General features: G+C 46.0%; 4 non-coding genes across 4 annotated transcripts; all 4 read left to right on the forward strand.

The window, feature by feature from the left end:
• Nucleotides 1-26765: 26765 nt before the first annotated feature.
• Nucleotides 26766-26851, forward strand: TRNAS-AGA (transfer RNA serine (anticodon AGA)). Its single transcript has one exon. It is a non-coding gene; the product is annotated as a tRNA-Ser (tRNA).
• A 1304-nt stretch (nt 26852-28155) lies between these two features.
• LOC146354137 (U6 spliceosomal RNA) lies at nt 28156-28261 on the forward strand. Its single transcript, XR_014788733.1, has one exon. It is a non-coding gene; the product is annotated as a U6 spliceosomal RNA (small nuclear RNA).
• A 340-nt stretch (nt 28262-28601) lies between these two features.
• On the forward strand, nt 28602-28683 carry TRNAS-AGA (transfer RNA serine (anticodon AGA)). Its single transcript has one exon. It is a non-coding gene; the product is annotated as a tRNA-Ser (tRNA).
• Nucleotides 28684-30979: 2296 nt separating this feature from the next.
• Nucleotides 30980-31061, forward strand: TRNAL-CAA (transfer RNA leucine (anticodon CAA)). The gene has a single exon. It is a non-coding gene; the product is annotated as a tRNA-Leu (tRNA).
• The last annotated feature ends 41028 nt before the right edge of the window (nt 31062-72089 follow it).

The raw sequence follows: 72089 nt of genomic DNA on the forward strand, positions 1-72089 counted from the left end.
CAGATGCAAAATGGTGGAAACACAGGGAGGGGAAACATTGGGGGAACACCCTTCACTGGGGTCAATGAGGTCGCCACCAGGTGAAAGGCACACCCCTGGGCAGGCCTATCATGCCGAAGTAAATGCGGAGGGTTGGTACACACTGCAACAGAAGCTCAGACAAGCGGAATTAAAGTAAAGAATTGGACTAAAAGTAGTCTCAGAAAAACAGGTTTTTCTGCAAAAATCTCCGGGATAGCAACAACATCATGTGCCCCGAACAACCTCCAAATGCAGCCAACTCACAGCAAATCCCCCATGGAGACACCACCTAGAAGAGATGTTATTAGAGCTCCCCTTCGAGATATGTTATTCTCATCCCTCACCACCTCTCTCCTCCCCATGTTTTGGGCTCAGGTTTATATCTGAAGTCCTTGTCTCCCCTTTTCAGTTATTGAATGATACCCAAGAAGGCCCTCCGTTAGAAAATGTGGGCTTGACATGGCGCAAATATGTTTTTAAAAGCTAGCACAGGCTTGAAGAAGCCATCACATGCAATAAAATCAGATTACTTTTCACCCATGGAGCCATGGTAGTGCTGAAATGATCAAGTGAAATCTGACTTGTAGGTACTGCAATAAATGTGGTATATATTCTGTTTGCTAACTGACATGTTTCTTACCTTAATTTTGGCAAAAGAGCAAAGAAAAAATATCCTGTTTTTGTTCCTTCCATAGCTACTTCATCTACTTGCTAGTAATGCAGTGACATCACTGACTTCAAAGTGGAACTGCCTCAACATGCACTTTAAAGTAGTTTTACAATGCTCATTTAGGCCATCTCTTCTGTATCCCACATATTTAGTTTCCAGCTTCTTTCTGGACCTTTCACTTTAACAGCTCCAAGGCAGGTATTCTGTAGTCCGTTATTCTGTGTTTTGCTCTCTCCCTCTGACACTAGCTATCTGAACTCCTGCTCTGCTCTGCTTTGCTGCTAGACTGGGAGGAAGGGAGGAAAATGAGCATTGTTACCATGTTACATCATTATACCTCACCACCGCTCTCCAACAGCCCCAGCATCTACCACCTGAAGAGGCCATTTCACTCTGCATAATGGTACAGCCAGCCCTGTTCTGGCTATATTCCATACCAGCCAAGAATAACTTTCAGATAATAGCATAGAGGATTCAGGAAGATGTGGTCTCACCCATTGTGTGACATGAGACAATGAAAGCCTTATGAATCATAGTGAGTTCAAGAGCCAGGGCTTACAAAGAGCCAAGAACAGTACAATCCTGTACATGTCTAAAGCCCATGGAGTGCAATGGGTCTTACTCCGAGGTAAGTGTGCTTAGGATTGTAACCTAAGGGCACAATCCTAAGTAGCTAGGCGGCCGCCTCCAACCTCAGAGGCAACCACCTATCCAAAGCAAGGCAGGAGAGGCACAGGGGGATCGTTTCCTCCGCGCCTCTCCTGCCTTGCTCTTTTTCACTAGACAGCCATTTTCAGCTGTCTAACGGGGGCGGGGGCGGGAGAGGAAGCTGCCATACGACACATAGGATGTGTCGTACGTAGGGATGTCAGAGAATTCCACGACGGATCTCAGTGAGGCCGAATGCTGGTGCATTCGGCCCCCCGAAATCCGTCGTGGAATGAAGTCCCCACCGCCCCCAACACACAAAAGGCGCGTGAAACGGAGCACTTACCTGCTCTCATCCGCGCTGCTTTGCGAATGGCGGCCATCCTGCGGCCGCCATTTGCTTCCTCTTCATAGCTGTGATAGGCTATGTAAATACTTACATAGCCTATCACGGCTAACACAGGGATGCCATTTGTGTCCCTGTGGAGGCCGTGATGGGCTATGTAAGTATTTACATAGCCTATCACGGCAGGGGGGGGAAAAAAACCAATGTACGCAAATGGCGGCAGCTACCGCCATTTGTGTACGCTGTTTTTTTCCCCCCCTGCCGTGATAGGCTATGTAAATACTTACATAGCCTATCATGGCAGGGAGAAAAAAACCCAGTGCACGCAAATGGCAGCAGCCACCGCCATTTGCATACACTGGGGGTTTTTTCCCCCCTGTCGTGATAGGCTACGTAAATATTTACGTAGCCTATCATGGCTAAATACAGGGACGCAAATGGCGGCGGCTACAACAGCCGCCATTTGCGTCCCTGCAGGGCTGCCCAGCAGCCGGATGTCTGGCTGCAGGCGGCCGGAGCCAGCCAGCGGCTCCGTGGCTTGGCCGCGGAGCAGAGCCGGCCGGGCAGGATTCCAGGGGGGAGGACTGGATCGCCTCCCCCTGCATCTAGGATTCCAGGGGGAGGGATGGAGCGCCTTCCCCCCCCCAGCGGAAACAGAACGGAATGGAAGGTAAGTGTTCTGTCCATCCCTAGTCGTACGTGCAGCTCCACTCTCCCCGCCCTGGAACACCCCCCAGCTCCACCCCTTTTCAGCCACTCCACGCTTGTCTTCCAAGCGTGGAGAACGGGGCTTCTCCACGCTGCCTCCAAGGCAGCAAGAATGAAGGGGGAGGTCGATTCTCCAGGAGCCAACCTCGGAGTGTGGACTCCGAGGTTGTTTCCCAGAATAGATCATATCCTATGGCCCGCTAGACAGTGTCTAGCGGGCCATAGGATTGCTCTCTAAACGAATCTTGTTTTAAATAAGGACCCATATAGGACATTTTCACAACTCTTGCAACATTGCTTACAGGAAGATAGGTGAGGGCAACAAAAGGTGTAACTTTTGAAAGCGTTCCTTATATCTCACAGAAGCAAGTGAAGTGAACACTGTCCTATTACTTTCTTCCTATCACAATTTCTCTTCCAGCATCTTCTGCTGCAAAGATTGTTGCAAAGGATTCATTTGGCTGTTCTATAATATCCTTGTACTCCTTCAGTATTGTTTTTGCATCTTTATCATCTAACAATCCTAATAATACTCCTCTGGCTGGCTTTCTTGGTTCTCCTATATTTAAAGAAATTGTGTACCAACCTCATGATACTACTGGGAGGGGGGGCGTTGTTTGTTTATTTTTAGTCTCTTGTAAACGGCTTGGAGATTTGTTTCAAATGAGAACTGGCATATAAACATTGCTAATAATTAATACAATAAATAATATCTAGGAACCTGTTTGCCAGATTCTGTGCTTAAACGAAAATTCTTCACCAGGGCAAGACTTCCACTTTTAAAGAACTCTTCTTATCTATCTTGACTTTGCTATTTAACCCCACTGGTATCTTTTTACACTGGCTCCACTTATACAATGCAAATACTCAATTTCCATCATTTTAAAGAAATCCACAGCAGCCTTTATAGCCCAGAGCTCCAATAAACATTTGAGCCAAAATACATTATAATGTCTGCTAGAAGCAGAACTAAAATTCCAAACGTTTTAGTGTGTAAATGGGAGAGAGGAGCGAAATTGCCCTAAATGTTAATGTTTCATTCAGTAGGCATTTAAAGGGGAACAGATCAAAACAATTACCAGAAGCTTTTTATTTGCTATTAAAATGTTAACTAGTAATGCATTACTGCCCCTAGTTATAATTCTAATTCCAGGTGCCCTGGCATTCTGTGGATTTGTTGACACTTCATGAATTAAGATGGAATATAGCTAGGGATGTACGAAACCCCGCTTACCTGGCTCCGCCAGGTTCCGCTGGGGGGGGAGGCGCTCTGTCCCTCCCCCTGGAATCCTCGCCCAGGAGGAGGTGCTCCGCGCCTTCCCCCGGAATCCTGGCTGGCCGGCTCCACTCCGTGGGGATTCCGCGGAGCCGCCGGCTGGCTCCACCAGCAGCCGGACATCCAGCCGCTGGCTAGCAGGGATGCAAATGACGGCGGCCATAGCCGCTGCCATTTGCATCCCTAAATTCAGCTGTGATAGGCTACATAAAGACTTACGTAGCCTATCATGTCTGGGTTAAAAAGCCGCCACCATTTGCGTTCCTTATTTTTGGCTGTCTTAGTCTATGTAAATATTTAAGTAGACTAAGACGAAGACAAGAAAGGGGAACGCAAATAGCGTAGTGGACGCTATTTGCGTTCCCCTTTATTTTCACCATCTTAGTCTAAGTAAATATTTTAAGACGGCGAAAATAAGGGGGAACGCAAATAGCATCCACTACGCTATTTGCGTTCCCCCTTGTTTTTGCTGTCTTAGTCTACATAAATATTTAAGTAGACTAAGACAGCCAAAAATAAGGAACGCAAATGGCAGCAGCCGTAGCCACCGCCATTTGCGTACGCTTTTTTTTTTTTTTAACCCAGACATGATAGGCTATGTAAGTAAGTCTTTATGTAGCCTATCACGAATGGGGGGGGGGAAACAGACTGCAAATGGCAGTGGCGGCGGCAGCCAGTCGGAAGACCAGCCGCCGCCGAAGCCACCGCCATCCGGAACATCCGCCTCAGGTAAGTCTCATCCTGGGGGGGACCCGCGGGGGGGTGGCAGGCGGGGGGGCGGGGGGTGACAGGCACTGGCATTTGGCCTCACCGAGATCCGTGGTGGAATTCTCTGACATCCCTAAATATAGCAAAAGCCACCATCAGGATGGTGGAAAATGGACTGAGAGTATCAAAGCTTTCAGATAGTGTGGGAGCACTGTTAAATTAGAAGTCATCTACCCTTCAAATGTTATTCTTTTCAAAGACAATCCTACAGTTGTCAATAGTTCATGGCGCATCAGTTTTCATGGAGCTGGGATTGTAACCGTTCAAATATTTCCTCCAAATTATCTTCCAGTTGTGTTTGGGTTTCTTTTTAACTGGTTATGACATTTCAAAACAACATAAAGCAACCTCCACCCAGCCCAATTCCAACTCCAGTATTCCTTCTATGTTAAAAGAAATGGTTGTAACAATTAGCATCAGAAAACACATTCATTATAATCTCTTGGGAAGTAGATTGCAGTTTTCATACACTAAAAAGAATGGTGGTGATGGACCAACATCTTGTTTAGTAGCATAGCTTTATGCAAAAGTTGAAGTTCTAACCAATTGTTCAATAAATGGCTCACTTTCTCTATTTTGTAGTAATGGCTACCTGTAGTAATCGAAAGTGCCATGGAATTATGTGGCTTTCACCATCACCACGCATTTTGTATTTATATATTAAAAAATAGCTACAATCAGTGATAGCTAAAATGTTGTGCAAGACTGAAAACCAGGCTGTATTGATATAGCAATATCTAGAACTTACGTAACCCTTTATGCCAGTGGATGGTATACAGCATAAGGAACAGGTTCAGAAGAGCTATTATTGAGAGTTTGAGGCCTGCCATATTAATACATATGGCTACTTATTAATACTACTGGGGAAGAGCAGAGGGAATTTCCAAGTAGCACCAGAAAGAGTGAAGCGGCTGGGCCAAAGCCGAAAGGACACTCAGCTGTGGATGTGTCTGGTGGTGAAAACAAATTCCGAAGCTGTAAAGAACAATATTGTTTAGCAACCTGGAATGTAAGATCAATGAAGCAAGGTAAGCTGGAGGTGGTCAAACATGAGATGGCAAGATGGAACATCGACATCTTGGGAATCAGCTAACTAAAATGGACAGGCATGGGCAAATTTAATTCAGGTGACCATTGTATCTACTACTGTGGGCAAGAATCCATAAGAAGAAATGGAGTAGTACCACTCATAGTCAACAAAAGGGTGGGAAAAGCAGTACTGGGGTACAATCCCAAAAATGATAGAATGATCTCAGTACAATTCCAAGGCAAACCATTCAACATCACAGTAATTCAAGTCTATGCCCCTACCACTGAGGCCAAAGAAGCTGAGGTTGATCGGTTCTATGAAGACCTACAACACCTTCTAGAACTAACACCAAAAAAAGATGTCCTCTTCATCATAGGGGATTGGAATGCTAAAGTAGGAAGTCAAAAAATCACCAGGATAACAGGCAAACATGGCCTTGGTGTACAAAATGAAGCAGGACAAAGGCTAATAGAGTTTTGCCAAGAGAACACGCTGATCATAGCAAGCACTCTTTTCCAAGAGCACAAGAGGCAACTCTACACATGGACATCACCAGATGGTCAATATCGAAATCAGATTGATTATGTACTTTGCAGCGAAAGATGGAGAAGCTCTATACAGTCAGTAAAAACAAGACCTGGAGCTGACTGTGGCTCAAATCATGAGCTGCTTCTTGCAAAATTTCAGCTTTGTAGCCGAACGTAGGGAAAACCACCAAACCGTTCAGGTATGACCTAAATCATATCCCTTATGAATATACAGTGGAGGTGAGGAATAGATTTAAGGGATTAGACCTGATAGACAGAGTGCCTGAGGAACTATGGATGGAGGTCTGTAACATTGTTCAGGAGGTAGCAACTAGGGATGGACGAAAGGGACTTACCTCGTCCCGCAGCTTGCTTTGCGGTGGGGGGGAGGTGCTTCGGTTCTCCCCCCAAAGTTCAGGCGAGGGGGGGGAGGCGCCCCGCCTCGCCCGGCCGAAATTCAGGCCGGTGGGGAGGCACCCCATCCCTTGCCGGTGAAATTCAGGCCGGGTAGGAGAGCCCCATCTACCCGGCCACGAAAAAAAAAGTAAAAAAACAAAAAAACAAAACACACACCCGTGATAGGCTACGTAATGATTTACGTAGCCTATCACGGCTAGATTTCCAAAGCCAGCCGTGACAGGCTATGTAAATTGTCACGTAGCCTATCACGGGTAACTTTGGGGGGAAAAAAAAAAGCGCGTATGCAAATGGCGGCTCCCATGGGGACTGCCATTTGCGTTCCTTATTTTGGCATGTCTAGTCTATGTAAAGATTTACGTAGACTACGGCGAAAATAAGGGCAACGCAAATAGCGTTCCCTTATTTTCGCCGTAGCCTACGTAAATGTTTACGTAGACTAGACGTGCCAAAATAAGGAACGCAAATGGCGGCGCCCCATGGGCGCCGCCATTTGCATACACACTTTTTTTTCCCCCCCAAGTCACCCGTGATAGGCTACGTGACGATTTACGTAGCCTATCATGGCTGACTTTGGAAATCTAGCCATGATAGGCTACGTAAATCGTTACGTAGCCTATCACGGGTGTGTTGTGGTTTTTTTTACTTTACTTTTTTTTTTTGCAATGGCGGCGGCGGCAGCCGGTCGGGAGACCGGCCGCCGCCCCCACCCCCGACGAAACGCCGCCGGGGCCCGCCGCCGAGAGGGACATTCGCCGAAGGTAAGTCCCATCCCAGGGGGGGGCGGAGGGCCGGCGGAGAATTTCCCCAACACTTTCGGGGAGCTGAATGCATCGGCACTCGGCCTCCCGAAGATTCATGGAGAAATTCTCTGCCAACCCTAGTAGCAACTAAATCCATCCCAAAGAAAAAGAAATGCAAGAAAGCACAGTGGCTGTCTGATGAGGCTTTACAAGTAGCTGAGGAAAGAAGGGAAGTGAAAAGCAAGGGAGAAAGGCAAAGATATAGCCAAATGAATGCAGAGTTCCAGAGAATAGCAAGGAGAGACAAGAAGGCCTTCTTAAATGAACAATGCAAAGAAATCGAGGAAAATAATACAATAGGAAAGACTAGAGATCTTTTCAAGAAAATTGAAGATTTCAAGGGAACGTTTTGTGCAAAGACGGGCATGATAAAGGACAAAGAAGGCAGGGACCTAATAGAAGCAGATGAGATTAAGAAGAGGTGGAAAGAATACACAGAAGAACTATACAGGAAAGATCTTAATGTCCCTTATAGCCATGATAGTGCAGTCACTGAACTTGAGCCAGACATCCTAGAGAGTGAGGTCAAGTGAGCCTTAGGAAGCGTTACTAACAACAAAGCTAGCAGAGATGACAGTATTCCAGCTGAGCTATTTAAAATCATAAAAGATGATGCTGTTAAAGTGCTGCATTCAATATGCCAACAAATCTGGAACACTCAACAGTGGCCACAAGACTGGAAAAGGTCAGTTTACATTCCAATTCCAAGGAAGGGCAATGCCAAAGAGTGTTCAAACTACCACACAATTGCACTCATTTCACATGCCAGCAAGGTCATGCTCAAAATCATACAAGCTAGGCTTCAGCAGCATGTGAACCGAGAACTACCGGAAGTACAAGCTGGGTTTCGAAGAGGCAGAGGAACTACAGATCAAATCGCCAACATTCGCTGAATCATGGAGAAAGCAAGAGAACTCCAGAAAAACGTCTATTTCTGCTTCATTGACTACGCTAAGTACTTTGATTGTGTGGATCACAACAAACTGTGGCAAATTCTTAAAGAGATGGGAGTACCAGACCACCTTACCTGTCTCCTGAGAAACCTGTATGAGGGTCAAGAAGCAACAGTCAGAACCGGACATGGAACAACCGATTCATCCCCTAAAACCCCCAGCTGTAGAAGAGTCTATGCCCCTGTTCTAGAAGAGCTTCAGCCTTCTGTGAGTTGGCACACAATCCAGCAAACTATCCAGAGGTAAAAGCTTCTATAGTATATTAATCCAAGAAGCACTGTAAAAGATAGATCCAATGAACTGAAACAATATGATGAAAACCTCACGCAGAAAATGTGAACCAGTATTTAATGCAAGGTGAATTCCAAAATCCATGATCAGGCAATACCCTTATTAGGACCAACCAAAATTGCCCCAAACTGTGAACAACCTTTCATGATCTCCAGATCTCTTCATCAAGCTAATTTTGCATTCCCTAACATGGTGCCCTCCAGATGTGTTGAACTGCAATTCCCATCATCCCCAGCCAGCACACCAATTTGGGGGGGCTGGTCCTAATATAGGTATTGCCTGATCATGGTTTTTGGATTTTTTCTTATGGACCAATATTGCTTACTTTGTTTTATATGTAATTCACGAATTATCACTTAGGTTTACCAGCTGAGGCAATTGCTCAAAAAGGTTTTTAAAGCTGCTTCTTCAGCTCAGCCTCCAAAGCTCAGAAAGGGGTGACTCAACTGACAGTTTAACTGCATCTCTTTGTTCAACATTCCATTTGGCCCCCTCCCCCCTAAATAATATGTATCATGCAAATGAGGTGCTCCTGCAGAGCTAACTTGCATCGCCTCACCTTACACAGAAATGGGTTGTAACGGCAGCTGGAGGCTTTGATTGTTCAGATATAGCTGACAGCTTGATTGGTAATAACTTTGCAACAATAAGCTATATTCCCCAGCCCCAGCCATCACACTCACAATATATGGATATGTGCACATCCTCTTCTTTCACCTGTTTTCCAGCTGGGAAAACAAAAGATAAAGACCATACCTGGGTTGGCTGCTAGGAACCCACTCTATGTTCCTTCTGTTGCTTCCAGGTTGTTCAGAAGCAGGTCACCACCACTTCAAAATGCCTGCAGTTGTGGTGTGTGTGTGTGTGTGTGTGTGTGTGTGAGACAAGTTTCTTTGGATGTGCAGTTCCTGAGCACCATCCCATCCCTTACTCTCATTTCAACCTCTTAAGAACATAAGAAGAGCCATGCTGGATCAGACCAAGGGTCCATCTAGTCCAGCATTCTGTTCACATAGTGGCCAACCAGCTGTCAACTAAGAACCCACAAGCAGGGCATGAGTGCAACAGCACTCTCCCACCCATGTTCCCCAGCAACTAGTGTACATAAGCTCACTGCCTCTGGTACTGTAGGTAGAACATAGCCATCAAGTTAATAGCCATTGATAGCCTTTTCCTCCAGGAATTTGTCCAGCCCACTTGTAAAGCCATCCAAATTGGTAGCCATCACTACATCCTGTGGTAGCAAATTCTATAGTTTAACCATGCACTGTGTGAAGAAGTACTTCCTTTTATCTGTCCTGAATCTCCCTCTTGAAGCAGCAGCAAGGAAAGTAAGCATCTTCAAGGAAACCACACCCTAGAACAACAGTAGGGGTGGAAGAGACTGAGCAGTGGGCAGACAGAGGCAACAGATTTTCTTTTTGAGGGATTGAAAAGAATAAAGCAGGCCACGAAGTTGCCACATGTTAAGGCGGGAGAGGCGAGGAGAGAGAGAGGTGGTAGACAAGGGCACAACATTGGTTAATTGACTGGCCAGCTGATGCTTATATTAAGGCTAGAATGTAATTATGGGGCCTTTTTTCCTAATCAACATTTGTGATAAATTATTCACATTGTGCACCCTAGGTATTAAGATGTGTGTTTTCTATTCCCATTACCTTTAGGTTTTCACTTGGTAAACTTAAGATTATTTACCAGGGCACCTAAAGGTGTCATGCATAACACCTTTCCAGACTGCTTCTTGGGCAGATGCTTGGGGCCTTCAGTCGAGTGAGCTCAATTCAGACTAGGGATGTACAATTCCCTTACCTGGTCCCAGTCCAGGGCTTCGGCGGTGGTGGGGAGGCAATCCATCCCTCCTCTTGGAATCGTCCCCAGCCGGCTCCGCTCCACGGCAAGGCCGCGGAGCTGCTAGCCAGGTCCGGCCGCAGCCGGACTTCCAGCCACTGCCGGGCTGCTGCGGGTGCAAATGGCAGCCGTCATAGTGGCTGCCATTTGTGTCCTTGCATTAATCCACAGCCCTTTGTTCCCCAGGATTGCTCCCTACTGTGCCAGCCTGGAACCAGCACAATCAATTCCCCCTTCCTCCCATGGGGGGAATTAGAACTACGTGGGACAAGAAAAGATAATAAAACGATACACACACTTCTTGCCCTGGCCGGTGCGAGCCAGCAAGGCTTGGGAAGTGGGAGATGAACCACTATTTCGCACTCACACCCCACTTAGGGCATTTCTACACAAGCCTAAAATCCTGCATTTAAAATAGGGCTTTCTGCTCCCGTTTTAAATGCAGGATCACCACTGACTCCCTTTTTCATGTGCTTCCTTTTCCCCCAGCGCCTTCCCCCTCCTTCTCCCCGTATCTGAGTCTTCCATTATCTTTCACTGATCTAGCTCCTCTTCTTGCCGCTTTAACTCCTTTGATGAAGGGAACTGAAGCTGAACACAACGGGGTAATTTGGTAGCTCGTTATCTGCGATCTATTTAAAAATGGAACAAAGGGCATTTCGTGCAGGACAGGAGATGGCTGGGATGATTACTGCGTCATGTAAAGAGCCCACAAACTTCCGTGAAGCAGCAATCCCAATCGCAGAATAAAAGCCCCATGTGAAGGAGTCCTTAGGATTGCAGTGTTATTTTTTAGTTTTAGGAAAGATTATCATGTCTGTCTAATTGAGATCCTCTTGCTATTCAAGATGATCATCTTTATAATCTATACAGCACAGACAAGACTCAAGAGAAGGTAAAGGACTTGCTAATCCTTCGCCTTCTCTTAAGTCTTGTCTGTCCTGTATAGTTGGCAGTTATTTGTTGCCTGGGAAAAACATTTAAAATGGGAAGCGATTTTCATTTCCAAATCCTGAAATTCACTTAAACGTGACACTGCTAACTTGGCAAGTGAGCAAAAGCCCCACACCGAAAACATCAAATATTATCCAAGGAGCAAAAGTCTTTAGATTTAAGAAACTTTATTCTGTTGATCAAGAAAGTACAGATCAAATTCCATTGATTTTTTCACAAACATGTTACATGTAAATCAAAATTGACCCACGTTTCAACCTGGCATCCACTAATTAATTACGGCCTAAGTATGTACACTTGCCAGTCAACAGCCCCACCATCTGCCAATTGCCTGAGGATCTCCAGTGTGGCAAGCATTGCTCATTTCCTCTCTTTAATGAATTGTTTTAACATTCCCTGAATCTCAAGGCAGGGTGGATGCTGTCTCATCAAGTTAACAGAGAAGCAGCAGACAGGCTCCAGAATTTTATGGAGTTTTAACATGATAGTTGCTGGTAAAGCATAATTAACAGAATAAAGTTCAGGCAGAAGGCAGGAGTCATCTGAAACATCCTTGTATAGTGCAGGGAAGGGAGTTTTTAAATGTACAGCACACTTTCCACTCCAGGAAACTTACTATAAGCTGGAAGGGGGCTTGATCCAGTCAGTACCCTCTCTCCACTTGCCTTCCATTTTCCTTTCTGCCCCACAGCTAACACATTCAACATTTAGAGTGCAATCCTATCCATGTTTAGACAGAAAAAAGTCCTACAATTCCCAGTATTCTCTAGCCAGTAGTGCTGACTGCAGAATGCTGGGAGTTGTAGGATTTTTTTTCTGTCTAGACAGGCATAGGATTGCGCCCTTAACTGCTTTCAGACTCCTCTTCCCCTTCAGAGGAAATGAAGTGAGAGCTGACCATAGAGAGAAAAATGAGAATAACAGAAAGTTCCATCTCCAGACAATCTGGTGGTACTATAGCAGCCAGGGGTCCTCGATGTGGTGCCCATGGCACACACAGAACCTCCAACAGCACCCGCAAAGCTCTGCACTCCCTGCCCCCTCAAAAAATTATATATATATATATATATATATATATATATGCACCAAGTTCTCCTTCCTGTTTCTGAACCTGCCATTGATCAGCTGTTCAGCAGGCAGGAAGAGAAAGGAAGGGGTAGAGGGGAGAGAAAGAGCAAGGCTAGAGGCTAGGAGGGGGAACAGCAAGGTAAAGAGGTGAGTGGGAGAGAAGAAACATGCTAGAGGCTAAGAGTAGAAAGCAACAGCAACATAAAGGGGTGAATGGGAGAGAAAGAGCAAGGCTAGGAATAGAGAAGGGAGAGAAATAGTGAGGAAACAGTTTGTGGGGAGAAAAATAGGCTAAAGACTGGGAGTAGAGAGAAAGAGAGCAAGGGGGAAAGGTCTGTGTAGGCAGAAGATTGGGCAGGCCAAGATGCAACTCTTTTCATTCTCCACCCTGCCTCTAGCTTCCCACACACACAGCTGTAAGTCCTGAAAGGTCATAGGTCCTTGTCTGGCCAGTCTGGGTTTGTTTTATAAGCTTTTCTTTTCTTTTAATTTACAGACTTATATACTCCTGCATACTTAGGGAGGCCTGAGTATGTAGAACCCACTAGCCCATGTGGGTGTGGTCATGTTTTGCTTCCAAAGGGATAGGCCCTCAGTCACCTGAGTTTACTCACTATGTGAAGGAATGGTAAATTATATGCAAATTTCTTTGTGTGAAGCAGCTGCTTTAATTTCAAGTTCAACATAGAGAATTTGTGAACGCTCTTTCACAAGCTTGTGTACATGAAGGAGACATTCTGGGAGTGTCAAGACCAGAGTCATGATGAAGAACAGGAAGACCTAAACAGGTCCTTGGAAACCGCTTCTTTGACATGAACCCAGCACATCTCCTAGGAAATAGCGCAAGAGGCATCACTCTGAAAGAATTAGATGGGGAGATTTGCCCCTGCAGAGGGGCTTTATGACTGAAATGCACTGGGCTCATCTCAAGGAACTCTTTCTAGCATCTATTGAGGTCCCCTCCTCTGTGTCTCATCCCTTGTTCTCCCCATTTTTTGTGCTGCCCTCAATTTTTCTTCAAGATCTATGATGATAAATTTCAGGGTGGGGGGGATTGTTAATTTTTTGTTGTTAAATTAAGGGCGCAATCCTATGTATGTTTACACAGGAAAAAGTCCTATAATTTCCAGCATTCCCCAACCAGCATGCATAGGATTGTACCCTAAAACTGACACTTTCCAAAGTACAGGAAATATGCATTTGAACACGTCCATCAGGTTCTTGTTGTACCAGCCTTTAGACTTACCTCAGTTGACTTCCTTCGGAGGGTTTATTTCAGCACAGGCCAAATCACTGCACAGCAAATGAGCAGCGGTGTTGTTGCTGAAGGTGCGGCATGATACAAAGGTTACAGCCACAGAGGCTGGAAAAATACCATCTGATGATGAATGAGGGAGACTAGGTAAATAAAAGATTCGGTGCCAGACACCAAGGGAGGAAGCTGAACATCTTGCATACACATCAGTGTCAACCTCTGTAATGAAAACCAATCCTGACTGAAGGATTTAGCATGCAAGACAGATGCCTAGAGACTCAGGAGCTCCTGCATTGTTATGTTGTGTTCGTAAATTATGCTAAACTGCTGAAGGTGCATATAGGAATGGTGTGCCTGGTCACAGAGGCAGCCTGCTTGGTGGAGGTGTAAACCAAGCAAGTGACCCTTTGCTGCCAAAGTCATTTTATTAACCAACAAGCAGGTCCTGGGAGGGTTGTAAGGAGGAAAAGCTGTCCCAAGCTGCTCCCAGCCAGCCAATCTCTTTTTAAAAGTTGAAGTCTTTTATGCGCATACGTACCAAAGCCATCACTTTTCTCCAAAGCAGCCTATCAGTCATTTGCAAATTTGTAATGAAACGACGCGCTTTTTAAAAAAACCCTGACTGTGGGCTTTTTAAAATGCATGTTCTGGCTGTCTCCCCCACCCAAACGTCTTCCTAAGGCCTCTAACCTCCAAGAGGCGGGGACAAAATTGGTGTGGGGCACAGCCCAAATTCAATCCAGTCATAGCCTCAGGAGACAGATTCTGATTTGTGTCAAATCAGGGAATACAAGGAATCTGATTTGATTCCTTATATCACATCCTTTCCCTGCCCCCAGAACTCTGGTTCCACTTGATCCTATCTCATGTTAATTGCCATTTTCACTTTGAAAAACCGAAAAGGGGTATCTATTTGTCAAACAAACAAACCCTGAGGTGCTGTTGGTCCTCTTCTTTCCTCCTTTAGCACCACCTTCAACTATGCCCTCGTCTATAAAAAAAAGGAAGATCTGAAGTAATATCATATGCTATGTGCCTTTCCATCACCACTGAGGAACAGCAGCTAGTCCCCACACATTTCAGTGGAAAGAAGCCCCATTTCTTAATTATATGTATCCTATTTGTATCTTACCCTTAAGTCCAGGAACCTTAGGAAGATATACATGGTTTCCTGCCATTCTATCTTCATTACAACCAGCGTGAGATATACTAGGCCTTGTGCGTGTGTGTGATTGGTCCAAGGATACTCAGTGAGCATCATGACTGTGGGAATTTGCACCCTGGTCTTCCCATTTCTAAGGTACATGGGAGGGCTCCAATGTAGGCCCAAGCCCTCAGGCACCTCCCTTCTTCTTAAAACATTGAGCACTATCTCCAGCCCTCTTGACAGCAGTCCAAGAATTGAATCTAATTTGGTTTTGAAATGTTGAAAGCTATAGCACTGCTAAACCTTAGGCCAGATCTGCCTACTATCACTGTTGCTGGTAGGTGCAGTTAACACAGAAATCTGCCCCTTATCCACCCCTGGTGAGTGACACCAAAAAATCAGAACCAAGCTTGGACAGACACTTGGAAGGAGTAATGAACGATGTGACTTTACACATGGAGATGTATTCCAAGAGTTTGAATTATGTCTGAGGCAAAAACTCCCCCCGTTCCCCTTTGCAAGGCTGTTCATCTCTTGCAAAAGTGGGTGAGCATTTTCAGAGACTTTCATGGGGTGGGTGCAATTTTGGAGATGGGCACTAAGGCAGCCATCTTTTTTTATTTTACCAAACATAGCCCCTGGGAATTAAGCTACATCATGATGTAGCATCACTCCCATGGGGCCATTCTCTATGAGGAATGCTGCACACATTATTAACAGAAATAATTATTCCAAACTTCTGCTACATGGTGAGTCCCTTCCGCAATTTAAGATATTTTGCCGAATCACAAGAATCTTCAGGGGCCATTTTTGCCCCACCCCGTTCCCAAATCCCAAAGGAGTTTGGGCCAGATACTACAGCCTAGCACCTGTCTGAAAGTGCATAGTTACTGTTAGACTTTTCCAATGAAGTTCAAGCCACTGCATAATGTTCTACAGGAAACCCTTTGTGAGGTACTTTTTGTTCTTCAAGCAACCATTTTGTTGTACTGCAAGATTTTTGTGCCTGTAAACCACAGTACCTCTACACTTTTCCTCATCTGAAAAGCTCTCTCTTCAAGAAAAATGGCACCTACCTTTCCAGATCAATCCACCCACATGCTTCCCTTAAAAGATCTCTTGTTTTCGCTCATGAAGGTTGATCTTTCATTGTTCAAGCTAAACAATTCCTAGAATTAGGTTGTTCTGTGAATTCACAGAAAACACCCATTATAACAACATTGTGTTAATGTACTTCAAGATTTTAACAATATGTAAAGCTTCAGTAGATTTGGTGGATGTACTCTGAAGAATTTATTGGAAGGGAACAGGCAATTAGTTCACAGCATCCAGTGGCTGCAAAATGCTAGCTGACTGTTCAAGTGGGGAGGAGGGAAATGGAACAGGAACACTCCACACGGTACCATTTTGTTGCAGGTCCCACATATTTATTTAGGCCAGGGTTGGGCAACGTATGGCCTTCCAGATGTTTTGGCCTATTATTCCCATCAGCCCTAGACAGCACAGCCAATTGTGAGGGATCATGGGAGCTGTAGGCCAAAACATCTGGAGGGCCACAAGTTTCCCACCCCTGATTTATGCTAACTATTTAAAACCTAAGTGTAGACCTAACATCTTGATCCCAACCATGTTTACTCAGAAGTTAGTCCTTCAATTTAAGTATGGTTATTTCTAAGTAAATATGCTTAGGGTTGCAGCATTAGGCTGGTTCATGTGGCAGCCCTTGGAGACACCATCTGTGTGAACCAGCACCTCCACATGGGTATGAATATCCCAACTCTCATGGCCATAGAAGCATTTCCCTTTGAGCCATCACTATCATGGCGATATGGGCAGTCATGTATAGACAAACCATGCCAAGGCTCTGATTTACATAAGTGGCACCTCCATGCAAGGCGGGCCAGAAGCAGCAGGGCAACCCTGCATGCTCCCAAAGCCCTTGTGTGAGAGCTACTACATAACCGAACCAGTCCTCAGAGTCAAAGTGACAATTCAAAGCAGCTGCAAAGAGGTAAGTGTTCTGTTTTTAATTCTTCTTTTGGTGTTTACCTCAGGAAAATAATGTTGCTAAGCGTTGGTGTGTACTGCTTTTACTGATGTCACCACTCAAAATGGGAAGAACCACTGGCTTGGAAAGTCATTCAGCTATAGAAACAAGGCAAGAAAAAGTTGCTCATGTCAACCTCAAGCATTTGTAGGAGTCAGGAAGTAGATATGCCAGCACTGAGCGATATTTGTCATGAGTTTCATCAGACAATTTGGGCCACACAAATATTTGCTGAAGGTAGCTGTTGTACTCTACAACTTTGGCGGGTGGAAGGAGGAAAAAGAACTTAAGCAAACTCAGATGCCATTGCCATCCTCCCAAACACACTTGAGATGTCCTAAGAGATGTCCACCTGCATGGCCAGTAAATTCATGTAAATATTATGTAAATAGCAAGTATGAGCAAACAAGAATTGCAGATTAGCTGCTGCCCTCTACTCATGATGATACATTTTCAGCTTGACCTTTCATTCCTGGATAACATTCCATTACCATCTAATAATATTCAGCAACTTTGCTTTGACACATCAGTTTGTCTGATAACCTTCTCACTAGCCATACCAAACTGCTGCCCTTTGACATTTCAGTTCATATAAAGTAAGATTTAATAGTGTACAAGGCTTCTTATATGCACCCACCACTGCCTCTTTGTTCTGCCGGAGAAAAGTAGGAGGCCTTTCTTCTTCTGTTAACAGGGTCGGCCCTCCCATGAGGCAGGGTGAATCCCTCCACCTCAGGCAGCAGATTGGGAAGTATGGCAGACACCACTGCCACTGCCCTATGCCTCTCAAAGTGAGATGTGGGGTGGGTGGGGTGCTCTGGAGAGCCCCGCTGGCAACTCTCCACCTGCATGGCTGGTAGATTCATGTAAATATTACACAAATAGCAGCTATGAGCAAATAAAAATCGCAGATTAGCAGGAAAGCAGCCATGGCTTTCCACAGCTGCTGCTGCTGCCTTTGCTGCCACCGCCGCCCACCCTATGCCGCACTTTAAATAGGGCATAGGCAGGCTGCCAATCTACAGAGCCATGCTGGCGGCGTCAAGGGAGCAGGCGGTGCAGCTCTCCACAGAGCGCAGCCAAATCCCTGACTCTGAGGGGTCCTTTTTCATAGCAAGGCATTGACAGGGAGGTGATCCTAGAGATTACCTGTGCTGCCGCAGCACAGAGATTCTCCAGAGCCACCTCCCGTCCAGTGCCTTGCTCTGAAAAAGGACCCCACAGAGCAAGGGAATGAGGGGAAAGGAGGAGGTGGGAGGAGGAGGCTCCCCTCCAGCAGCAGCAGCAGGATGTGGCAGGACCAGCTCAGGCTCCCCCATCCCTGGCAGTGGCCCACAGCCACTTTTGCTCACCCACTTACCCATGACAGCTCGCGCCACCCCACCCCCCAAACCCCAGCGGCAGCAACATGTCCTCCCACCTCAGGTGGTGAGTGATCTTGTGCCATCCCTGTCTGTGACATTGGAGCCATAGCAAGGCAGCTTCTTCCCACACTGCCAGAGCAATGTAAGAAATCCTGTGCCATGTGGGAGGAGTCTGTTTTGTGTTTGTTTGTTTGTTTGTTTGTTTACTTATTTGATTTATTAGCCGCCCATCTGGCCAGCTACCTGGCCAGTCTAGGCAGCGTACAATACTAATAACAAATTTACATAATCAACCGGAAAAAAAACATAACAAAGCAACAGTGCTCTAAAAAACCCTAACCCATCCCAAATGCCAGCCTGCACAGCCAGGTTTTTAAAGCCCAGCGGAAGCTCATCAAAGAGGGGGCATGGCAGAGGTCACTAGGGAGAGAATTCCACAGACTGGGGGCCACCACAGAAAAGGCCCTCTCCCTAGTCCTCACCAGCCTAGCTGTCCTGGCTGATGGGACAGACAGAAGACCTATCGAGGTCAATCTCATTGAGCAGCATCCCTGGTGTTGTTGGAGGCACTTCTTAAGATATGGTTCCTCCCCCATATCAGCATCACTCTTCTTGAAACTGGGGCAAAGCTTCACCCAGAGCTTCTCGTGTTACACTAGCAGATGGGAAGGAGTCATTTAGTGTAATATCAGGAGGGGCTTTGTCTTCAGGACAATGCTGGATGCCTGAAGCATTTTATTTAGTTCCTCTAGTTCTTTTGGCTCCCAGAGGAACCAAAGTCATCTTGATAGTCAGCCATGGTCATCTAGAAGCCTATTTGAACCCAGTGGCAGAGGAAGGAGGTAGCAGAACTACAAGGGAGAGGACAAGAAAGAGGTAGCAGGCCTTCCAGGTGGCTATATCGCACTCAGAGAGTCGGTTCACATGATGACCACAGCCCACCGTGGCTTATTTAAGCCATGATGGGGGGTTGCCACGGTTTGCTGTGTCATCTGAACCAAGGCGGCAGAGGTTGTTGGAGGAGGGAACAACCCTCAAGTAACTCTACAACAGATCATAGGTTATTTGAGCGTTGTTTCCCCCTCCAACAACTCCTGCTGCCCGGGTTTAGATGACACAGCAAACTATGGCAAGTGCCTGGCAGGGGCTAAATATTCAAAATGACTGCTGGCACATGCCACAACCCACCATGTCTTAAACAGCGAGACAGAGATCCACCAGGAAGGCGGGGAAGTAGAGCACTGGGGGAAGATGGGCAAAACAGTTCTGCTTTTCAGCCAGTTTTTCAGTCCTGCCATTCTTCAGCCAGCGTGACATAATGAGACAGAAACTGACATCTGGCTTTTAAATAGATGATATACTGTGCACAGGTTCACACATTGTTTTCTCTGTTTAAACTAGAGACTGAGACACATCAAATCTCACACACACACACACATGCCTCAGCCAGATCCCATGCCAGATCCCATTCATGCCACTGGCTCATTTAGAAGCTGGATGAGGCAACACAGGAAATATCTTGAAATGCTGGTCCACCACAAGTCCCTGTGTGTTTTCAGTATGAAGCATAATTATTATTTCAGATCTCACATCTAGTTGTTTTGTTTTGGGCCCAAACCCATTCAGTCCTCCTTGACCCATCAGGAGGGTGCAGACCAATTTCTTTGGATCAGAAGACAGCAAGTCCACTTGTGTCTGAGTGAATTTGTTTTCCCCAGCCTAATATACTTGGTCCTTATTTACGTGGGCTGGAGACAGCCCCGGCAAGATTTAAGCTCACACTTCTCTTCCCCTTTTGCTTAATACATATTCCTCCATGTAATTTTCAGTGCAGCGCTGTTCTATCTCAATGTTTCCACCTCCTTAGCGAGGTCTCTGAATGTATTCAGCAAAGTTATAGGACAGTCCACTAATCCTTTCCTGCTGCACATGGTCAGAATCACCCAGCCACAGCAAGAAGCTGTAGTGGGAGTTCATAGAATCATAGAATAGTAGGGTTGGAAGGGGCCTACAAGGCCATCGAGTCCAACCCCCTGCTCAATGCAGGAATCCAAGTCAAAGCATCCCTGACAGATGGCTGTCCAGCCTCATTTGAACGCCTCCAGTGTGGGAGAGCCCCCCACCTCCCTAGGGAATTGGTTCCATTGTCGTATTGCTCTAACAGTCAGGAAGTTTCTCCTAATGTTCAGCCGGAATCTGGCTTCCTGTCACTTGAGCCCATTATTCCGTGTCCTGCACTCTGGGATGATCGAGAAGAGATCCTGGCCTTGCTCTCTGTGACAGCCTTTCAAGTACTTGAACAGCGCTATCATATCTCCCCTCAGTCTTCTTTTCTCAAGGCTAAACATGCCCAGTTCTTTCAGTCTCTCCTCATAGGGCTTTGTTTCCAGTCCCCTGATCATCTTCATTGCCCTCCTCTGAACCCTCTCCAGTTTGTCTGCATCCTTCTTAAAGTGTGGTGCCCAGAACTGGACACAGTACTCCAGATGAGGCCTAACCAGTGCTGAGTAGAGGGGGACTAGTACTTCCCGGGATTTGGAAGCTATGCTTCTATTAATGCAGCCCAAAAGAGCATTGGCCTTTTTTGCAGCTACATCACATTGTTGGTTCATATTCAGCTTGTGATCGACAACAATTCCAAGAACTTTCTCGCTTGTAGTGTGGTTGAGCCACGTAACCCCCATCTTGTAACTGTGCATTTGGTTTCTTTTTCCTAGGTGCAGAACATGGCATTTATCCCTATTAAATGTCATTCTGTTGTTTCCTGCCCAGCACTCCAGTCTATCCAGATCACTTTGAATTTTGTTTCTGTCTTCCAAAGTATTCGCTATCCCGCCCAATTTTGTGTCATCTGCAAATTTGATCAGCATTCCCTGCACCTCCTCCTCCAAGTCATTAATAAAAATGTTGAAGAGCACTGGGCCCAGGACTGAGCCCTGCGGTACCCCACTCGTTACCTCTCCCCAGTTTGAGAAGGTCCCATTGATAAGTGCCCTTTGAGTCCAATTCTGTAGCCAACTGTGGATCCACCTGATCGTTGTTTCATCTAGCCCACTTTGAGCTAGTTTGCTCATCAGGATATCATGGGGCACTTTGTTGAAAGCTTTGCTGAAGTCGAGGTATATGATGTCTACAGCATTCCCATGGTCCACAAGGGAGGTGACTTGATCGAAAAATGAGATCAGATTCGTCTGGCAGGACTTGTTTTTGACAAATCCATGTTGGCTTCAAGTAATCACTGCATTGTTTTCAAGGTGCTTACAGATGGATTGCTTTATCATCTGCTCCAGAATTTTCCCAGGGATTGATGTCAGACTGACTGGTCTGTAGTTCCCAGGTTCCTCCTTTTTACCCTTTTTGAAGATAGGGACAACATTAGCCCTCCTCTAGTCATCTGGCACTTCACCCATCCTCCATGATTTCTCAGAGAGAATAAACAGTGGTTCTGAGAGTTCTTCTGCCAGTTCTTTTATTACTCTAGGATGCAGTTCATCTGGCCCTGGAGATTTGAACTCATTCAAAGTAATGAGGTGTTCTTTGACCATATGACTATCGATCTCAAGCTGCAATCCTGCCCCATCAGCCTGTACTTCGCCTTTGCCAGGAGGGTCATAGACCCTCTTTTGGGAGAGGACCGAGCCAAAGTTGGAATTGAGCACTTCTGCCTTTTCTTGGTCATCTGTTATCATTTTGCCATCCTTATGTAATATCTGAACCTCCATTTCTTTCCGTGGTCTTTTACTACGCATGTAGCTGGAGAAAGCCTTTTTGTTGCTTTTGGCATCCCTCACTACCTTCAGCTCATTCTCAGCTTTAGTCTTCCTGACGCCATCCCTGCAATTCTGTGCTACATGCTTGTATAATTCCTTTGTTGCTTGGCCTTCTTTCCACTTCCTATATGTGTGCTTTTTTGTTTTCAGGTCATCCCTAAGCTTTTTGTGAAGCCATATTGGCTTCTTCTGTTGTCTTCCACCTTTTCTTCTTGTTGGAATGGTTTGTAATTGTGCCTTGAGAATTTCCTTTTTTAAAAGCTCCCACCCATCTTGGTAGGGATGTACGAAAGTCACTTACCTTTCGGGGATTATGTTGATGGGGGGGGGAGGCGTTCCATCCCTCCCCCCGGAATCCTGGACGGGGGGGGAGGCGCTCCGTTCCTCCCCCCCCCCCCCCGGAATCCTCCCAGCCAGGCCAGAGCCGTCTGCAGCCGGATTTCCGGCCGCAGAGGGCTCTGGGGGGAAAAAAAAGTGTACGCAAATGGCGGCGGCTACGGCCGCCACCATTTGCATTCCTTATTTTTGACGTCTTAATCTACATAAATATTTACATAGACTAAGACGGTGAAAATAAGGGAAAATAAGGGACGCTATTTGCGTTCCCCATATTTTCGCCGTCTTAGTCTACGTAATTATTTACGTACACTAAGACGACCCAAAATAAGGAACGCAAATGGTGGTGGCCGTAGCCGCCACCATTTGTGTACGCTTTTTTTTTTTTTTTTACCCAGTCGTTTTAGGCTACGTAAAAATGTACGTAGCCTAAAACGTCTGGGTAAAAAAAAACAAAGCGTACGCAAATGTCCGCGGCCATAGCCGCCGCCATTTGCGTACGCCTTTTTTTTTTTTTACCCAGACGTTTTAGGCTACATAAAAACTTACGTAGCCTATCACGTCTCTGTAAAAAAAAAACTGCAAATGGCAGTGGCGGCAGCCAGTCGGAAGACCAGCCGCTGCAGCCGCCGCCACTGAAGCTGCTGCTGGAGCCGCCGCCGCCTGGAAGATCCGCCCGAGGTAAGTCTCATCCCGGGGGGGATCTGCAGGGGGCGGGGGGGCAGGCCGTTCTGCCACAGATTTTGGGAGGCCGAATGCACTGGCATTCGGCCTCACCGAGATCCGTGGCGGAATTCTCTGCCATCCCTACATCTTGCACTCTTTTTCTCATTAGAGTCGCTTGCCATGGGACCTTACTTATCATTGTTCTGAGTTTATTAAAATCAGCTTTCCTAAAATCCAGGGTATGCTTTTGACTACACTTGGCTTTTGCTTCCCTTAGAACCAAGAACTCAAGTATAACATGGTCGCTTTCCCTCAGAGTTCCTGTAACTGCTACTTTACCCACTAAGTCATCTCTGTTGGTTAAGATCAAGTCAAGGATAGCCGATCCTCTAGTTCCTTCCTCTACTTTCTGTAGGAGGATGTTATCCACCACACAAGTCAGGAATTTCCTGGAGGGGCCATGTTTTGCAGAATTTGTCTCCCAATAAATATCAGAGAAATTGAAGTCCCCCATTACTACTACATCATGCTTCCTTGAAAAATTGGCTATTTGCTTTTCAAAAGTTTCATCCTCGTCTTCTCCTTGATTGGGTGGCTGGTGGTAGACTCTGAACCACCAGGTTCCTTTTATTCTTTGCTCCATTTATTTTGATCCAGATGCTCTCAATGGGGCTACCAAGGACCTTTAGTTTTATGCAGAGGTAAGTATTTTTCACATATAGTACAACCCCACCTCCCTTTCTGTTCCTCCTGTTCTTTTTGAACAAGTTATATCCTTCAATTGCTGTATTCCAGTCATGAGAGTCATCCCACCAAGTTTCAGTTACACCTATCAAGTCATAATTTCCCTCTTGTATTAAGAGTTCAAGTTCATTCTGTTTGTTTCCCATACTCTGGGCATTAATATATAGACATCAAAGACCATGTGCTTCATAGTCTGGCTTTCTTCCTACATGTGTCTGAAGACTATTATTGGGCGCTATTAGAGCTGTTCTCTCTGTTGCGGTAAATGAGCCTGTGCCCATTGTTACCCCCACCTTACATCTCCCTTCCCTGTAGGATTCAGGTTAAAGCCCTCCTGATGAAGTTCTTCATGCTTTCGCCAAACACATTCTTCCCAGCCTTTGTGAGGTGCAACCCGTCCCTTGCCAACAGTCCATCTTCCAGGAAGTATAGCCCATGGTCCCAGAATCCAAATATCTCACGCCGGCACCACCTTCATAGCCAGTCATTCACCCGGAGTATTTTTCTTTCCCTTTCTATCCCTCTTCTAACTACTGGAAGGATGGATGAGAAAACTATCTGGACCCCAAAGTTCTTGAGTTTCCTTCCCAAAGCTTCAAAGTCTGACGTGATCTCTTCGTAGCTCCACTTGGCGGTATCATTTGTTCCCACATGGATGAGAAGAAAGGGATACCTGTCAGTGGGCTTTATGAGTGCAGGCAACCTTTCAGTCACATCCCTAATCTGTCCTCCCGGGAGACAACATACCTGGTGAGTCCACGGGTCTTCGTGACATACTTGGGTTTCGATCCCACACAGCAAGGAGTCTCCTGCTACTACCACTCTTCTCTTCTTGTTGTTGTAGGCCTGGGTTTCATCGCCTCTGCTTGACTGACCTTCAGCCTCTTGCTCACTCTCATGCAGGTTCCCCTGTGATTCTTCCTCTGTAGGCTGTCCTCCAGTCTCATCTGCAAGTACCTGGAATCGGTTCCACAGCTCCACTGCTTCCACTGGTGCAGAGTGGCGTCTAGTTCTTCTTCTCCTAACTGTCACCCTGTTTCAAGGAGTATCCTTTACTGCATTTTTACTCACCTCAGCATTTCCCACTTCTGCCTCAGCTTGCTGTTGCTCTTCAAGCTTCTAGTCTTCACTTTGCTGCTGTAGTTCCACCGTTCTCTCCAAGAACTCTTTGTGTTCTCTTATTCCCCGGAGGGTCAAAAGTTGCCACTCCAGTCCTCTTACTTTTTCTTCCAGCAGCGTGATCAACTTGCACTTGTTGCACGTGTAGGCCATGAAGTTCTCAGGCAAGAAAACAAACATTGCACATACCTTGCAGGTCACCACAACTGGAGAGTCTTGTCCTTCCATAGCCTCTTTCCCCTTTTTCTGTCTAGCTTTCTGATTGTTCTAGAGGAGCCTGTGCCTGGTCCTCTACTCACTAGAGGTTAAAAGCAGAATCCCACTGGTGTGGAAGTGTGTGTTACAAGAAAAAAAAATTAAGTTAGGGCCTCCCCCTTGACCTCCCCTGCCGAACTCCCCTGGCCAACTCCTGTTTGCTTCCCCTGTTCTTTCACTCTGGTTGCTTGCTCTCTAGGAGCTTGCTTGCTTCTGTAGTCCCTGGACCAGCTGGAGCAGCTTCCTCTGCTCTGCTCTGCTCTGCTCTGCTCAGCTGGGAGGCGGGAAACAGACTCTATGTATGCTTCTGTATGGAACCCCCCACCCTCTATTTTCTCCTTTCTCCAGTAGCAAATAGAATCCCACCATCTGTTCAGGCAAAGGGTAACATCACAGTGGTAGAGCACCTGCTTTGACGGCTCAAGTTGCTGGGTTCCAAGGCCTACACCCAAGAGGCCTTTAACCACATGAAAGAGCTCTGCTGATGACACTGAGCAGATGCAATGGTGATGGAGAAGTAGGATTTCTTTGCTAGGGATGGTGTGGGTGCCCGATTCCGTCTAGGAAACTGGCAGAACCCCCCCCCCCGCCTGCACCTCCAAGACCCGCTCACCAAGCCCCTGCCCCTGTTCACCCCTGCCTGTGTTCAGTGAGCAGCCCACACTCACCCCATTGGCCTCGTCGAGCTCCGGGGTTGCCATTTAAAAAAAAAAAAATGGCGATCACAAAAAAGCACATATTTGTGTAAGCACAAAAATGTGCAATTTCATGGAAATGCACATTTCCGTGCATATGCAAATATGCGCATTTGCAAAAATGTGCATTTTCACACATATGCAAGTATGTGCATTTTTGTGGTCGCCATTTTATTTTTCAAAAATTGGCAACCGCGGAGCTTGATGAGGCTGCCGGGGTGAGTGTGGTCTGCTTGCCAAGTGCAGGAGGGGCTCAAGTGTGGTCCAGGGACCAGCGAACAGGGGCAGGGTCTGGGCGGGCACCAGGAGAATCTGGATGGGGGTGGATTCGCACATCCCTATTCTTCACCACCATCACCACAACCACAGAATAAGATCGCAAATAGATTCTTACCTGTGTTCAATCGTATTCGTTCCAAGTCTTCCACCATTTGCGCTCTAATCATTGTCATGGTCATTTCATCACCCTCAGCTCCTCGGAATACCAAGGAACTGACATCATTCTACAACTAGGTTGAGGATGTTTGGGAGCAATAATATCGATAGCCTGGGTCATCTCCTCATTCGAAGCAGTGACCAGGACCTTGGCAGGACTGCTGGCTAAGCCTGCAGGAAAATCCCCAAGAGACCTCAAAAATCCATCCTGATTCATCATCCGCTGGGGGCAGACCATCAAATTTGATCCCCCACCCCTACAAAAGTTACAGGTGGCCTGAAGCTCAACATTGATCAGATAATGATCTGTCCATGCCAAAGGAGTCACTGCATGGTAGTGCCACTTAAGCAGCCTGCTGTGGGTCTCTGAGGCCTGCAGTTCGAGTCCCCTTGGCCTCCTCACTTCCAGACTAGGACAGGAGGGAGCACCTTTAGATTTTCTTTTGCTGAAAACACAGCCATGCAAGCCTGCCTTTCACTAGGGGATTCCCACAGCCCTTCCGCCCGGTGTTGCAGGATGATGGCACTCTGATGTTTGTGGGGAAATGGCTGCCCAAGCAACTGAAGGAAGGCCAGTCAAGGGCCCAGAGCAGGAAGAGCCAGTGCACAAGGTGGCCAAGTGGTGGAGGCAATGGACTAGAAATCCATTGTGCTCAGCACGTGTGGGTTCGAATCCCACCCTCATCGGCCTTTTATCCTCTCAGAGAAGGAGGAGAGCAGAGGTCCCTGAACATGTCAAAAGGAAGCGACACTGGTGCTGGTCTGAGGCTTTCGGGAGGCAGCTGCTGAGTGATGCAGTGGCTGAGTGGGGAAGGTGATGGCCTAGAAATCTATTGTGCTCTGCACATGTGGGTTCAGGTCCCATCCCAGTCATGCATTTGTTGCCAAGGAGGGAGGACTAAACTTCCACTGCCCCTTCTGTCAGGCCATCTGACTTAAGAATTGAAGACTGCCACCAATTCAGACGAGGTGACTGAGAGTGGTAAACGGAATGGACTCAAAATCCATTGTCCTGTGCATGCATAGGTTCAAATCCCACCCTCATCCACCTTTAGTTTTGAGGCCTGCTGAGGGGAAGCCATCCTGAGGCTTCCAGGAGATGAAGGACACATGCAGCGCACCCAGGGTGGGTGGCAAGGTGGCCAAGAAGTGAAGGCAATGGACTTCAAATCCTTTGTATTCTGCACGTGTGTGTTCGAATCCCACCCTTGTCAGCCTTTTATCCTCTTGGAGAAGGAGAAGAGGGCAGGCCCTGGAACTTGGCAAAACGAAGCAGCACCAGTGACCTGTCTGAAGCTTTGGGGATGCTTCTGCTGAGTGACGCGGTGGACAAGCGGGGAAGTCAATGGCCTCGAAATCCACTGTGCTCTGCACTCATGGGTTTGAATCCCACCCATGTTGGCCTTTAGTTTTGAGCCTTCCTGTGGGGAAGCCAGCCTAAAAGGGAGGAGTGTCTCCTCTGGAGAGAACCCCATAATGGCCAGGAGATGAAGGCTGCCATGGCCAGGAGATAAAGGGTGGTGAGGTGGCTGAGAGGTTAAGGCGATGGACTGGAAATCCCTTGTGCACTGCACACGTGGGTTCAGATCCCACCCTTGTTTGCTTTTTGGCCTCACAAAGTAGGTTCCTGGGGAAGAACATGGCTGGCAAGGAGAGAAGGCCTGGTCCCCTAACCAATCACACTCTCCTCTTCTCTGCCAGGCAGGTTTCTCTCATCAGGCTTTGAGGAAATTTGCATTCCGTTGCCATGCTATCACAGGGAGGACCTCTATTCTATTCTATTCTATTCTATTCTATTCTATTCTATTCTATTCTATTCTATTGGCACCAGTCTCTGATGAACCAAGTGGGAAAGGCAGACCCTGGAGGGGGCCAGGGCAGTGGGCTGTCCTCCCCAGGTCCCATCCTTCTCCCATCCCTCTGCCCTCCTCACTGCAAGTTGAAATGTCTTTGGGTAACTGCCCATATAAACACTCCCGAGAGGTTTTCACTTTGTGCTTGCTTGGTGGCACATGTACTAAAACTGGAACAATATAGAGAAGACTAGCACAGCCCCTTCACAAAGCTGGCACAAAAATTTGTGAAGTGTTCTGTATTATCTTGTCTTTCCCTGAAGCCCTTCTGCTAGGCGACATAATCTTACAGGGAGAAGGGCAACTGGGAGAGATTCTGCATGGCTTCCACCTAAGGACCCTGGTTGAGGTCTCTGGAACATTGAGTTTGAGACACTTGGGCTCCTTGCTGCCAGCCTAAGATGGGAGGGTGCAACTTTTGATTTTCTTTTGCTGAAAGCACAGCCATGCAAGCCTACCTTTCACTGGTGGGTCCCCACAACCCTTCTGCCTCATGGTGCAAGATGCTGGCACGCTGGCATTTATAGGGAAATGCACAAGTAACTGCAGAAAGGCCGGTCAAGACCCCAGAGCAGGGAGAGCCAACAGATGAGGTGGCCGAGTGGTAAAGGCAATGGACTAGAAATCCATTGTGCTCTGTGCATGTGGGTTCGAATCCCACCCTCGTCGGCCTTTTATCCTCTCAGAAGAGGAGAACAGAGAGCCCTGAACTTGGCAAGAGGAAGCAACACCGGTGCTTGGTCTGTTTCGGGAAACAGCTGCTGAGTGACACAGTGGCCGAATGGGGAAGGTGATGGCCTGGAAATTCATTGTGCTCTGCACGCGTGGTTTCTAATCCCGTCCTGGTTGCACTTGTGCTGCCAAGGAGGGAGGACCAATCCTCCGCTGTCCCTTCTGTTGGGCCATTCGAGTTACGAATTGCAGACAGCTGCCCATCTGGACAAGGTAACCGAAAGGTGAAGGCGATGGACTCAAAATCCATTGTGCTGTGCACATGTAAGTTCGAATCCCACCCTCATCGGCCTTCAGATTTGAGCCTCCCCAGGGGAAGCCAGCCTGAAAGGGACTGTCCATAGGAGGAGCATCTCCTCTGCTTAGAACCCCGCCATGGCTAGGAGATGAATGCCACCACAGCCAGGAGATAAAGGTTGGTGAGGTGGTGTAGTGAGTTTGTTGGTAAGCAATAAGGTGGACTTCACAGCATTCATATATACTGTTGGTAGCTACAGAGAGACTTGTGCTGCTTAACATAGTGATTAGATTTTAGCAGGCCTTACCTACCCAAAGTGGGCCTCTCACATAAGCTAATTGGTATCAGGCAAGTACAGCTTCATATGTGAACAATCGTACATCTGCTAAGCTCATCTTATGAGTTCAGTTACCTCATCTTTCTGAGATAAGGATGTTGTCCTTCACTTCCCATGAGAAGCTAAAGAGAAGCACCCCTGCTTCTTCTGAGAAGGGGGAGAGGCATTGCCTGTCAGTTTGCGAATTAAGGTGAGAGAAACTTTTAAAATCCATCCTGCAGGCTTTGCCCTTCAGTCTCACTCCAAGGGGGAATATACATGCTACCAGCTTGGAGAACTTTTGCCGGTCCTAGGAGAACGACTTCTAGGCTATCTTGGGGACTCAGATAGACATATCAGCTGTGACAATTTCATTGGCTGATTAGAGGTGTGAGTTTTCTTTGTATATTTTTTCTGAATCCATTTTCTATCAATAAACTGTCATCCTTTTGCCCAAGTAGCTTTGTTTCATCTTGGTAATCCAAAAGAATCTATTCTGACTGGTCCCCAACAGGATCAGGGCTGCAGATCAGTCCAGGTGGCCGAGAGGTTAAGATGATGGACTTAAAATCCCTTGTGCACTGCACATGTGGGTGCAAATCTCACCATCATCAGCCTTTTATCCTCTCAGAGAAGGAGGAGAGCACAGGTTCTGGAACTTGGCCAAAGGAAGTGGCACTGGTAACTGGTCTAAGGCTTTGAGGAAGCTTCTGCTGGATGGCATGGTGGCTGAGTGGGGAAAGCGATGGCCAGGAAATCCATTGCACTCTGCACGTGTGGATTCGATTCCTGTCCCGGTCATACTTTTGCTGCTGAGGAGGGAGGACTAATCCTCCACTGCCCCTTCTTGCTGGACCGTCTGAGCTAAGAATTGCAGACAGCCGCCATTCTGGATGAGGTAGCCTAGAGGTGAAGGCGACGGATTTGAAATCCCTTGTGCGCTGCATGTATGGGTTGGAATCCCACCCATGTCAGCCTTTGGCCTTGCAAAGTAGGTTGCTCGGGGAGAACATGGCCGGCACAGAGTGAAGGCCTGGTCCGCTGCCCCATTGTCCTCTCCTCTTCTTTGCCAGGCAGGTTTCTGTCATCAGGCTTTGAAGAGATTTGCATTCCATGGCCATATCACAGGGAGGAGTTACAGGTACCAGTCTCTGATGGACCAAGTGGGAAAGGAAGGCCCTGGAAGGGGCCAGGCAGCAGGCCTTTATCCCCAGGTCCCATCCCTCTCCCCTCCTCGCCACAACTTGAAATGTCTTTGGGTAGCCAGCCTCATCAAGGATGACACTCAAATTCATGAAGCATTGCATATTTTCTTTGCATTTTGCCCTTCTGAAGCCCTTCTGCTATGTGAGACAATGCTGCTGGAAGAAGGGTAGCTGGGAGAGATTCTGCATGGCTGCTGCCTAAGCAGTCTGCTGTGGGTCTCTGAGGCCTGCAGTTCGAGTTCCCTCAGCCTCCTCACTGCCAGGCTAGGATGGGAGGGTGCACCTTTAGATTTTCTTTTGCTGAAAACACAGCCACACAAGCCTGCCTTTCACTGGTGGGCTCCCACAGCCCTTCTGCCTCATGGTACAAGATGCCAGCACTCTGACGTTTGTATGGAAATGCACAAGCAACTGCAAAAGGGCTGGCCAAGGGCCCAGAGCAGGGAGAGCTCCTGCCATCCAAATAAGCCAGTGGACGAGGTGGACGAGTGGTGAAGGCGATGGACTCAAAATCCATTGTGCTGTGCATGCGTGGGTTCGAATCCCACCCTCGTCGGCCTTACGTTTTGACCCTCCCAGAGGGGAAGCCAGGCTGAAAGGGAGAGGCAGTAGGCAGGGTGTCCTTTCCTGTTAGAACTGCACCTTGGCAATGAGATCACAGTCACATCTGTCGCACCCAGGGAGGGTGGCAAGGTGGCCAAGAGGTGAAAGTGACGGACTTGACATCCCTTGTGCTCTGCACGCCTGGCTTTCGAATCCCACCCTTGTTGGCCTTTTATCCTCCCGGAGGAGGCAAGGAGAAGATCTGAGCTTTACCCAAGAAAATAACATCAATGACAGGTCCGAGGCTTTCGGATAGTTGCCGTTGAGTGACATGGTGGCCAAGCGGGGAAGGCGATGGCATGAAAATCCACTGTGTTCTGTATGCGTTGGTTTGAGTCCCATCCTGGTCATGCTTTTGCTGCCAAGGAGGGAAGGCGATGAACCCGTGCCCCATCATATTCTTTAAACTGGCCTGTTAAAAGAGATGCAGTAGCAGAAGTATAGTTGGAACACCAGGGACTGGCAAGTAACTTGTAAAGACTGTTGCTCTCACCCTCCTCAGTGTCTCTTGTATAAGCCACTTCGAGAACGAAATATAAATAAGTAAAAGGGCAAACCTAACAGATATTAAAATATATCAGAATAAGGTAGTGAAAAAAACCAGTATCGTCTTTACCTTTTGTGCTATATAAATGTTAAGCTCCTTCTTCCAGCACTGGGTTGGATCCAGACGTAGTCATGCTTAGAGTAGATCCACTGAAATCAACAGTTCTTGTGTTAGCCATGACTAACTTGATTACAGTGGGTCTACTCTAAGCATGACTAAGTCTGGATCCACTCTAATGTTTCTTATACATTTGCAAGGAAAAAGGAAAGGTTCCTCCGTGCGAGCACCAGGTCATTACTGACCCCTAGAGGGACACCTGCTTACGCTGGCATTTTCATGGCAGACTATAGCGGGGTGGTTTGCCATTGCCTTCCCCAGTCGTGACTACCTTTCCCCCAGCAAGCTGGGTACTCATTTTACCGACCTCAGAAGGATGAAGGGCTGAGTCGACCTGAGCCGGCTACCCGAGACCCGGCTTCCACTGGGATCGAACTCAGGTCATGGGGAGAGTTTCAATTGTAATACTGCCGCCTACCACTCTGCGCCACACGAGGCTCTGTACACTTGCAAAACTTGCACTAAATTGAATAAGATGGCAAAAAGTCACCTTCCCAAACAGAAGCTCTCAGTTTGCACTGTAACATTTTGCAAAGGCAGAGTTGCAGTTCTTTTGAGATTATAAACTGGAGAAGTAAATAATCATTCTCTATGGTTCTTTCTATTACAATAAATTAACCTAAGGACTTTGGTAAATCAATCAACCATCCTTAATGTTATTAAGGCCTTTGGGGTTGTTTGTTCTTTTTAACAAAAGCTGTGGGTAGTAGCTGGATCAGCTGGCATCTCCAGGTCCAAACTGATTTAAATACAACCAATGCTTCTGTTTCCAGGCAATGAAATGGATGCAGTTTCTGATTACATTCAGTGTCATTGCAGATGAATCTCTCAAACTGAAAAGAGCTCTTTATAATTTGATTCATAAATTTCTTAAGCAAACACAAGTCAACTCATGGCTCACTGAGCGTAAAACGACTGGCACATATGCTTGCCCCAATAGGCAACTAGCACCGCTATTTTGTGGCATCATACTCAAACATATCTATTGGTACATTCCAATCCATGCGCTCAGCTGCTGAACAGCAAGATCAGAACATAAGCCTAACATGTTAGGTTTAATGCCTTTCAGATTGCACTGCTATTCCCTTTGGAAATAACGAGACAAAGGCTGTAATCCTATTTACATTGACTTACCTGACAGCAAATGCCATTGGATTTAATTGAACCTACTTCTGTGTAGACATGGATAAAATTGCACTGTAAACACATACATGTACATAGACTGCCTTAAGTCATTATACCAGTCATAACCAGCTCTCTCTTTTCAATGAGGTTTGCTTCAATCCCTTTATGCTTCAACCACTTTATAGCTCATTATGATGCATAACCTCCAACTGCAAGAACGTCCTGCATGCTGTAGATAATTGTGTAAATCGTGCAGCTCTAAACACATGTTCTCTATTTGCCTAAGTTTTTTCACTGCAGTTATTTGTATTTCAGACAGTAAAATATTATGATGAGGAATCCAAGGGAAAAGAGAAGGCAAAAAAAGTGGGGAGTGATGTAGGAGTGAACGATGCAAATGGCTACACCTTAGAATATCTCAATCCTTTCACTTCTGCTGAATGTGCTGTCCCAGGTGCCCATAGTATTCCAAGCTCTTAGCAATAGCAAATTCCTCTTAAGCTTTTCTGCAAAACCAAAAAGTAAAACCCTGGGCTGGTCTTGCTTTAAAAGTGGAAGCAGAGGTTCTAATAAAGAGACATTCTGCGCCAGACTCCAGATTGTGCATTATGGTATTCATGACATCTCTAACAAAGTGTCTCGAGGCACCTTAGATTTATTGTGGCATAAACTTTTATGGACTGTTCTAGAACCCACATCATCAGGAGAAAGTGAGCTTTAGCTGCCAGCCCCACACCCACTTACCTGGGAGTCAGAGCCACTGACTCGACGTGACTTAGTTCTGAGTAGATATGTATAAGATTGTGCTGTTAGTCCACAGAAGCTTTTGTGACAATAAATTCATTCATCTCTAAGATGCCACAAGGCTCTGTAGCTTTTATTTCAGCAGTCTAATGCAGCTGTTCTTCCGAAAGATAACATCTGTAGGAGCCACTACTGCTGCCCTCTCAGTGAGATAAATATACCACCCTGGCCTTTGCCTTTCTTCCTTTACTGCCTGATTAACTGCTGCTGGCTTTTGATAAAACTAGATATTTTATTCAAATCAGCTGAAGGAAGATGTGCCTCAGTCCTGCAACCCTGTTTCTCTTGTAACAGACCAGCAGGCAAGGTCAGGACAATCCTGTGTGCTGTGTCAGGAAATCTCCTCCAGGGAATTCTCTTCCCATCACAGGAAATCAATCAAAGCACAAAATCTGCCTCGCTTCAGTTCACCTCATCTTATCCCATCTATTCTGCCTTACATCTTCAGTTCATCTTATCTTTCTCTACCAGTTTCCCCCCGCCTCCATTGGAACCTGTTAAAAATGATTTTATTCATCTCCTAAAGATTTCTTCTTAGGTGTCATGGAGTTCTGGGTGTGCAGAAGGGCTGTGCATGGACACCACCACCCCAATCCACTTCAGAGGCTGAACTGGTGCTTTGGATTTGGCTCTGATCTGCTTCAGACTGATTCAGACCTAATCCAACTGGCTTTGGACTCTGGATCCGAAGCAAGATTCAGAAATCCAAATTATTCACGATTTTAATTTTCCCATTGACTTACAGTATAAAACAGAAATGGCCATACCTTTTTTAGTTCTATGATAAATTCATGAAATCTGGAGACCTGGCAGCCCATATGGAGATAATTGAGCCTGCTAAATTTCAGACAGTTAGGTCCAGTGGTTTTTGTGCTGGCCACAGATAAAACTGGTTTTTTTCACGAAAATCTGTCAAAACAAAGAGCTATAATTCTTAAATGCTTCCATATAAGTCCATGTTATATGGGGACCTGGCAGCCCCTATGCAGGTGATTGAACTTGCCAAATTTCAGACAGATAGGTCAAGTGGCTTTTGTGCTAGCCATGCATAAAATTTATTTTTCTCAAAAACTAAAAAAAGCGTTTTAAAAAAATGGTCAAGCTACACAGGGGACTAGAGACCCTAATCAGAAGGTGTTTAAGGTGACAATTAGGGGGTCACTATCCCTAATCTCTGGTGTAGGTTTTTATGAAATGCAAAATAACCCCGCTCCCCTAGTACTTTCCTTTTGTCTGTCCTGAATCTGCGACTATTCAGCTTCATTGGATAACCTGAGGCTCTTCTCATTAAGGGGAAAAAAGTTAAACCTCTCTTTGGTTGCAATACACATTACAGTGGAGCTTATTTATTGCACTGCTCCACTTTCTCTACTCCATACTGGGCACAGGGCAGGCCAGCAGGCAGGCAGGCAGACCAGTGACCAACGGACCAGCCCACCAACCAAGAGTAACACCATGTGTGGTGGTACCCCTAAGATGCTTCATACTATGGACTGTGTAGTGCTTTGCCCCATGGTATATATTGGACTGTGCATATGTACTGCTTTGGCCACACACTGTTTGCTTGTGCACAATAATGTGTGTATGCTGCACTCACACAGCACACACAGACACACACACACACAAGACCAAAAGAAAAGCAGATGCAGAAAGAAAAAAAATTACCTACACAGGCTAAGGGGTGGGGGAAGGGAGATAATACTAACACTAACTATCTATCGAAAGCCTAACAGAAAAGTCGTGTTTTTTTTTAAAGGAATATAGATGAAGATTTGAAAAATGGAAAGGGAAGAAATAGTAAATGAGAAGGGGGGGAGCCAAAACACAAGCAATAAACAAAGTGAAGAAACGAACTGAAGCCTAACAAATAGAAGAGAAAGTTTTTAATATATATTTTGGGGGTGTTCTTTTTTTAAAAATCTAGAAGAAAAATTTAAGGGACAGGGAAGACTAATAAATGGAACTGAGAAGGGCTGGGTAGGTACCGGAAAAAAGCTGTACTAGCACAATCCAATAATAAAGAACTCTCCTCCTTCTACCAACTTTCTCTCACACTGGGAAACCAAGTGAATGGATACTGCTGGGTTAAAAGTTCAGCCTATTGGCACCTAGAGATGTCACTTGCCAAGGCTCAGTTCCCCCCTTCTAACTCCTCTTCTCCCCCTCCCTAATCTTTAGCAAATTGTTTAGCACATTTCCCACACAGGCTGTCTGGGCTTCAGAATCATCTGGATTGCTCCAAAGCGATCCAAAGCACTTCTGTCTGAATCACCCCACTTCGGTTCGGAATTTGGATCCTGAACCGAAGCATTGCACAGCCCTGGTCTCTGCTCATCTATTTAAAAACCACATAATATTTCTGCAAACAGTGATGTTTCACACAAAAAATAACTCAACATTTATGTTTGGTGAACATTTCCATACCATCAGCCATGATATCCTCCTGAGGCATCTGTCTGAGATGGGACCAGGAGGCACTGTTATCTGGTGGCTCCAGTCCTTCTTGGAGGGGCCATCTCAGAAGGTGGTGCTGGGGGATTCTTGTTTGATGCCATGGCCTCTGGCCTGTGGTGTGCCTCAGGGTTCCATCTTATCCCCCATGCTATTCAACATATACATGAAACCGCTGGAAGAGGCTGTCCAGTGTTTCGGGATTCAGCACCACCACTATGCTGATGACATGCAGCTCTGTCTCTCCTTTCCATCTAAATCCAAGGAAGCTGTTCTTGTTCCAAACCAATGTCTGATGTTGGTAATGAACTGGATGAGGACAAACAAACTGAAGCTTAATCCAAACAAGACAGTGGTGCTCCTAGTCAGTCAAATGGCAAATCAGGGAATAGGGAGTCAACCTGTGCTGGATGGAGTTACACTCCCCCTGAAGACTCAGGCCCATAGTCGGGTGTACTTCTGGCCTCGGCTCTGAACCTGGGTGCCCAGGTTTCAGCAGTGGCCAGGAGTGCGTTTGCACAGCTGAGGCTGGTGCACCAACTACACCCATTCCTAGAGATTTCTGATCTGGCCACAGTCACGCATGCAGTATGACATCTCCATTAGACTACTGTAACATGTCCTACACGGGGCTGCCTTTGACAAGTGTTCAGAAACTTCAGTTTGTCCAGAACGCTGTGGTCAGACTGTTGACTGGGGCTGGTTACAGGGAGCACATGACTCTCTTGTTACAACAGCTTCACTGGCTACTGGTCTGTTTCCAGACACAATTCAAAGTACTGGTTATGATTTATAAAGCCATATATGGCTTGGGACCAGGCTACCTGAAAGGCTGGGTTTTTTTCCATACAAGCCTACACAGGTCATAAGATCTTTGCGAGAGGCTTTTCTTTTGGTGCCGCCACTTTCAGAGGCGCATTTGGTGGCAACCCAAGGGAGGGCCTTCTCAGTGGCGATTCCCAGGTTGTGGAACTCCCTCCTGAGGGAAGCTAGGTTGGCTCCCTCTCTGCTCTCCTTCCGCTGGCAGTCAAAGATTGTTGTTTTTAGTCAAGCAGGCCTTCAGCATGTAACCTGGCCTGTTGGGTTGGCTGCTGTTTTTATTCTGTTATTGTGGTGTTTTTCATTGTGTTTTAATGTGTTCGCTTTATTATTATTTTATTCAAGTTTTTTTAAAAAAATAGTTCCTGTGATTGTCAAGGAGCCCCCATGACAAAGAAACTGGTTCAAAGTCCCCCACCTTCAAAATACCATCTCTGTGTCCAAGTCTACAATATGCCCTGCAACATGTGCTGTGCCGATACGTCGGGACAGTCCCATGGTTATCATGAAGACCGTGAAATCCTGAGCTGGCACAGACAAGGTGCCTTCAACATGAATGTTGACATCCCCCAGAACCAACAGTCTGGGGATCTCAAGAACACACCCGAGGCCACCTCCGTCAGCTCAGACAGGGAGACTGATGAGCAGTGGGGTGGGCTGTACACCAAGAGAATCCCCAATCTCTCCTGCTGACCCAATACAAGGTGCAAATGCTTCAGAGCAGAGTCAGATGGACCGGAAGCTGGGCAAGATGACCACAGCAAACCCCGCCCCCTCCCCAGCCCTCAAGTCTACCCTGATGCTGAACCAAGTACTCTGGTGGGCACAACTGGGAGAGACTAACTCCTTTCTGCTCACCCACCCAGGTCTCAGTTATGCATATGAGATCAGCTGCCTCATTCACTATTATATCGTGAACGATGGAGATCTAGAAGAGGATCTGAATACTGGGAAAGAGGACGAAATCATCCAGTGATTGCTGCTGCTGCTTTCCGCTTTAATCTCAGCAATGGTCCTTGTTCCACTCTAGATGAGTGTGGTTACTGGATCCTAGTGCTTCACATACAGTATCATAGTGTGCATCTGGAAACATCCGCTAAAGAGCTTTAGGGCAATTAGATGTCATTTGGATGCAGCATGTGCCAAACCACTTGCTACAGCAATCTAGCCATTAACTTTCTTCCTCCCCTAGTAACAACCCAAAATACAAATCCTGCTCATTATAGCGGTTTCTATAGATAACGCCACATCTTCAGAATGCTTATTTTCCCTGGAATGCTCAGTACAATCATGTATTTAGTGTAGTGAAATGCGTAGAACTTGAAACTAGCTAATAGCATATTACGTACCAAATGACTGATGTGTTTGGTAGTCTAGGGCTTTGCAACCCCTCCAGGATGTGGGTGCTATTAGTGACTGCCCAGTCAGATCATAAGAAGAGATGTATTATCTTGGACCTAATTGTGGAGGAGCAGGCTGAGCTGGCTTCTTTCACCCAAACCTGGTTAGATAAAGGGGTAAGTGTTAACTTCTCCCAAATGTATCTTCCTGGTTATCTTGTACAGCACCCAGCTTGACTTCGGGGGTGGGAGGGAAAACAGCCGTGGACTATAAGGATTCCATCTTGCGAAGTATCCTTCGATTTGCCAAGTCTCGTGAACTTACAATTTCACCGGGAAACTTTAGCTTATCTGCTGTTCAATTCATCTTAGCTGTATGTTCACCATCCTTTGCTCCCAGGCCTCATACGGTTATTTACTTTCTGAGTGCTCAGAAAGTATGCCAGTAGCATCACAGCCTGTGAGGATGTAAACCATCCCACCTACAGCTTGACAGTGGACCTTTAAATTACTCTCCTTTATCTTATTGTGCTGGCAAAAAGCATCACAAGCAACATTCCCTGGCAGGGGTTGTTGATGTCTCAGCTTGGCATTGGCAGTCTAGTGAATGTAATCAATGGCACACACAGAGAGAAATCTATTTTGTGTAATAAACCATCATCTACATAAGATAAAACCACAACTGCTTCATCTGGTGAGGTTGCCAAGTGCCAAGAGATGTATTCATTTCAGTACCCTCAAGGGGGAGCTGTCTTAAACTGGCTGGAAAAGTCCATTCTAGGGGTGGAATCGCCAGGAGCACATAGGCATCACCAAAAAGAGGGTACCAATTTGCATAACGTTTGTATATGCCAATCTACATGTGTAAATGCAAATTTAGAAATAAAAACTCTGATTTAAATAGAAATATAATACATCTCACCATAGTGAGGCAGACTGACCAGGTGACCCATGTCACTGCTCAGTCTGCTGTCAGGTACTAACTCTTGATGGGGACCATTAAGGCCCTCGCTGCTCTCCCTTCTTATGGTTCTTTGACTTTAAACCAGACTAGGTCTGGGCAGCCCATCAAATATGAGACACCTTAAAGTAAAGGGCTATACTCTGTGAAATAGGATACCTGGCCACCCTGCAACACACCTGAAGCTATTACAATGAAGCCAATTGTGTCCTATTTAGGTCAATGGCCCTATCCACACTCAGACAAAACTGAAATAATGAAATATAAATTCATTTAATCCCATTTACTCTAAACAGACAAACTGGCATGTAGTTTAACTTAATTGGATGTGGATCAAGGTATATATTGGCTTAATACAAGTTGCTGTTGTTGTTCAGTCGTTAAGTCATGTCCGACTCTTCGTGACCCCATGGACCATAGCACGCCAGGCCTTCCTGTCCTCTGCTCTCTCCCAGAGTGTGCTCAAGGCCTCAAGTTCATATCCATTGCATCGGTGAAGCTATCTAGCCATCTCATCGTCTGCCGTCCCCTTCTCCTTTTGCCTTCAATCTTTCCCAGCATCAGGGTCTTTTCCAGTGACCTTTCTCTTCTCATTAGGTGGCCAAAATATTGGAGCTTCAGCTTCAGTATCTGTCCTTCCAATGAGCACTCAGGGTTGATTTTCTTTAGGATTGACTGATTTGACCTCTTTGCAGTCCAGGGGACTTGTAAGAGTCTTCTCCAGCACCACAGTTCGAAAGCATCATTTCTTCGGCGCTCAGCCTTCCTTATAGTCCAGCTCTCACAGCCATACATTGCTACTGGGAAAACCATAGTTTTGATTATACGAACCTTTGTCGGCAAGGTGATGTCTCTGCTTCTTACTATGCTGATTAGGTTTGCCATAGCTTTCCTCCCAAGGAGCAAGCGTCTTTTAATTTCATGGCTACAGTCACCGTCTGCCGTGATCTTGGAGCCCAAGAAAATAAAATCTGTCACTGCTTCCATTTCTTCCCTTTCTGTATGCCAGGAAGTGATGGGGCCAGATGCCATGATCTTCGTTTTTTTAATGTTGAGTTTCAAACCAGCTTTTGCACTCTCCTCTTTCACCCTCATCAAGAGGCTCTTTAGATCCTCTTCGCTTTCTGCCATTAGGGTGGTGCGTTCCTTGGGCTCCAAGATCACCGCAGACGGTGACTATAGCCATGAAATTAAAAGACACTTGCTCCTTGGGAGGAAAGCTATGGCAAACCTAGACAGCATAGTAAGAAGCAGAGACATCACCTTGCCGACAAAGGTCCGTCTAATCAAAGCTATGGTTTTCCCAGTAGTAATGTATGGCTGTGAGAGCTGGACTATAAGGAAGGCTGAGCGCAGAAGAATTGATGCTTTCGAACTGTGGTGCTGGAGAAGACTCTTACGAGTCCCCTGGACTGCAAGGAGGTCAAATCAGTCAATCCTAAAGGAAATCAACCCTGAGTGCTCATTGGAAGGACAGATACTGAAGCTGAAGCTCAAATATTTTGGCCACCTAATGCAACTGAATGCAGAGTTCCAGAGAATAGCAAGGAGAGACAAGAAGGCCTTCTTAAATGAACAATGTAAAGAAATTGTGGAAAACAACAGAATGGGAAAGACTAGAGATCTCTTCAAGAAAATTGGAGATCTCAAGGGAACGTTTTGTGAAAAGACGGGCATGATAAAGGACAAAGTAGGCAGGGACCTAACAGAAGCAGATGAGATTAAGAAGAGGTGGAAAGAATACACAGAAGAACTATACAGGAAAGATCTGAATGTCCCTGATAGCCATGATAGTGTGGTCACTGAACTTGAGCCGGACATCCTCGAGAGTGAAGTCAAGTGGGCCTTAGGAAGCATTACTAACAACAAAGCTAGCGGAGATGACAGCATTCCAGCTGAGCTATTTAAAATCCTAAAAGATGATGCCGTTAAAGTGCTGCACTCAATATGCCAACACATCTGGAACACTCAACAGTGGCCACAAGACTGGAAAAGGTCAGTTTACATTCCAATTCCAAAGAAGGGCAACGCCAAAGAGTGTTCAAACTACCGCACAATTGCACTCATTTCACATGCCAGCAAGGTCATGTTCAAAATCATACAAGCTAGGCTTCAGCAGTATGCGAACCAAGAACTACCAGAAGTACAAGCTGGGTTTCGAAGAGGCAGAGGAACTAGAGATCAAATCGCCAACATTCGCTGAATCATGGAGAAAGCAAGAGAATTCCAGAAAAACGTCTATTTCTGCTTCATTGACTACGCTAAAGCCTTTGATTGTGTGGATCACAACAAACTCTGGCAAATTCTGAAAGAGATGGGAGTACCAGACCACCTTACCTGTCTCCTGAGAAACCTGTACGAGGGTCAAGAAGCAACAGTAAGAACCAGACATGGAACAACCGATTGGTTCAAAATTGGGAAAGGAGTACAACAAGGCTGCATATTGTCACCCTGCTTATTTAACTTATACGCAGAGTACATCATGAGAAACGCCGGGTTGGATGAATCACAGGTTGGAATTAAGATTGCCAGGAGAATTATCAACAACCTCCGATATGCAGACGATACCACCCTAATGGCAAAAAGTGAAGAGGATCTCAAGAGCCTCTTGTTGTGGGTGAAAGAGGAGAGTGCAAAAGCTGGTTTGAAACTCAACATTAAAAAAACGAAGATCATGGCATCTGGCCCCATCACTTCCTGGCATATAGAAGGGGAAGAAATGGAAGCAGTGACAGATTTTACTTTCTTGGGCTCCAAGATCACCACAGACGGTGACTGTAGCCATGAAATTAAAAGACGCTTGCTCCTTGGGAGGAAAGCTATGGCAAACCTAGACAGCATAGTAAGAAGCAGAGACATCACCTTGCCGACAAAGGTCCGTCTAATCAAAGCTATGGTTTTCCCAGTAGTAATGTATGGCTGTGAGAGCTGGACTATAAGGAAGGCTGAGCGCAGAAGAATTGATGCTTTCGAACTGTGGTGCTGGAGAAGACTCTTACGAGTCCCCTGCACTGCAAGGAGGTCAAATCAGTCAAATCCTAAAGGAAATCAACCCTGAGTGCTCATTGGAAGGACAGATACTGAAGCTGAAGCTCCAATATTTTGGCCACCTAATGCGAAGAGAAAACTCTCTGGAAAAGACCCTGATGCTGGGAAAGATTGAAGGCAAAAGGAGAAGGGGACGACAGAGGATGAGATGGCTAGATAGCATCACCGATGCAATGAATATGAACTTGAGCACACTCCGGGAGAGAGCGCAGGACAGGAAGGCCTGGCGTGCTATGGTCCATGGGGTCACGAAGAGTCGGACACGACTGAACGACTGAACAACAACAACAATGCGAAGTGAAAAATCACTGGAAAAGACCCTGACACTGGGAAAGACTGAAGGCAAAAGGAGAAGGGGACGGCAGAGGATGAGATGGCTAGATAGCATCACCGATGCAATGAATATGAACTTGAGCACACTCCGGGAGAGAGCGGAGGACAGGAAGGCCTGGCGTGCTATGGTCCATGCGGTCACGAAGAATCGGACATGACTTAACGACTGAACAACAACAACAATAACAACATCTGGTGCAGGAAGTAAGGAACCTGGTACTTGACCCTTAGGGATACCAGTTCAAACTCTGTGGCACCTGACCTGACAGGAAGAATGAAACCAGATGTGATCATAATGACACATCTAGCAGTGGTTGTTTTTATATAGCAGCAGGGAGGAGAATCCCAATCAGGACCACAGCAGAGGGGACAGGATTTCCTTCCTTTGCCCCTTGCCACTGTCCAGTCCAGACTGAGGGCCCATTGGCTGCTGTTTGCACTGGGAAAGATGCTCCTATTGGCATCAACTGATAATGATGTGATTATTGTCAGAACTAGTTTGGTCCAAAGAAGCACATTTAGAATACAATCCTATGCATGTCTAGACAGAAAAATGCCCTACAATGCCCAGAAGTCTCAAGCTCCACATTGCACAAATAAAAACAAGTTTCTCTCAGACTTTTGCCTGTGACCGTTCCTCATAGCTCACAGCAAGAGGATGGAACTGAGAAATGTTCACACTTTATCCTCAGCATTTTCTCAGGACCTACATTAGTGCATTTTCCCAGCAGTTCCCTCCTCAGCTTCTCTTCAGAGTTCGTGATCAGCATGATTTGCATTGCCATCGTCTCCCCAGCCCGCTCCTGCTTCTCCCCATCACAGCATCCCCCTCTTACCACCACACAAGATGGGTAATTGCTGCTCAAAATGGCAGTGCCTGCCCTGCAATTATCATTAGAGTTAATGAATGCCTCCATGCGGCAGGCAGCCTGGAGATTCCTGTTTATGCTCTCAACGCACACAGCATGTAATTGAGAGGAAGGCATCCATTTAGTGGAACAAAATCTCTTTATATGCAAAGCTAGGTCTCTCCCCAGTTCTGTTAAAACTGTCAGAAAGTGGCTCATGCTTTCTGATGGAGAACATCTGTCTCGAAGTGTGAGAGTTCAGGACAACCTCTTCCACCACTTCATGCATTCTCCTCATTCACTGACCTTTATCAGGCTTTCCTCTCCACATGGCTGTGATCTCCTGGAAGGGCAGAGGGGGGCGCTGCTCCCACCATTGCATTCCTGCCATTCACACATTGGGGAAAATATCTATAAAGGGGAGTGTGCTGTGTACATGCATTGCCTCTCCCCATGATTGGGCATTGTGATTTGGTAGGGAGAACTTGCAGCAGGCTACCCTTGGCTGACCAACCTATGGACAGCAGAGAGGTAGGGCCAGCAGAGGACCCAATGGCAGGCCCAGCAGGCACATCCCCCATAACCCCCCTCCATGGGATTGCAATAGCACAGAGGAGAATGCCCGAAAGAATGTCATCACTTTCCTTTTAAAGAGCTCTGTGCAAATTCCACTTGAAGACATCTGATATATCTACACTACAGTCTTCAACATGTTTTAAGAGTCTTTTTAGTACTCTTATTTATATATGGGTTTGGGGGCATACTCTTGAAGTTCAGCTTCTGGAAAGTCTGTCTTCAGAATCACACAGATGTAGCAAGGTCTTAACTCAGGGGCTGGCAACTTGCGGACCTCCAGTTGTTTTGGCCTACAACTCCCATCATCCATCTCATTGGCTATGCTGGCTAGGGCCAATGGGAGTTGTAGGCCAAAACACCTGGAGAGGCGCAAGTTACCCTTCCCTGTCTTAACAGAACAGCATCCTATATTTCAACTACAAAGAGCCTAGAACATGGCTCTTTGAGAAGATTCAAACACAGTTAGTTAGTTAGTTAGTTAGTTAGTTATTATATTTTATATCCTGGCTTTCTTCCATCATGGAACACAAGGTGACGTACATGAGATTCTAGGAAATTACAGGCCAGTTAGCTTAACATCAGTTCAGGATAAATTATTGGAAAACGTTATTAAAGATAAAATTGTCAAGCATATAGATGGGCAAGTTCTGGTGAAAAGGAATCAACATGGCTTCTACAAAGATAACTCCAGTCTCATTAACTTTTTAGAGTTCTTTGAGAGTGTCAATAAAAATGTGGACAGGGTGATCTGGTAGATATTGTTTACTTGGACTTCTAAAAGGATTGTGACAAGTTTCAGTCTGTTTCCCACCTCCCAGCTGAGCAGAGCAGAGGAAGCTGCTCCAGCTGCCCTAGGGACTATAGAAGCAAGCAAACTCCCAGACAGCAAGTGCTCAGAGCGAGTGAACAGGGAGCACAAACAAGAGTTGGCCAGGGGAGTTGCAGTGGAAGACAAGACAAAGGCAAAGAGGCAAGAGAGCTGTAGAAAGCCCAGGGGACTTTCCATTCTGAGTCGCTGTGTGCTCACCATGTGCTCCTGAGAGCGCCAATTGAATTGAAGGGCCATGGCCTGAGGACTCCCAGCAGCTGTGTGGGCAGGAAGTTTCAGTCTGTTTCCTGTCTCCAAGCTGAGCAGAACAGAGGAAGCTGCCCCAGCTGGTCTAGGGGCTATACAAGGAAGCAAGCTCCCAGAGAGCGAGCAAGCAGAGCAAGCAAACAGGAGATTGCCAGGGGAGTTCTTCAGGGGAGGTCAAGAGGTCTACCTTTTTTTTTCCATTTTTTAAAAACTTCTTTTTCTTGTAACACACACTTCTATACCAGTGGGACTGTGTTTTTAACCTCCAGTGAATAGAGGACACAGCACAGGCCATTTCCAGTATAATCTAGGGATGGGCGGATTACTCACCCGGTTCTGCTCCAGGGCATCTGCTGGGGGGGGGAGAGGTGATCCATCCCTCCCCCCTGGAATCCTCCTTGGCTGGCTGCAGCCGGACTTCCGGCCGCTGCTGCCACGCTGCAGACGCGAATGGCAGCTGCTACGCCGGCCGCCATTTGCGTCCGTGCCTTAGGCCTTGATATGCTACATATTTACATAGCCTATCACGGCCTACTGCAGGGACACAAAAGGCGGCTGCTACAACGGCCACCATTTGCGGCCGCAGCAGCCCAGCAGCAGCCGGAAGATGACCCGCCGCCGCATCCTCTGCCGCCACCGCCGCATCCGCCGCCAGGTAGGCTCCGTCCTAGGGGGATTCCACAGGGTGGGGGGGGATTGCTCCGTTCCGCCACGGACTCCAGGGGTTCTTTAGAATCCAGCCTCATTGGAGTCCGTGTCGGAATTCTCCAACATCCCTAGTACAATCAGAAAGCTAGAAACATAAAGGGAATAGAGACTATGGAAGGAAAAGACTCTCCAGTGATGGTGACCTGCAAGGTGTGTGCAATGTTTGTTTTCTTGCCTGAGAACAACATGGCCTACACGTGGAACAAGTGCAAGTTGATCACGCTGCTGGAAGAAAAAGTAAGAGGACTGCAGCAGCAAGTGTCAACCCTCCAGGGAATAAGAGAACACGAAGAGTTCTTGGACAGAACGGTGGAACTACAGCAGCAAAGTGAAGTACAGGGGCTAGAAAGCAACAGCAAGCTGAAGCTGAAGAGGAAAATGCTGAGGTGAGGAAAAACGAAGTAGAAGTAGAAAAACAAAGTAGAAAAAAGAAGTAGAGGATAGTCCTTGGAAAAGAGTGACAGTTAGGAGCAGAAGAACTAGAAGCCACTCTGCACCAGTGGAAGCAGTGGAGCTGTGGAACCGATTCCAGGTACTTGAGGATGAAGCTGGAGAACAGCCAGCAGAGGAAGAATTACAGAGGAACCTGCACGAGAGTGAGCCAGAGGCTGAAGGTCAGTCAAACAGAGGCAATGAAACCAAGGCCTACAACAACAACAAGAGAAGAGTAGTAGTAGTGGGAGACTCCTTGCTGCGTGGGATCAAAACCCAAGTATGTTGCGAAGACCCATGGACTCGCCAGGTATGCTGTCTCCCAGGAGGATGGATTAGAGATGTGACTACACTCATAAACCCACTGACATAAACCCACTTTCTTCTCATCCATATGGGAACAAATGATACCGCCAAGCACAGCTACAAAGAAATCATGTCAGACTTTGAAACTTTGGGAAGGAAACTCAAGAACTTTAGGGCCCAGATAGTTTTCTCATTCATCCTTCCAGTAGTTAGAAGAGGGATAGAAAGGGAAAGAAAAATACTCCAGGTGAATGACTGGCTATGAAGGTGGTGCCGGCGTGCATGAGAGATTTGGATTCTGGGACCACAGGCTATACTTGCTGGAAGATGGACTGTTGGCAAGGGATGGGTTTCACCTCACAAAGGCTGGGAAGAATGTGTCTGGCGAAAGCATGAAGAACTTCATCAGAAGGGCTTTAAACTGAACCCTATGGGGGAGGGAGTCATAAAGTTGGGGGTAACAATGAACTTGAGCACGCTCCGGGAGAGAGAGCAGGACAGGAAGGCCTGGCGTGCTATGGTCCATGGGGTTACGAAGAGTCGGACACGACTGAACGACTGAACAACAACAACAACAATGGATGAAGGATCATGCACCACAATGGAGAGAACAGCTCTAATAGCACCCAATAATAGTCTTCAGAAACATGTAGGAAGAAAGCCAGACTTACTTTCCATGTCTATATACTAATGCCCACAGTATGGGAAACAAACAATTAAATTCCATGTCTATATACTAATGCCCACAGTATGGGAAACAAACAGAATGAACTTGAACTCTTAATACAAGAGGTAAATTATGACTTGATAGGTGTAACTGAAACTTGGTGGGATGACTCTAGGGATGGACGAAAGTCGCTTACCTGTTCTCGAAGCTTGCTTCACGGTGGGGGGGAGGCGCTTCGATTCTCCCCCCAAAGTTCAGGCGAGGGGGGGGAGGCGCCCCGCCTCGCCTGGCCAAAATTCAGGCCGGGGGGGAGGCACCCCATCCCTCGCCAGCGAAATTCAGGCCGGGTAGGAGCGACCCGTCTACCCGGCCGCAAAAAAAAAAGTAAAAAAACCACACACACACACATACCCGTGATAGGCTACGTAACGATTTACGTAGCCTATCACAGCTAGATTTCCAAAGTCAGCCGTGATAGGCTATGTAAATCGTCACTTGGCCTATCACGGGTGACTTTGAAAAAAAAAAAAGCGCGTACACAAATGGCAGCTCCCATGGGGACCGCCATTTGCGTTCCTTATTTTGACACGTCTAGTCTACGTAAAGATTTACGTAGACTACGGCGAAAATAAGGGCAACGCAAATAGCGTTCCAGGGATAGCTAATACCCTGGAAGACAGAAACAAAATTCAAAGTGATCTTGATAGGCTGGAGCACTGGCAGAAAACAACAGAATGAAATTTAGTAGGCATAAATGCCAAGTTCTGCACCTAGGAAAAAGAAACCAAATGCACCATGGGCGATACTTGGTTGAACAATACTACAAGCAAGAAGGATCTTGGAATTGTTGTAGATCACAAGCTGAACATGAGCCAACAATGTGATGTGGCTGCCAAAAAAGGCAAATGCTCTTTTGGGCTACATTAATAGACATATAGCTTCCAAATCCCCGAACGTACTAGTTCCCCTCTACTCAGCACTGGTTAGGCCTCATCTGGATGCCACACTTTAAGAAGGATGCAGACAAACTGGGGAGGATTCAGAGGAGGGCAACGAAGATGATCAGGGGACTGGAAACAAAGCCCTATGAGGGGAGACTGAATTAACTGGGCATGTTTAGCCTTGAGAAGACTGAGGGGAGATACCGCCCACCCCACTGCCTATCAGACTCCCTGCCTGAGCTGACGGAGGTGGTCTTGGACTTGGTGTTGAGGACCCCCAGGATGATGATCCTGGGGGATCTCAACTTCCATGCCGAGGCCGCTGTATCCGGGGCGGCTCAGGACTTCATGGCCGCCATGACAACCATGGGGCTGTCCCAACATGTCATCGGCCCAACGCATATAAAAGGACACACGCTTGATCTGGTTTTCTCGACTGGGCAGAAGGATGGTGATCTGAAAGTGGAGGACTTAACATCTGTCCCTTTGTCATGGTCAGATCACTTCCTGCTGAGGTTTAGACTCCTGGCGGCCTTTCCCCTCTGCAAGGGTGGGGGACCAATTAAAATAGTCCGCCCCCGGAGATTAATGGATTCCGATGGATTCCAGAGGGCTCTGGGGGATTTTCCTGCTGGTATGGCTGGTGCTCCTGTCGAAGCCCAGGTCGCTCTGTGGAATGCAGAGATGACTCGGGCGGTTGACACCATCGCGCCCAAGCGCCCTCTCCCTCTGAGCAGAGCCCGGCTAGCTCCTTGGTATACACCTGAGCTGAGGGCAATGAAGCAAGAGGGGAGACGGCTAGAACGCAGGTGGAGGAAAACTCGTGCTCAGTCTGACCAAACACAGGTAAGAGCCCACTATCAAGCCTACTCTGTGGTGGTGGGGGTGGCAAAGAGACAGCTCTTTTCCACCAGCATTGCATCTTCTCAGTGTCGTCCAGCGGAGCTTTTCCGTGGTTCGTGGCCTGTTACATTCTGGGCCAGGGAGAGAGATGGTGGAACCCTCGGTAGCACGCTGTGACAAGTTTGCACGGCACTTTGAGGATAAAGTCGCTCAGATTCGTCATGAATTGGACACCACCATTAATGCAGTTCCATTGGTAGAGGCGTTCAGAGCACTGTCTGGTCCAGTTTTATTGGATGAGTTTCAGTTACTGAGGCCTGAGGATGCGGACAAGGTGCTTGGCCAAGTCCGATCGACCACTTGTGTGCTTGACCCTTGCCCTTCATGGCTTATTAAATCAAACAAGGAAGGGATGTCGGGCTGGGTCCAGGTGGTTGTAAATTCCTCCTTGAGAGAGGGAGTGGTGCCTGCCACTTTAAAAGAGGCAGTAATTAGACCACTCCTGAAAAAGCCTAACCTGGACCCAGAGGATGTTAACAATTATAGGCCAGCGGCCAACGTCCCCTTCCTGGGCAAGGTGCTTGAGCGGGTGGTTGTAGGACAGCTCCAGGCACTCTTGAATGAAACGGATTATCTAGATCCATTTCAATCGGGCTTCAGGCCTGGTTTTGGAATGGAAACTGCCTTGGTCACCCTGTGGGATGACCTCTGCCAGGAGAGGGACAGGGGGAGTGCAACCCTGTTGATTCTCCTGGACCTCTCAGCGGCTTTCGATACCATCGACCATGGTATCCTTCTGGATAGGTTGTCTGGGTTAGGAGTTGGAGGCACTGCACTACAGTGGTTCCGCTCCTACTTGGATGGCCGATTCTAGAAGGTGGTGCTGGGGGATTATTGCTCTGTGCCATGGCAATTGTGCCATGGGGTTCCACAGGGCTCTATTTTATCCCCCATGCTGTTTAACATCTACATGAAACCACTGGGGGAGGTTATCCGGAGGTGTGGGCTGAGGTGCCATCAATATGCGGATGACACCCAGCTCTACCTCTCTTTCTCATCTACCCCAGGTGAGGCAGTGGCTGTTCTGAATCAGTGCCTGGGCACGGTAATGGACTGGATGAGGGCCAATAAACTGAAACTCAATCCAGACAAGACGGAGGTACTGTTAGTGGGTGGTTCGTCTGCCCGGCTAGGTGATATTCAACCTGCTCTGGAGGGGGTTGCACTCCCCCTAAAGGATCACATTCATAGTTTGGGGGTGCTCTTGGATCCAGAACTGTCACTTGAGGCACAGGTGCACTCAGTGGCACGGAGCACTTTTTATCAGCTTAGGCTGGTATACCAACTACGCCCTTATCTGGACAGAGATAGCCTAGCTACAGTTATCCATGCTCTGATAACTTCTCATCTGGATTACTGCAATGCGTTATACATGGGGCTGCCTTTGAAAACGGTCCGGAAACTTCAGCTGGTCCAAAATAGGGCAGCAAGATTGTTAACAGGGACTGGCCTGCGAGCTCATATTACGCCAGTACTTTTCCAGCTGCACTGGCTGCCGGTCCATTTCCGGGCCCGATTCAAAGTGCTGGTGTTAACATTCAAAGCCCTTAACGGCTTGGGGCCAGGTTACCTGAAGGATCGCCTCCTCCCATATGTGCCTGCCCGGACCTTAAGATCATCATCAGCGGCCCTTCTCCGTGAGCCCCTGCTGAAGGAAGTGAGGCGGGTGGCTACTAGGAGGAGGGCTTTTTCTGCTGTGGCACCCCGGCTCTGGAATGAGCTCCCTAGTGAGGTTCGCCTGGCACCTACATTGTATTCCTTTCATGCCAGGTGAAGACCTTTTTATTTTCCCAGGCATTTTAGCTTTCTAAATTTTTATCTTTGTTGTTTTAAATCTGTATTTTAAACTCCTGCACTGCTGCTAGGTTTTATTGTGGTTGTATTGTTATATTGTGGTTTTAATGTTCTATATATTTTAAATTGTTTTATTGTGTATTGTTTGGTTTTAATTTTTATGAACCGCCCAGAGAGCTTCGGCTATTGGGCGGTACAGAAATGAAATAATAAATAAATAAATAAATAAATATATGATAGCACTCTTCAAGTACTTGAAAGGCTGTCACAGACAGGAAGGCCAGGATCTCTTCTTGATCATCCCAGAGTGCAGGACACGGAATAATGGGCTCAAGTGACAGGAAGCCAGATTCCGACTGAACATCAGGAGAAACTTCCTGACTGTTAGAGCAATACGACAATGGAACCAATTCCCTAGGGAGGTGGTGGACTCTCCCACACTAGAGGCCTTCAAGACGAGGCTGGACAGCCATCTGTCAGGGATGCTTTGACTTATATTTCTGCATTGAGCGGGGGGTTGGATGTGATGGTCTTATGGGCCCCTTCCAACCCTACAATTCTGTGATTCTAAGACCCTCACCAAAGACTCTTGAGCAAACTTAGCAGTCATGGAATAAGAGGAGGGGTTCTCCCACGATTCCTTGGAGGAAGCCATTGTGCTGTACTCAACATCTCCATTGGGCAACACAATCACATCTGCAAGTGACTTAACTGTACTCAGGCACAACCCTGCTTCCAGAGTTCTCCCACCCCTTCCTTGGCCTAGGAGAAATGCTTCTCCAGACCTACATTAAGAGCCCTGTAAGAAGTGATATATATAGGCTAATTATATGTACCATTTTAAACAGGACAGTACCATTTTTTTCATATTTCCTGACTGTCCTGTCATTTTAATATAAATGTCAATTTTGTCCCATTTTTAATTTTTTGTAAAAAAAACTGAACGCATTTATCATAAGGCTCTATGCTAATCAGTGCATGCAGTAAAACTACTAGTGTGATGAAAGAGGAAGTCCCATTTATTGTATCCAGCCAGGGCCAGGCTTCTTGAGCTAGCGACGATCAGACGCCGCCCCCTGGCTTGTCTGCAGTGGCGGGGAATTCAAAAGGCGTCGCTAAGCCCCATTCAGCGTGTGGGAGCCAGGAGGGTGAGTCTTACTGTTATTTCTACCATCTTTCCGCCCATAGAGATTCTTTCTGCCCTACATTCAGTTTGAGTCGGACTTTTCAGACTCATATTTCAGTTCAACAGGCTGTTAGCTATTTTTTTTATTACAGCGGAACTCTCCGGTGGGACATTAGCATATACCGGCTTGTGATAGCAGTCGGGGTGTTCATTTCTTTTTTGTTTCTTTTTGCTGTACATTTATGATTTTTTGCAGTCTGGCCACTGCAGTCCTGCATTAGAGTGTTCAATGCGGCATACCATACAGATTTGTTTACTGCTCATGTGATATTTTGTAAGTATTTTATATATGTATATTTATGAGTGTTTTTTTTGTGTATATGCAATAAATTAGTGTTATTCATTTGCACCCCTTTCCATGTTCTTTTGCAGTGAGTTTAGGTTGTTTTTCATGAATACAGAATATTACATAACCCCGTCCCGTTTTTGTCATCCCAATATCCCATTTTTGTCTCAAGGAAATATGGTCAGCCTAGATATATAACATTTTTTAAAAAAAATATCCCAACATTACTTTTTGGAACCTGAGTTCCTTTGTCAAATTTCAACTGGGAACACAGCTGTGGGAGTTAGACTGGATATACAGAACTAATATAATGTATCCTAGGACAGTGTTTGAGCAAGACCCAAAGAAGATGCCCTGATATGCTTCCCCTGCCTCTCACTCTAATGGCTAAATCTCATCACAACCACAGTAAATGGAAGAGAATAGGCAGATAAAGAATAGATATCACTTGTCACTTCGTAGTCAGTGGCAAAAATTATTATCGTAACCATCCTGCTGAGCATGTTGCATCCCTTGAGTTTAGGGCACACTCATTAAAGATGTGGTGGAAATGTCTCTGTTTTATGTGAGGCACTGTCACACTGGCATGGATAACAGTCAAGTCAACCCTCAGCAGGAAGCAAGGTATTTTGACATGACTGCATTCAGAAATAGATCCATTGAGATCCATTGAGAGTATGGTAATTTCTTTCTAAAGTAGTCTGAGGAAGTCTGTGTCAATTTTCTTGAAAGCCTAGCACTTCGAATGCAGTCCTGCCCATACATCCTTGTTAAGCAGATTACAGACTAATGCAGCCTTCCCCAATGTGGTGCCCCTGAGATGTTTGGATTCCAGCTCCTATCAGCCCCAGCCCTCATGGCCAATTGTCAAGGAGGATGGGAGATGTAGTCCAAAACATTGGAGGCAACCAAGCTGGAGTAGGTTGGGATAACTTAGGATGCTCAGGAAAATGTCTCAGTGGAAGAGGCCATGGGGAGGTGACATACCTCCCCCACAGCTAAGTGGAGAGCTAATCTAGGGTCTATGAGCAACAGAAAATGTTGTTTTGAGTCTATTCAGCTGAACATACTCATCTGAAACATGGCAGGCTTGATACCTTCAGAAGGGGCAACTATCACTGCAAATTTCATTCAATTCTGCTAAGGAATAAAGAAGTTATCAGCAGTTTCCTTTAAAAACAATCAAAATATAAATGGTGCATAGCGCAAAAACACCTGCACCTATTTTTCTGACACTTGGCAGGCATAAGTTCTTCCTAAGGGACTACTGTGCCTGCAAATATCACCCAGTTCTGACAAAGAGAAAAAAAAACATTATAGCCTGGTTAAAAAAATTCCCATGAGCATCAATAGGAGGTGAAGAACCTTGTATTTCCAGATCTCAGCTTCAGCTTGAGTTCGGACAGCCTCCAAATCAGTCTGAGTAGAACTGGGCCATTTTCCGATGAGCCAAATTGGGGTCCGAGTCAAATCTAGGGGTCAGTGCACACCTCTAGCACAAACCCATTAAACACAAGATAAGATGGTCATTGGGCAGTGAATGGATATGGCTGCAAACTATGCACACCTATCTGGGAGTGAGCGTGACTGAATTCAGTGGTACTTACTTCTCAGCAGATATATAGGCTTGTGCTGTAACTGGTTTATTTTAACTGGCATACCTTTTCATCATGCATCAACTTGGCTCCTGCCTGTCTGGATCCAGAAAAAGCTAAACTCAAATACTAATATTGTCAACATACTGATAAAGGCTTGGCATCTCTATTAGCACTCACAAGCACTGCAGCACTTTTTGCTTACACTGCAATCCTATACATCTTTACTCAGAAGTAAATCCTATTGTGTTCAAAGGTGCTTACTCCCTAGTAAGTGGGTTCCTAAACACGCAATCTTAGTGTAACAACTTTGCATGCTCAAAAGAGTTATGCTGTGCTAGGTAGACATGATCCCCTTCATGGATCACTGCCTTGTTGTGGCGAAGGGGCTTGCGTAACTCAGTGAAGCCATAAGCTATGCCGTGCAGGGCCACCCAAGACGGACAGGTCATGGCAGAGAGTTCTGACAAAATGTGGTCCACTGGAGAAGGAAATGGCAACCCACTCCAGTATTCTTGCCAAGAAAACCCCATGGAACGTATCACAAGGCTAAAAGAGATGACGCCGGAAGATGAGCCCCTCAGGTCGGAAGGTGTCCAATATGCTACTGGGGAAGAGCAGAGGGTATTTCCAAGTAGCGCCAGAAAGAGTGAAGCGGCTGGGCCAAACCCGAAAGGACACTCAGCTGTGGATGTGTCTGGCGGTGAAAAGAAAATCCGATGCTGTAAAGAACAATATTGTTTAGGAACCTGGAATGTCAGATCAATGAATCAAGGTAAGCTGGAGGTGGTCAAACATGAGATGGCAAGATTGAACATCGACATCTTGGGAATCAGCGAACTCAAATGGACAGGCATGGGCGAATTTAATTCAGGTGACCATCATATCTACTATTGTGGGCAAGAATCCCTTAGAAGAAATGGAGTAGCACTCATAGTCAACAAAAGGGTGGGAAAAGCAGTACTGGGGTACAATCTTAAAAATGATAGAATGATCTCAGTACGAATCCAAGGCAAACCATTCAACATCACAGTAATTCAAGTCTATGCCCCAACCACTGAGGCCGAAGAAGCTGAGGTTGATCGGTTCTATGAAGACCTACAACACCTTCTAGAACTAACACCAAAAAAAGATGTCCTCTTCATCATAGGGGATTGGAATGCTAAAGTAGGAAGTCAAGAAATCACCGGGATAACAGGCAGGCATGGCCTTGGTGTACAAAATGAAGCAGGACAAAAGCTAATAGAGTTTTGCCAAGAGAACATGCTGATCATAGCAAACACTCTTTTCCAACAGCACAAGAGGCGACTCTACACATGGACGTCATCAGATGGTCAATATCGAAATCAGATTGATTATGTCCTTTGCAGCCAAAGATGGAGAAGCTCCATACAGTCAGTAAAAACAAGACCTGGAGCTGACTGTGGCTCAGATCATGAGCTGCTTCTTGCAAAATTTCGGCTTAAATTGAAGAACGTAGGGAAAGCCACTAAACCTTTCAGGTATGACCTAAATCATATCCCTGATGAATATACAGTGGAGGTGAGGAATAGATTTAAGGGATTAGACTTGATAGACAGAGTGCCTGAGGAACTATGGACGGAGGTCCGTAACATTGTTCAGGAGGCAGCAACGAAATCCGTCCCAAAGAAAAAGAAATGCAAGAAAGCCAAGTGGCTGTCTGATGAGGCTTTACAAGTAGCTCACGAAAGAAGGGAAGCGAAAAGCAAAGGAGAAAGGGGAAGATATACCCAACTGAATGCAGAGTTCCAGAGAATAGCAAGGAGAGACAAGAAGGCCTTCTTAAATGAACAATGCAAAGAAATCGAGGAAAACAACAGAATGGGAAAGACTAGAGATCTCTTCAAGAAAATTGGAGATCTCAAGGGAACGTTTTGTGCAAAGACGGGCATGATAAAGGACAAAGAAGGCAGGGACCTAACAGAAGCAGATGAGATTAAGAAGAGGTGGCAAGAATACACAGAAGAACTATACAGGAAAGATCTGAATGTCCCTGATAGCCATGATAATGCAGTCACTGAACTTGAGCCGGACATCCTCGAGAGTGAAGTGAAGTGGGCCTTAGGAAGCATTAGTAACAACAAAGCTAGTGGAGATGACAGTATTCCAGCCGAGCTATTTAAAATCCTAAAAGATGATGCTGTTAAAGTGCTGCATTCAATATGCCAACAAATCTGGAACACTCAACAGTGGCCACAAGACTGGAAAAGGTCAGTTTACATTCCAATTCCAAAGAAGGGCAATGCCAAAGAGTGTTCAAACTACCGCACAATTGCGCTCATTTCACATGCCAGCAAGGTGATGCTCAAAATCCTACAAGCTAGGCTTCAGCAGTATGCGAACCGAGAACTACCGGAAGTACAAGCTGGGTTTCGAAGAGGCAGAGGAACTAGAGATCAAATCGCCAACATTCGCTGCATCATGGAGAAAGCAAGAGAATTCCAGAAAAACGTCTCTTTCTGCTTCATTGACTACGCTAAAGCCTTTGATTGTGTGGATCACAACAAACTGTGGCAAATTCTTAAAGTGATGGGAGTACCAGACCACCTTACCTGTCTCCTGAGAAACCTGTACGAGGGTCAAGAAGCAACAGTAAGAACCAGAGATGGAACAACCGATTGGTTCAAAATTGGGAAAGGAGTACGACAAGGCTGCATATTGTCACCCTGCTTATTTAACTTATATGCAGAGTACATCATGAGAAATGCCGGGTTGGATGAATCAGAGGTCGGAATTAAGATTGCCGGGAGAATGATCAACAACCTCCGATATGCAGACGATACCACCCTAATGGCAGAAAGCGAAGAGGATCTTAAGAGCCTCTTGTTGAGGGTGAAAGAGGAGAGTGCAAAAGCTGGTTTGAAACTCAACATTAAAAAAACTAAGATCATGTCATCTGGCCCCATCACTTCCTGGCATATAGAAGGGGAAGAAATGGAAACAGTGACAGATTTTACTTTCTTGGGCTCCAAGATCACCGCAGACGGTGACTGTAGCCATGAAATTAAAAGACGCTTGCTCCTTGAGAGGAAAGCTATGGCAAACCTAGACAGCATAGTAAGAAGCAGAGACATCACCTTGCCGACAAAGGTCCGTCTAATCAAAGCTATGGTTTTCCCAGTAGTAATGTATGGCTGTGAGAGCTGGACTATAAGGAAGGCTGAGCGCCGAAGAATTGATGCTTTCGAACTGTGGTGCTGGAGAAGACTCTTACGAGTGCCCTGGACTGCAAGGAGGTCAAATCAGTCCATCCTAAAGGAAATCAACCCTGAGTGCTCATTGGAAGGACAGATAATGAAGCTGAAGCTCCAATATTTTGGCCACCTAATGCGAAGAGAAAACTCCCTGGAAAAGACCCTGATGCTGGGAAAGACTGAAGGCAAAAGGAGAAGGGGACGGCAGAGGATGAGATGGCTAGATAGCATCACGGATGCAATGAATATGAACTTGAGCACGCTCCGGGAGAGAGCGCAGGACAGGAAGGCCTGGCGTGCTATGGTCCATGGGGTCACGAAGAGTCGGACACGACTGAACGACTGAACAACAACAACAACAAGGTAGACATGGTATTACTTCATTCATTGCTAATGATATACCGGGGAAGCCAGAAATGGGGGTTAGTAAAGTTAGTTAGCCTGGCTTTATTTTTCACTTGAACTTACTTAAGTTAATCATCATCAACAACCTAAATTTTGCATTAGTTCTGAATGTTTTCTTCTTTTTTTTAAAGCATAGCTCAGCATTTCCCACACCACTGCTGTGAAAATAAGTATTTCTCATGTCACATCTGTTCTCCCATTCCAGCAAAGGGAAATCTGATCTCCCCATGTAAACAGGGTTACATCTCTACACATTTATCAAATTAAAGCTTTATTAATTATTATCTGGGCACATGTGAGACGATAAGCGTAAGTGAGCTCATCCATCCCTTTGCTTTCACTGAAAATTAAGTGACTTAGAGCAGAATCCTATGCATGTTTAGATCGAAAAAGCCCTACAACTCCCAGCATTCCCCGGCCAGCTATGCCGGGAATGCTGGGAGTTGTGGGACTTTTTTCTGCCTAAATATGCATAGCAGCTGGGATCTCTGCTTCCCTATCACTGGCAGTGTGGAAGCAGTGGTCCCAATCAGGGTCACTGAGGGGCAGAAAAGGCTTTAGCCTCCCCCTCTCTCAGCAACCCTAAGCAGCTAGGATTGGTCTGATAGGGAAACTTAACCCACTGGTTTCCCCCCGCAACTCCCCCTTTCCACCTGCTTTTGCCCCACCCAGTTACTAGACCAGACTTATGTTTCCTTTGCAAAAACAGATCTGTAGCCTGGGCTGAGGAAAACGTAGCTGTAAGCTGGGGGCGGGGTGGAATTAGCAGATGAGAGGCATTTGTTTATTTTATATCCCACCTTTCCTCCTAGGAGCTCATAGTGGAATATATGATCCTCACTACTCCCATTTTATTTTCACAACAACCCTGTGAGATAGGCGAGGCTGGAAGTTGATGACAAGACCAATGAGCTTCATGACTGCTTGAACATGGGTTTTCCCAGTCCTAGCACAACCCACTTAATTACTAGTACACACACTGTCCTGGTTCAGACGATCAGCATCGGCTAAACAAGCCATGTTTAGCCACAGCTAGTGCTGGCTCTATTTGCATAATCCCTTGCCTGGGCATGGCTTGTCATGTTGTCTGAACCCAGGTGGCGTGGCTTGTTTGAGGGGGAAACAACCTGTTGTTGAGTTATTTGAGGGTTGTTTCACCCTAAAACAAGCCACGCCACCCGGGTTCAGACAACACGATGAGCCGGTGGGTGATTAGGCAAATGGTGCCCGGCAAGTGTCGGCAGAGACTGCAGCTTAAACCATAGCTTGTTTAGCTGATGATGATCCCACTCTCACTTAAGGTTTTGTTTTGTTCTTTATTTTGTATTGTGAAATTTCAACAAAAGAAAAAAAGAGGAAAAGAAAAATGTGTAGCTATATACATTTGAATATATCAATTTCAAGACATGCCTATGAAAAGTGTGTGTGAATACAGCTTTGTAAGAATTATACATAAACTTCAACAAAAGCAGATCAAATATCCAAATAAGTATCCATTTGCAGGTGGCATTTATACACCACCTGTTCAAATATTGAAAGCGTTGCAAAGTCTTCAGTCCATTGCATCATAGGTGAGCGTTTATCTTCCCAGTGTTGTAATATCAGTCTTGTCACTGTCAAAAGAGTGCAGAAAATCCAATCATGCTGACCATGCGTTAATGTCCAGGAAGTAGGTAGATAATTTTTGAAAAGGGCATCAGTAAATATTAAAGAGTGTTCCAATATGAAGTTTAACCTTATAATAATAACCTCTGAAAAGAGAAAATTATTGGACATTGTCAAAACATATGGTTAAAAGAAGCATTTGCTGTGATACTCCTCTGGCAATTAGCCATCTCTGGCAATTAGCCAAACCCTTGTTAAAGAGACATTGTGGCATCCAATAAACACAGAACAACAGTTTTTGCTGAATAAGGCATAATCTGAGATCCATTGGTTAAGCACTCTCCTCTTGTCAAAGCATCTCCATTGCAAATTCTACCCTCTCGGCTCCAATTTGTATAGGAGGAGCGGCAGACGGATTTTAAAGACATAAAGTTGAGGTTGAATGCCTAATTCCACCTCACAGAAGCTGCAGCTCTGTGCACAACTAGAAGAACTTGCCACACTCTTGTAACTTCACAGATAGATTTGCACCTACAGAGCAGAGCATAAGGAGGCCTTGGTTGCTTCTCCAGTACTTGAACTCTGTTTCTAGCTATACATCTTTCATTTACTTCAAATGATTCAGCAAACAAATGTGTTTACTGAAGAAAAATTCACCCAGTGTTGATGTGGTATATGGACACAGCCTCACTGATGCTAGAATATAATTAACATGAATTGGTGGCTAAATGAAAGCATATAAATCCTCTCTTGTCCATTTGTTTAATAGCTGTGACTTTAAAAAAAAGCTATCCTGCCTCTACAGAAACTTCTTTTCCAATTAAAAAGGTGCAAGATAAAAAAAATGGCCAATAACATGTTAAAGTCATATTTCTAATTAAGACATGGTTTTCATGGCATACCATTTATAAGCTAATAAACAATGTACTTTGATAATTAGAAGAGCACATTGTTGTTCCAGACTGAACCTCGTTCCTGTTAAATAAGGAAATTTTATTTCCCCGCTCAGTTCTGAATCTTTCAAGAATGACAGCAGGAACAAACATGGAATCAACAAGCGGAATCAAGCAAGAACAATTTTGCTGCTTTACCAGTGGTGCTGCTTTAGCTTGTCTAGGAAAACTTGTGGAAGGAGATGAGTTTTATAGAGCATGCTGACCTTTTGCAGATGAGTTTCACTGAGCTTTTTTCAGATTGGCCACCAGTACTAACACTCCCTATTTTAAAACCTGATCCTCTGTTTCAGGGAAATGTCATGAATCTGAAAGAAGAAATAACTGCACAAAAAGTTCTCTCAGTACTCTTCAGTCTTTGTATACATTTTTAGAATGTGGAGCAAAATCCATGGCAAAAATCCCAAGGATGCTAATCAATATAGAAGTTTCACACACACACACACACACACAAACACACACTTTTTAAGAAGTTAGCAGTAAAAAATACAATAATAATAAATTAAGGGTGCAATCCTATGCATGTTTAGACAGAAAAAGTCCTCCAACTCCCAGTGAGCCCCAGCCAACATTGGTGGCTGGGGCATGCTGGGAGTTGTAGGATTTTTTTCTGTCTATACAGGATTGTGCCCTAAATTACTAACAGCTTAACTGTACCTCACTTCATCTAATGGTAAGGCTGGCCCAGTGTCACAGGCAGGATATCACCCACTTCTCTTCCACATAAGCAACAGCTTTGCCAAACAGAGTCCCTGTTAATGTTTTTCTTCTTCCAGCTTTTCCATCAGTGCTATGTCCCCATTAGCCAGTTTTCCCTGTCCATACTGAGTTTTAACTTTGGCTGCTGTTCTCCAAATCTTATCAAGCTAGGAAAGTGATGTGTGTAAAAAGTGGGGGTCTAAGAGAATGTCCCTTTTATTATCTAAATACAAGACATGCCAGAAGCAATTTCCTCCAAGACCATTTACCTTCCAAAGTTCCAGGAAAGAAAATTGTGTGGTAGATTTTCATGGAGCGCTTGTCAAGTTGATAATTGTGCTTGTCAGTTTATCAGGGGAAAAATTAGCTCCTGGAGGAAAAGATGTATGTCCCCCAAATCTCAAACAGTTTAATTCTCCCATTATAATAGGAATATGCCATAAAATAGGAGCTGCTAAAGCTCAGCTGAACTCCTGATAATACCCCAGCTGCACCCTTTCCTGAAGAAGATAGAACTGGCCGTGATCATTCATGTTTTTTAGTAACCTCCAGACGGGACTGTTATAACATGCTGAGAGTGGGGCTGCCCATGAAAGGCATCAAGAAACAATAGTTTAACCAAAATGTCTCTGCAAGATGGTTAGCTGGGACTGTCTGGACAGAGCCTATGTCTCCATTATTATTTGATCTTCATTTGCTACCTACTTTTAGGCTCAGTTCTTTTTCCTAAACAAAGAACTTTGCATTTGTCCCTATTAAATTTCATGTTGTTATTTTCTGCCCAGGCTTTTAACCTCTCAAGATCATTTCGAATTTTGTTTCTGTTTTCTAAGGTATTAGCTATCCCACCCAATTTTGTAACATCTGCAAATTAGATAAGCATTCCCCCCCCCCCCGCCGCCAGCTCTTGAACTCCTCTTCCTGCTGGGATTTCCTGCCATGGAATTCTACTTATCAGTGCTCTAAGTTTAAATAAGCTTTCCTGAAGTCCAAAGGGAGTTTACAAAGACCTTTTGATGGTGCTTCATGGTCAGCAGATTCACATGCTTTTTTGGCTGCTTCAAAAATGTTGTGGAAAATGGTATCATTTTGCATTTCTTGCCACTGCCTCCCAACACAGTCAATGTCTTTCTGTGCTGCCTTGATATCCAAATTCTTCTACTACAGAAGTGATGTGACAGGTTTAAGATATCCCTGTACTTTTGGTAAGAAAGGGAAAAGAAAGACTACTGACTTGACTGAGCAATCCAATAGCTTCAGTTTTTAGGTGACAACATTTTTCACAAGGGAAAGATGCACTGATTAATTTCAATGTAGAGAGAACAAATTCTTTATCCGAATGTATAACAGTAACTGAATCCAAATGTCCAGTTCATTGTTGAACCAACAGATGTTTTAAAGAGCTGGCTTTGTACATATGAGCAACATTCCCCTTCTTAAAAAAAAATATGTATAACTATTCATATAAGTCAAAATATTCCTTCATCTCAGGTATAACCTCAATTGCATGTACCATTAAGAATATCTGGGAAGATTCCACTGCGGCACTGCCACAAAGTACCTTTAAGAAGAAAAACAGAGGCTCTCTTGATGGTTTTCTAAAATTTCTGTAATACATTTAATTATTTGTTTGTAAAAAAATTAGGGGGAGCGGAGAAAATTTAGGGTGGCAGCCTCCCTAGCACCCCCACCCCCAGCCACAGGCCTGGGGACTGGAACAAGAAGCAGGGCCTTTTCAGTTGTGGCACTAATACTTTGGAATACCCTCCCCAAGGAAAGCCTGACTGGCCCCATCATTATGTACATTTTTGCTGGTTGATTGAAATGCATCATGTCTGTTTGGGGCTGGGGTTGTGAAGGGGTGGGTGGTAGGAAATGGCATTTCTTCGAGACGTTTAGATTATGGCGATGCGAGACTCGAGCAGTATGTAAACTATTTCCTTGTTTCAGTGGCCGATTCCACATCATTTCGAGTGCACCCACTCACACATACTAGCTGGATCCCAATTAAAACACACTTGCTGGTGACATCCTTTTAGTCCCCTTCACACATTACTTGAAAAAAGCTAGAAGGGCACTCCTACCCCGCCCCTGACATCACATGGCTCCTCCCAGCCCCACTCTCACCATCCATGCATTAGCAGAAGTATCTGAGCTGTGGAAGCCTTTGCACATGGACCTCTATGTATAGAGCCTTCACCAGATCTTGGAACCAGGGCTCCAAGATCTGGAGAAGCCTCCATATCCAGAAGTCTACGCATGAAGGCTTCCTCATCTTAGATGTCCACACTGCCATGTGGACAGGAAGAGCAGGGCCGAGAGGCACCACATGACCCTGGGGGCAGTGCTAAAGGTGTGGCCCTAAGCCCCTTTCAACATGTTTTGTCTTTTCATGTGAGAAATGCATGAAGGGGCTAATGTTTAAATTAAAAGTGGAAGGAGTATTCACCCAAACATTACCAGTCTGATATCAGATCAGTGTGATTTCAAGAATTAAATTGAAGTTAAAATGAAGCATAAAGCCAAATATGTAAGATGACGGGGTAACAGAAGAAGGCTTGTCCCTCGTTGGATCCTTTTGCAAACCCAGGTTCAACTCTTTCTTCACAGAGGCGCCTTCTCAAAATGGAGATCCATGTTCCTTTAGGTTGGGTTCAAACATTGCGATTAAGGCTCAAAGCCTCACTCCACCATGAAGTTCACTATATGGCCTTTGGCAGGTGACTTACACTTACCCATACTTGGCATCAGCTCACAGGACTTTTGGGAAACTGCCAGGGCACCAGCAGGGCCCATAGCTACATTGACATTTGCCCTGGGCTCCACATACTGACTGGCTTAGGGCGCAATCCTATCTAGATAGGGGCCGCCTCCGAACTCGGAGGTGACTGCCTATCAAAAGCAGGACAGCAAAAGCACGGGGGGGATCGTTCTCTCCGTGCTTCTCCTGCCATGCTTTTTCTGCTAGACAGCCGATTATGGCTGTCTAGCCACAGGAGCACAGAGCAGGGAAGGAGGCTGCTGTACGACACATTGGATGTGTCATACAGGCAGCTACGATCTCCCCACCCTGGAATGCCCCCAGCCATGCCCCTTTCTGGCCCCTCTGCACTCCTCTTGCGAGTGCGGAAGACAGGGCTGTCCGCGCTGTGTCCGAGGCAGTGCAGAAGTGGGGGGAGCTCGGTTCCCGAGAAACAGCATATCCTATGGCCATCTAGCCACTGTCTAGCGGCCATAGGATTGCTCCCTTAACGGCTATTTTAATTTCTCGCAATGCCCTGGAGCGACGCTATGTCATGAGAAATCGAAACGGCAAGTCAGACTCAGTTGCCTGACAGTGACCACAGCACTGCTCCTGGTCACTGCTGCTGCTGCCAGCCCACTGTGAGCCCTGATGGTGGGCTGAGGTCCTAGCCCACCACCGAGGCTCATACATTTGAAGGGGCTCACCAGAGCGCACTCTGCCAAGTATAGCGGCCAAAAAAGAGGAAATTGTTTGCATAAGAAGATAATAATTTGCATAAAATTTGCATACAACAATTTATATGTATAGATGCGATTTTAGAAGTCATTATCATAATTTGAATAGAAATACCGTGCAACTCACCACAGTGTTGAAGACTGTGACCAGGTGTGAAGACCGTGTGCCTTTAGTCCACTGTTTGGGTGCTGTCAATGGGCAAATTCAAGATCCAGCTTTCCCTTCTGATCTGGGCTGGAAGCATGGTTGGGCATCTGCTGAGATCCCACAGCCCAGCAGGGGCCCACTGACAAGAACCGCTGGCGTTGCTTCTCCCACTCACCACTGCAACCTGCTTGTTCATCTGCCCCTTGCTCTGGCCCAGCCAACGGTGGTGGTAGCAGCAAAGAGGAGGAGCAGCAGATGCCACGGCCTACTTGCTCACTGGCTCTTTGCCTGTCAAACAAGAAAGTGATAGCAATGATGAGAAAGACGATGAGGAGGAAAACCAACAGGGGACAATGGTGGTGAGAAGACTCCCTGAGGGAGGGGAACTATTGAGGATGTCTTGCCCAAGGGCCCTCAAAAACCTGGAGCCATCAGCACTGGTTCTGATGGTTCTTGACCTGAACAGAGAACATCTTTAAATCAGAGGACAGTCCTCTGGCAACCCTTCAAACAGAGGACTGCCCTTTCTAAAAGGGGACATGTGGCCACCCTATTAGGGCTGCATCAAACTTGGAGTGGGTCTCACTAGACATTTGGAAGGCTGGATAAAGTAAGAAAGCTAGATAAGGTATTTTGAACGTCATGCATACTCAGTGAGGTCCAATGAGCATAGTATGATTTACGTCTGAGTAACCACATGGGTTATACAAGTGCCATAAGGTTAATACTAACAACAGTAATAATAATAAAGAAAGAAATGATGATGATGAAGTGGAAGCAGCCTTTATTTAGTCATACTACACCAAGAACTGTTCTCAGTTGAAAGAGATACAACACCAGCTTTAAAAAAAATTAAAAAGCACTCTCCATAATTGAAACCATCCATCATTTCTTAGCTAATTTCACAAAATCAGACAGATTAATATAAAGAGCCAATGTTTTCTTCATCTCCATCAAACCTACCTATTATTGTTGAAGGTCATTCAAGCTTGACAGAGACAATATTAAAAAAAACAATTTGAATGGTCTGCAACTACATTTGATGTTTTGTCATTTATTGCATGTTTGCCTCAGCCCTCAGGCCATTGATAAATAAGCAAGATATTCTGGAGGAGCAGTTAGTATCATCACTGATGGTGGCAATGTTTTGCCAGTGTGATTTATTGTAACAGGCCACCCAGCTGCATCATCACAGAATACCCAAGTGAAGCCAGCAGGAAAGCTCCAGACGGAAATGCAATGTACGGGTAATTTTCTGGTAAAACTGTGGCCCTCCAGTGAGGAATAGATAAACCTAAGTTGCTGGGCCCAGCAAGAAATCAGATTAAGACACTACAGCAGGGACACAGGGATGGTGCTGCTGACATCAACCAGAGCCTGGATGTTGGTCACAAGATGTAGGCTCCACAGTCAACCCAAACCTGTTTCAGGTGGCCAGATGTCTGCCTTTAGAGAGGACAGCCCTCTGTTTAAAGAGCTGCCATAAGACAGTCCTCTGTTTGAAGGTGTCCTCTCTTTGATGGGCTACCCAGAGCAAGTCTGGTTTAAAGTCAAAGAACCATCAGAAGGAAATGCTGGGCCTTGCAGTTGCCCATTACCAGTTACACCTGCACAGCAGACTGAGCAAACCACAGGTCACCTGTTCACAGTCTTCCCCAACTATGGCGAGATATATTGTATTTCTAGTTAAATTATAGTAATCATCTCTAAATTTGCATTTATACATATTTATTAACACATGCAAATGTAATGCAGATTAGTGCAGTCTTTTGTCCTCTTTTGGGGTGATGCGTCAGCGGCCACCCTACTGGACATAGAGCCCAGCAGATCAGCAGCTGGGAGGGGGAAGAGAAGAGATGATGATGAGATCTTAGCAGGTGGAAGACCAGAGCAGAGAGAAGACAAGCAAATACAGGCTTTTGGAGTCTAGCCTGCAACAGCCCACCCTCCCATCAGCCACTGGACGGGTGAGCAAGGAGACAACTGCAAAGCACAGAGGGAGGTTGGCAAGAGTAACAGCACAAGACAAAGCCATCAGCTAAGAACCTCCTTGTGAACTGTTGCATCTCTCACAGCTGGCCTTTCACTATCCATCAGCAGCAATATATCTGCAACGGCTGGCACTGCATCACTTTTACGGACGCTGTTTCCTGGCAGCTCAAGTCGCTTTCCATCAAGCTTGTTGAGGCAACAAACATGGAGAGACAACAGTGCTGGGGAAATTGAGCATCACATGAGCACATCTCCCTCTTCCATGCCAGGAATAGGTGCGAGTGGCATTCTGATTGGTGCAGCGAGTTGCGATTCCATCCAGCTATGCAGGCAGCTGGTGTACAGAGGCTGCCCAGCACCACAATTATTCCTCAGAGGTCTGGCCTGATCTTAATTATTTTTAAAATGCAATGTAGAAAATGAAGTTTTGCCTCTAAATTACAAAATAACCATTCAGTCAAGCTGCACCTGCCTGGGACCTCCTTCCTCATTAGTTCCACTAGCCTAAAGGAGGCCAATATGTGACAAAGATAAATGGGATGGAATGTTGTAGCGGTATTTACCTGTTTGCCGTGTCTGCCAAGCTGGATTTGGTCCCAGAAAAGGAACAGGAGAATGAGCCCCTCAGAAGAAGCAGGGAGATGCCCCCGAATCATTCTTTCGATCTGCATGTGGATGAAGAACGCAGGAAGAGCCCTGCTGGATCAGAACAAAAGTCCAGCTAGTCCAGTGTCCTGCTTCACACAGGAGGCAAACAGAGATGTGTCTGGGGAGCCTCCAGGTGGGGTGTGAAGGCCGTAGCCCTGCCCTGCTGCAGCCTCACAGCAAATGGTAATCCATGGTATGCTGTCAGGGTTTAGAACATCAGGCCTGGGGGGCAAATCTGGCCCTGATGGCCATGGCCCCTTCTTCTGGCCACACCCACTCTCCCCCAACCACTGGTCATGTGGTAGTTTCCTGGCTTTTGTGCAGTTTCTAAAAGGTTGAAACACCTCTCCTAAGTCTCAGTTATGGGCAGGAGAGCTTTAAACTACAATATCCTGGTATCATTGGCCCCGCCCCCTTTGCCTTTGGCCCCACCCACCACTGGCATGCAGCCCCCAAGAGCATCTTCAAAATGGAATTTGGCCGTCCAGCTATAAGAGGTTCAGCACCCCAGTATACTCTTACTGCCTCCAAACATGGAGGTTCCATTTAGCTGTTGATAGATTTATCCTCCATGAATGAATCGAATCTACTTTTAAGGCCATCTATGGGAAGAAGCTTAGTTTCCACTCCTTTCTTCCCATACAGCTAAGCCAGTGACCATCACCAAACCTCTTGTAGCAGTGAATTCCTTAAGTTAATGATATATTGTGTGAAGAAGGACTTCCTTTTTTCAGATTGTAAACTTTTTAAGGTAAGGCAAGGGTTGCTCTACCTACACTGTTCAAACATAGTACTTCTGTCAGACAAATACAACATAGAAAAGGCCGCAAACATTTAAAATCATAACAGTGCTAAGTATTTATAGCACCAAACACAGATTATCAACAAAAAAATCCACAAATAAACCCAGTCCCTACCACACACTTTTCCATGCAAATTTGTCCCAAACTTTCTGCAGGGGAAACACTCTTTTAGGCCTCCTCCTACTTGCAAGAACATAATGCAATTTTCTGGAGCCTGGACCAGGCGTGCTTCCAAAGAGAGGGCTCCTTGCGCTGTCAATCAAAAGGCATTGTGCAACTGTGCTGTCTTTTCTTCCTCGATGGCTTTGCTATGGTAAGAAAAAAAGATGGAAGAAGCTGTGGAAAACATGAGAGGGCTACAAATTGAAGATGACATTGAGTCCCTCCCACCAACCCACCCCCTGCCCAGCCCAGTAAAATGAGGCAGGGTGAGGATTGTACAATAAAGGCTTTGTCCAGCAATAGGGTGGCGAATTATAGGCCTCACCAAAAAAGAAAACACACAACACCCAAAAAGACGACAAAAGAGGAGAAACATTTGCATTGTTGTTGTTGTTGTTCAGTCGTTCAGTCGTGTCCGACTCTTCGTGACCCCATGGACCATAGCACGCCAGGCCTTCCTGTCCTGCGCTCTCTCCCGGAGCGTGCTCAAGTTCATATTCATTGCATCCGTGATGCTATCTAGCCATCTCATCCTCTGCCGTCCCCTTCTCCTTTTGCCTTCAGTCTTTCCCAGCATATGTATAGATCCATATTTAGAAATCATTACTATAACTTAAATACAATACAGCTCACCATAGTGAGGAAGTCTGTGACCCAGTGACCCATATGTTTGACTTGTTGTCCACTTGCTATGTGTTGAGGGGCAGCTTCATGGCCCCTGCGCTCCGTCCCTGCTTAGGGTTCTTTATATTCACACTAGTTTTGGACTGCTCAACCCTTCAATGGAGGACATCTTCAAATAGAGGAATATCCTCTGCAAAGCAGGACACATGGCCTCTCTAAGTATCCCAGGAATGAAAATAAGAAGGGAGTTGAATGGAGGTGGGGTCTTGTTTTCTTTTTTTGTTTGTTTTTTGCCTCCTTATAAACAGAACAGTGAAAAATGCAGGGGTACACCCTTGCCTATATTATCCAGTAGTATGAATTGGGAATGTACAGATTGTGTCAAATCTGTTACATCTGTGTTTCATGGATTGTCAGGCGCCTTTCATTCTACAGTCTGCCCATCGATGGAATCAGATTTTTTTTAGTTCCTGAATTTGTGCAAATCCCTCCAAAATGTGCAAAAGTCCCCCAAATGTGCATTTTCATGTTAAGCTATGAGGAAATGTGCATTTTTGGCTGTTTTTTAAAAAATGTGTATTTTTGAAGGACAAAATTTGGGCAAAAATGGGAAAATTCGAAAAACAGTCTGCAAGTCAGCGGAACCTCCCCGATGGAGGGAAGCCAGTCTGCTGCGGAATCTGCCAGTTGGATTCATCAAAATCCAAACTCATTTGGTTCCATTGCAGATTCTCTGACATCCCTAGTACAAATATTACCAGTCATTCTATCAGAAGGAGCACCAATGTTTATATTTACTTATTTATTATTATTATTATTATTATTATTAAATTTATTAATCGCCCATCTGGCTGGTCACCCAGCCACTCTGGGCGATGTACAACATACAATAAAACAGTTTAAAACAATAAATTTCTACAATAAAAACATTTTCTAAAATACCCTAACCCACCCCAAATGCCTGCCTGAACAACCATGTTTTTAATGCACGGCAGAAGCTCATTAAAGAGGGGGCATGGCGGAGTTCCCTAGGGAGGGAGTTCCACAGAGTGGGGGCCACCACAGAAAAGGCCCTCTCCCTCGTCCCCACCAGTCTAGCTGTCCTGGCTGATGGGACAGAGAGAAGGCCATCCGAGGCTGATCTTGTTAAGCGGCCTGTCTGGTGCTGCTGGAGGTGCTCCTTAAGATAGGCTGGGCCGGAACCATATAGGGTTTTAAAGGTCAAAAACAACACCTTGAATTTGGCCCGGAAAACAAATGGTAACCAGTGCAACTCCTTCAGCACTGGAGTGATGTGATCTCGCTGGCAGCTGCCTTTAATCAGAAGAGCTGCCGCGTTCTGTACCAGCTGCAGCTTCCGAACCGTCTTCAAGGGTAACCCCATGTAGAGCGCATTACAGTAGTCTAAACGAGAGGAGATCAGGGCATGTACTACCGATGGGAGCAGATGGTTGGGAAGGAAGGGGCGCAACCACCGTATCAGATGGAGTTGATACAGCGCTGTCCGGCTCACAGCTGACACCTGAGCCTCCATGGACAGCTGGGAGTCCAAAATGACCCCCAGGCTGCGGACCTGGTCTTTCAAGGGTAGCCGTACCCCATTCAACACCAGGTCAACATCCCCCAGCCTCCTCTTGTCTCCCACCAAAAGTACCTCGGTCTTGTACCTCGGTATTTACTTATTTCCATTTTATCCAGCCCAGCCCAGGCATCTTTAGCTTTAGTGGTATTAACTTCACCATCAGGTGTCCTCTGCACAATATGCAAAATACAGACACTTTGCATGAGATGAGATTTGTTAACAACTCAGGCTGAGAAGACAAGCCATATGGATGGCAGGAAAATGCTGTGAGACAAGGCTGTGCGCCTCTCTGCCCTCCTGTCTGGTCTTTGCCATCCTGTCAATCACCAAGCTCATTTCGGAAGTGGAAATGACAGGGCCAGAAAGCTTTCTGACAGGAAAAGATAGCTCTGATTGCTGTAACTGTGGACCTTGTAAATCATTAAACAGAGCTGTAGACCTGATAAAGATTTGGCTGGGTGAATAAAGGAAAAGTTAACGCAAGTTCTATGCTGACTGAGGACAGCATAGAACAGCCTTCCCAACCTGGTGCCCTCCAGATGTTTTGGATCACAACCTGCAAAGATCACAACCTGTAAAATCCTGCAAAGAATTTCGAAGAAGGAGTGGTAAATTGCAGGATAAAAACCTCATGTCGAGAAGCTGTACATCTCAGCACTTTTGGACTTAGCTGTACTACTGTTCTTTCCTTGGTCTTTGGGGGTGGGAGGAATGTAACAGTTTTTCATATTAATGATTTACTGTGCAATGCATGTTACAATCCAGTTTTGTTCTGTCAAAAACCCAGTGAGATAGGACACCAACTGGACTCCCGACCCAGGCTCCAACCCTGCCTTAAGAAAGGCACCCCCCTCTTCACCCTGCCCCCCCATAGACCAGGTTTAGTTATGTATGCCAAATGGCATTCTCTACTCAGCAGCTTGCAAAGTTCTCCTGTTACAGGATCAGAGCTTCTACGCTGAGAAGATGTTTCCATTCAACAGAATCCAAATGTCTGCCACACCGAATACCTTAGAGGACTTCGAAACAAATCCACATAATAAATATTTTGAAAGCAAACTCCCTAGGCATCGGTAAGAAAAAAACAAGGGATCGGCAAATGCAAAGCATAATTCACATGCAATTCCAAGCCAAGCTGCATACCCAGCAGGGCTGTGTTGGTGAAGCAAACCTTTCTTAAAGGAATGGAGATTAAACAGCATTAGTGTTGCAGAACAATAAATATATATAGCTGGAGATGCTTGCTGTATTTGTCTAAATGGTTTGCTGAGATGCCTTTGATTTGTTTTTCTAAAGTTTCCTGTGAGATGTCACCAAAATATGGAACAATAGCTGCAACTTCAGAGAAATTTCATTCCCCTGCATCTTTTGAAATTATTATTAATTACATGATCTGAAAGAGACCTGGGGTGTGTTTCCACTGGTGATTTACTGCAGCCTGGCTGTGTGTTGAGGTTGCGCAGTTTACATGACATTGTAACTATCCAGCAGGCGTCCCGGAGTTTATTGCAAAAAAACCAGTTCTTCTGAGGCTGGTTATAGTCTCACTTTTCCTCTTTACCTCGGCTTGGGTACAGTCCTGTTGAGGTGTGTTCCATCACCCACACTTGCATTGGGATCATAGTCCTGCCCATGGGGGTGTATCGCTCACCTGCCTGTGATCTCACTGACCGAACCCTTTCCCTCCCTGTTTTCTGGAAGTTTCAATGCTGTTTTGGAGCAGGATGCTAAGGGACCAACTTTTTTAAAAAAAAATTAAAACAAGCGCAAAATCACTAGTGCGTATAAGCGTGCTATCGTGGG

Source organism: Heloderma suspectum, chromosome 2, assembly GCF_057233095.1.
Source record: "Heloderma suspectum isolate Gila_16-S chromosome 2, 16-S_ref, whole genome shotgun sequence".
NCBI classification, from domain to species: domain Eukaryota; kingdom Metazoa; phylum Chordata; class Lepidosauria; order Squamata; family Helodermatidae; genus Heloderma; species Heloderma suspectum.